Consider the following 72,089-nt stretch of genomic DNA (forward strand, 5'->3'; position numbering starts at 1 on the left):
ATTTTCTCACCTGTTCTGCTGCCAAACGTGGGGCATCGCCACAGGTTGGAGCTGCCCAAATCAGCATATCACATGGCGGGAGCCTTTGTTCCCGCGAGGGCGAGGGCGAGGAGTGAAGAACCTCCACCCAGAGCAGGCTTTGTTTCTGTCCTCCGAGAGCACAAAGACTCTCACCACATGAGGTCAGAAACCTATCTGTTGGTGGCTGGCTGGCTGGCTGGCTGGGACCAGTCAGCCAATACACCAGAAAGTGGTTGTTTTTTCAGGGGGAATCTCTAAGATGCCCTCTGAGTGCATTTTATAATAAATCCAACTCTGGCATCAGTGTGAGTTTATTGTGCTGAGAAGTTTGGTACCAAACTTCCAGTTTCAGTAGAGCCTTCATGGAGCAGTGGAGTTCGTAATGACAAACTCCCAGCCTATGTACTCAATAGGGCTTCACTGCACATACAATGTCTGTTAATGGCAAGACACCGTATGAGCATATTGCTTTGCCCGCTTTGCCCTCGCCTATGGGATGGTGCACCCTGTCTTAGGGCTGTGAGGGCTGCTAGGGGGGTAACGTACCCATGCCACTGGCAGTGTTGGTGGGCATGGTACACAGAGATGCGTGCCATGTGGACTCTTCAGTTTGGTCTGCACCAAAACATGCAGCCTGCAATGGTAGTGTGTGGGTGTTAAGATGAGGGGTCTCTGAGGCACAATACATGTTGCAGCCCTCAGGGGTCCTTTTTGGCAACAAGGCCCTTGGTGCCAGGGGTACCTTTTACAAGGGACTTATATGTGGCCCAGACGTGCGCCAAATGTGGAAACAATGGGACAGTTTGGGAAAGAACACAGGTGCAGGGGCCTGGTGAGCAGGGTCCCAGCACACAATCAGTCAAGTTAGCATAAGGTATCTGGCAAAACGTTAGGGGGTAACCATGCAAAAAGGGGCACTTTGCTACAGTCTAATTATAAACAAACATTATTTTGTGGTTTCTGAAAAAAGTACCTTTAATTTGTTAGGTCATGATTTATTCAAAACAGATGAACGCTGTCATAAAATGTACAAATTTGGTGTTTTTTTTTTTTACTGAAGTGATGAATATCCATTTATATCTCAAATGTGTGTACATCATACTGTAGTTGACAATAAACCAAAACTGCTATAAGGAGACGGACTAATGGGTTAGCACTTCACTATCTTTCTGCTGACTTATCAGGATGGTTGTGCACAATACTCCGGCACCTTTCACCTTTTGTTGCCTCTGGTTACAGATTCCCATAACGATTTGAACAAATGGAGGTGCACTGAACTCAATACAGAAAGTCCAATTATAGTTTCTTTATTTTCGTCTTCTATTTCAAAAGCGACAGAAGTACACAAAGACAGTCAACGTGTTTCATTATCCAAAACCTGATGTTTTTGGAACTTCACCAGGGCTTTATAATAGGATTCTCCTGGTGGGGTTCCAGTCAGAAGGCAAGACCACTTATCACAGTAGCCTCACAGCTCTTATTTGGAGTTTAATCTCTACTTAAAGAATTGGCAAACATTGTGGAACTACTGGAATTCTTCGTTGAATCATATCATTAAAGCCCTGATGAAGTTCCAAAAACGTCTAGTTTTGGGGAAACAAAACACGTTGACTGTCTTTGTGAACTATTGTCGATTTTGAAATAAAAGACACAAATAAAGAAAATATAATTTGACTTCCTGTATTGTGTTCAGTACATCTCCATTTGTTCAAATCATACTGAAGTTGAATCTAATGTTTTGGATTGTTTACCTGATATTCTACAAAACAATGTAACAGTTGATGTCTGGGCTTTAAACAAATTTGATGTGGGCAGAATATTCAATGTTGAGGCTATTCATGTTGTTTTGAAGAAAAATGTTGTGTTGCCCAGAGTTCCACAGTACCATATTTCACAGGAAGGAGAGATGGGATTGCAGGAAATATTATCAGCGCTGGTTTAAGAAGGAGTACTGGTAGAAACAAAGGGGAGTGTCTGTAATCCCCCAGTATTCCTGGTGCGCAAACGAAGCAAGGACCCCTCAAAGCCTGATAAGTGATATCTTGTGCGAGATTAACAAGGTATGATGGGCCAGATTTCCCGGGGTGCCAAACCCCACTACCATTCCAACCACCAAACCCCTGTTAGCGACTTATTTTTCAGTCACAGATTTTACAAATGCATTCTTATCTATGCACGTGATAGTCAATATTTATTTTACTTTGCCTTTAGGGGTGCAGTTTATTTTGGTCTCTGACTCATGGTTTAACAGAATCTCCTTCCATATATTCACGAATATTAAAGGCAGACATTGATCAACATGTTTTGGAACCCAAGGAAGCATTGATTCAATATGTAGATGATCTTATAGCAGATGATATGGAAGAAAAGTGTATATTGGCTACTGTAAACATTTTAGCATCCCATGATCACAAAGCATCCCCAAACATATTACAGTTTTGTAGAAAACAGGTCTCCTATTTAGGTCATCTGATTTCTAAAGGGGAAAGGAGAATATCACCTGAATGTATGTGTGCAATAATGTAACACCCTGCTCCCACAACACAAAATGGTGTACACTCATTTCTAGGAAGGGCAGGGTATTGCAGGCAGGGAATACCAAATGTATCACTCATTTCTAGGCCTTTCCAAGACCTAAAACACAAGGATGTTACTGCCTCTGCACCATGGATGCAGAAACATCAGGAAAGTTTTCACGCTATTAAAAAAGCTCTTTGAGAGTGTCAAGCATTGGGGATTTCAGATTACACTAAAGAATTTCACCTCTTTACACATAATTGAGAAGGATGTTACTTTGATGTACTCACCCAAGAACTTGGGGATTTTAAGAGACCTTGTGCATATCTGTCTGCAATATTAGACCCTGTAGCCAGAGCACTTTCCAAATATCTAAGGGCAGCAGCAGCTTCTGTATTACAGAGTGAAAGTTTGGTTTTATGAAACACATTGAATGTAGATTTTCCTCATTCTGTTGATAGATTGATTAATAAAACATGCACACAGCATTTAACCAATGCCAGTTTGACCAGTATTAACTGATTCTATTGCCAGCTGACAATATTACTACGCATCGTTGTACTTCTTTGACATTGATGCCTTTGCTAGTGAAGGATCAAATGACAGAATTGCGAGGAGGAGCTACGACGGCAAACAAGATGGCTGCTTAGGCTCCTGGCTCCGCCGACCTCCGTATCCCGCCGCAAGATCCTGCAAACTATCCTGATTTTACGCCCAGCCCCTGCGTGCATGAACAGTTCCTCGCTCTGAGGGTGAAATCCGGGAATTTTTATCGGACGGTTTCACGGAGTTACATCGAGTTTAAGATTGTGGCCTACTCCAGCGGTGAAGCCGGGGCCTCAAGTATCTGCATGGCCGGGTGGTAGTGCAACAACGGCTGAGAGACCCAGGCAGGGTCCGGTCGACCGTAGTGGAGGCTTCTTTTGCGCCCGATATTGGCAGTGATTGCTCTCTTTGCTCAGCACTGGTGGAGAGGTGACCTTGCTTGCTACGGACGGCAGGTGGGGGTTCCCGTCCCGCGAGTGATCGCGGCTGTGGAGAACTACGAGTTGCCGTCCACGCCTGCCCTCTTGTGATCCTTGTCTGTCCCCCCCGGGGACACCAACTCACTCGGGAGGTGATTGTGATCGGTCCCGGGCGTGAGACCATGGACCGAAATGTGTCTGAGCCGTCGCTGAGTTCATTGCTGGCAGAACTCGGGGTGTTTCAATCGCAAGTAACTGTTTCAATGAATAAAATTGATGCAAGCCTATCTGAGATGCTGCTTATTGTGCCGGACCCTGCCCCACTGTTAGAACTACCATCTGTAGCCATTCAAGCAGCGGCCATTTTGACTCACAGCGAGGACCCCGTGGGGATGCGAGTATTGGAATCCTCTGATGAAGCACTGGAAGAAGGTGTCCTAGAGGTCGTGAGTGTGCCACCGCATCTTCCACCGTTATTGACTTTTGAGGTATTGACTGGCTTCCTACCCCCGGAGACATGTGTGGTGGACTCTTTTTTCATCTTGTGGTCGTCTCCCACCCTTTTGGAAACGCTGCGACCCCGGGGCAAGGAACATCGGAACTATCTTGATGGGGGAGGGAGACTTCATGCACCTGAAGCTCCCGTGGATCTACTTGCTGCAAGTGGTAACGGACTGACTTTCGATGATTTCCCTCTCCTCTATGACTTGCTTGTATGCCTTTGGGTCTCGCTGGGGAGGGTTCGTGGGCTGGTCCGGAAGGGTCAGGGGTGAGAGTAGTCAACTCGGGCGGTTTGAAATGTTATTAGGACTGTTCGATTTGCAATGATTTGATTTAACAGGGTGGGCGGTGTGTCACGGTGCCCCCTAATTTCTCTCCTAAGGATCGCTTTACATCAATCTCTTTGCGATAGGGGGTATCTGTTTTTGGCGGGGGGGACTAAGGGGCTGGAGGCATGTTCTACTAGGCCCTCCTCCACTCTTTCTCTTTCTTTCCCTTCTTTTAGGGTTTTAGTTCTTTAGGGCGACAGGCACGCTGCTAGTGGGGTTAGGCTATAGCCATCGGCAGGGGTGCAGGGTGGGGGGTTGGACGGGGGTGGGGGGTTTATTTTGCCTTTCTTATTTTCTATGGCCTTTTTCTCCCTTCCCTCTCTTTCCTTTCGGGTCAGTCTCGTCTATGTTCTATTCTGCTTACACTGTGTTCTGGAATTTTGTGCTTAGGCTTCTTAGGTTAATCGAAAGTCCGGGTGGGCAGGCTCTGTGAACCGGCGCTTACAAAACTGTATTCTGTATTGTTGTTTGCTTCGATTCATAAGCATCGGCGCCAGGGTTCCTTATATTGTTGTTCCTGAACGTATATACCTGTCTCTTGACCTGTCCCCCATCTCCTTTAGCCTGATTGTATGACACCTGATCCGTTTAGTTATATAATATAAAATGAAACCTTTAGTATGTCCTGTGACCTATCCATTCATTTCAAGACAAACTTCATCCTGAATCACTGCCGGACCTCAGGGATGTCGGCTGATGAGCTGTGTTACACCGTGCTATGATTGGTTACACTTATGACTAGCGGCCGGCCCCTGCGGTTGTAGGCCCATACTTGTACTTTCATAATGTTGCAATAAAGGTTTTTTTTTTAAAAATGACAGAATGGCATGATTGTATTTAGTGACAGAACAACAAACTAAAGGCAGAATTGATATGTCAGACAAAGCTTTCATTGAAAGAGATGCAGATATAGTGTTGGATGGGTCATGTTTTAACCTACAAACTGGAGAAACTAGAGCAGCTTATGCTATAACTACAGTGCAAACAGTAGTAGAGATTAGATTAATATAACACAATTGTTAGCCCAAGCAATGGAAGTATTAGCACTTACCCAAGTGTGTGAATTAAGTACAGATTTGACAGTGAACATCTATCCTGGAAGCTAATATGCCGCTGAGGTTGTCTACGATTTTGGTAGGCTTTGGAAGGAAAAATGATTTCTGACCTCCAGTGGTACTACAATAAAACATGATACCTTAATTGTGCACCATCACAATGCATTGGCTTTGCCCAAGGCTTTACCAATTATTAATCGGGCTGCCCATCAGAAAGTTACAAATGATATAAGTTGAAGGTATAAATTGTGCTGATCAAACTGCTAAAGCTACTGCTTTAGCTGACACAATTACTATGTATGTGGCTAAACCAGAGCAAACGTTACAAGCAGAATGCAATATAAGCATGGATCTCCATTTGTTTCAACGGAATGTTACTGAAATAAAAGGTTGAATGGCAAAAGGACGTTATCACAGTTTATGGGAGTTGGTAGGGCCTAATGGAATGATTAGGTTGCCTAATGCTTTGGTGTGTAATTTGGCCCTTACTATTCATGGTTCTGCACATTTGAGACGCGATGCCATGTGTAGATCCTTTTCACAGTTCTGGTATAATAAGAACTTTCTAAAAAATGCTGAGACCATATGCCATAACTGTCTCCCTTGTGGACTGCTTAACAGTGGTAAGGGAACAGCCACAACATCAGGATACTTTCTAGCTCCCGAGGAGCCTTTTGAACATTCCCAAATTGACTTTGTGGAGTTCCCACCCACACATAAATTGCGGTATGCACTGGTGGTTGTCTATATGTTCTCTGACTGGATTGAGGCCTACACTACGAAGAAGACTGATGCACATACAGTGGCTTAATGTTTGTTGACGGAACTGATCACAAGATTCGGGGTCCCACACACGATTTCATCAGATAATCGTCCACATTTTGTAAATATAGTGGCAAAGTGGGTACGTGAGACCCTGGCGATAAAGCAAATCTACTGTGTGTATAATCTGTAGGTTGCGGGCACAGTTGGGAAGAGGAATGGCATTCTTACAGCAAAGATATGTGCAGAGACTGAACTGACTTGGGTAGATGCATTACCAATAGGACTACTAAGTATGCGCAGCACTCCGAATGTCACCCCTAAATTGAGCTCTCATGAGATTGTGCTAGGCAGATTAATGGCTATATGAGGGGCTCCCCAAGGAAATGCTATTGTACACATTGGTGATGCAATGCTGAGAGACCTTTTGTCTTCAGCAAGGAGGAAGGGCCCCACCCACATCCTGCTGGTTACTAGCACAGCTGTGAAATTCTGGGGACATAAAAACTGGATACAGGTCAGCCACATGAAGAGAGCACCTGCACCAAAATGTCAAGAACAGACAGAGCGCATATCAGATCTACTGCAAGCAGTGCATACTGACAAGCCCAGATATAACTTGCGTCCAAGACCTACATAACAATCTCTTAGGTCCAAATAAGCCTAGAATGACTCCTTGTGATTGTGAGGAGTGTGGTGAATAGAGGTAAACAAAATCCAACACCAAGCATGTCGTCAACATATAATAAAAAATATTGAAAACAAGGATATACAATTAAGGAGAGACACAACAATGGCGCTCAAAAAGATACTATTCAGTTTCCTTTCTTTCTTTTTTTTTTTTTTTTTTGTGTCCTCATTTGCCTTTTCTTCAATAAGGAGCATACCAACCACCTTGCACGGCTTGTAGACGTGATTTGGTATAGTGGTAGTAGAGATGTCCCGTAAGAAGAATTACAGATGTTTTTTTACTCAATCTAGGTATCTTTCAACCTGTAGGACCTTTAACGTGACTTGACTGACCCTGGTCCAGGAGTATAAGAGGCATAATCATTGGACCCGGGAAAAAAAAAAAAAAAAAAAAAACCCGGGTTTATCTCCAGTTAATTAAAAGGTTCCAAAAAACCATATGCCTCTTACTAGTTGTTCTTTTAAGGTCCATTTTAGATGTTTCATATAAGGAGGAAAGCCACCGAGAGTGTAATGGAGGTGTTTTCTCTACCCAATTTATACAAATTTGTCTTCTCGCCAGTAAAATTGCGTAGAAGAGAAAGGACCTTGCCAATCCTTTGATGTTATCTTCCAATCCAAAAATGACGAGAGAAAGGGTTATTTCTAAAGATGTATTTAAGATAGAATTTAAAGTTTCCTTCACATTGATCCAAAATTTCTGGATGTCTGGACATTCAAAAAACATATGTATGTCACAGGCCCCTGGCCAATTGCATTTATTACATTTTTTATTTGGTAAGAATTTAGATAGTTTTAGTGGGGTTATATATTCACGATGTATAGAGAATAGATGGTTTCGTCTTAGCCATGAAGGCTTTACTGTTTTGTATAGTAGAGAAAAAGAATTTTGCCATCTTTCCGCACATAAGGTACCAATTGCCGTTCTCCATAGATCGTCTGGGAGTTGAAATTCCCCATCAATTTCCTCCAACAACTGCCAATACCAGGTAGTTACCTCCTTTCCCCCCATAGCTCTTTCCACCAAGTTTTGTTCTGTTAAGCTTGTTTTCCCTAGGTTCGCATCAGTACGAATCTGAGATCTCACCCAACTATTTAGTTGAATATATTTAAATCTTGACAGCCCTACACCAACCAGTTCGTATAACTCGTCCCCGGTTATAAGGCTGCCTTCTTTGAGTAGTTGACCCCATCTTATAATACCTGATTGTTCAATTATGGTGGAAAGACTATCCCTCAGACAAAGTGGCAATCCTGGTGAATCCCAAATGGGGGCGTAGTTGGAATAATATGAGAGACCCAGTTTCTTTCTGATGTTGTACCATATTTCTGCCCATGATTGTACGATTTTTAATTTAATGTTTTTGAAGTATTTCTGACATCCAAATTTAAACATAAAACTATCCGATGTTAGATTAGCCCCGATTAGCATAGCCTTATAAATGGAGTCAGTTGCAAGATTAGATGGCATCTTTAAAAGCATTCTTAAGTGTGATAATTGGAATGCCCATGAATAATACAGTAGATCTGGCAGTGCAAGGCCTCCTTTCTCTCTCCTTCTCCTTAACTTTTTCCACGCAGTTCTTGTGGTTTTGTAGTTCCATATGAAGGAGTTTATTTCTCTTTGTGAATTTTCAATCATTTTTGAGTCAAAGGCAGTAGGAATAGAATTAAAAACAAAGGTGAATTTTGGGAGGATACACATTTTAACCAGGTTCACCCTACCTATAGTAGAGAGTGGAAGATGTGACCAAGATTTTAAAAGTTTTTTGGTCTCAGTGTGTATCTTTTCCAAATTAATATGCCCAATTCTCGCCACGTCTTGAGTTATTCTAATTCCCAAATAGCGCATCGATGTGGATATTTTTGCCCCCAGCTGGATATTGGGTATGTTCCAAACCATTATCTCACTTTTGGTGGAATTGATGTCGTATCCCGATATTCTTCCAAATTCTTCTGCCCGGTGGATAACTACTGGGTATGCTCTAGCTGGATCTGATGTAAAAATAATGATATCGTCAGCATACATTGCTACTCGCCTTTCCCACTCTCCAAAGCTAAAGGATGGAATATTAGCCTTGTCCCTTAAAAGCTGAGCGAACGGTTCAATATAAAGATTAAATAGGAGAGGGGAAAGCGGGCAGCCCTGTCTTGTGCCTCTAGTTATATCAAATGGTTTGGTTAGAGATCCGTTAACCAGTAACCTGGCAGAAGCAGTACTATATAGCTGTTTAATTATCCTACGAAAATTCTCCCCAAAGTTGAATTTTTTCAAAACAGCGTTAAGATATAGCCAGTTAACCCTGTCAAATGCTTTCGTTGCGTCTAGGGTTAATGTGGCCAATGGTAGAGAGAAAGCCGTAGCAATATCTATAGCTCCCACAGCTTCATATGTAAGCTCCGCTAGTTGTCTGCCCTTGATAAAACCTTTTTGGTCAGGATGAACGATTTTTCCAATGACACTAGCCAGTCTTGTAGATATTATAGTCGTGAAGAGTTTATAGTCATTATTAAGTAATGATATTGGTCTGTATGACCCACAGTCCAGTGTTGATTTCCCTGGTTTCGGGATGAGCACGATTGTAGCTTCTCCCCAGGTTTTTGGGGGCTGCTTCCCTTGTATCAATATGCCGTTGAAAAGTGACGTGAGCACTGGGGCTACTATATCTTCAAGAGTTCTATAAATTTCTCCAGGAAGTCCATCTGGACCAGCCGCCTTTCCTTTTTTAGAGTGGCGAATTGCTTTCTTGACCTCGTCTTCAGTGATCTCAGCCTCCAAAAGGTTGCTCTGGCTTATTGATAGAGCCGGGAGGTTTATGGCTTCTAGCCAACTATCCCTTGCTTGCTGATCGTTAGGGAGATTCTCTTTATAAATCTCCTCAAAGAAATCAAAGAAGGCTCTTCCTATCTCTGAGCTAGTGGATCTTGTTTCTGCTTCTCCAGGTATCTTAATTTCTCTGATGTAATTGAGGTTTTTTTACGCTCTTATTTTCCACGCTAGTACCTTCCCTGCAGCTTCTCCAAATTCAAATTGAGAGGATTTACTTGCTTCCCATCTTTTATTTATTCTTTCCTGTAAAGTGATTTCTAATTGAGATTTCAATTCAGCCATTTTTTCATGATCATCAGATGTTGTTAGAGACGGATCGATCTTAGGTTCCAAAAGTTTCATTTCCTGTTCTAGGTTTTTTATTTTCTGAATATATATTTTCCGCCTATAGGAGGCTCTGTTAGTGATCTGCCCCCTTAGAAAGGCTTTAAAGGTTTCCCAGACAGCTGTTGGACCTGCGGAGTCTTTATTTATATCGAAGAAGACTAAAGATTCAATTGAGAGAAAATGGACTTCTTCATCCTCTAACAGCAGTGTCCGATCAAAAGACCAAGATGGGTGGTTAGCCAGATTACTAGATTTTAAAGCGAATTTTATTGTAGAGTGATCTGAGAGGTGTGATGGTATATAGTCGATCGACTCTACTATATCGTTTAGACAATAACTAAAAAAGACATAGTCGATTCTAGATTTATGTTTGAATCAGCTGTTTCTCAAAGACACACCGGATTTGTTGCCGGCGCGTTCTCTCCATATATCCGCCAGACCCAGGTATGTCATAATGTTTTTAAGAGTATTTCTAGATCTGACAGAAGTAGAGATTCTAGATTTAGTAGATTTGTCTAGTTTAGGATCTAAAACAATGTTGAAGTCTCCCATCCAAATTATTGGTTCCTGTACTGATATTAATTGCTCTCTTACAGCGTCCAAATGTGATGGATCATCTGAGTTAGGGCCATAATAGCCTACCAATGTCCTCATTTGTCCATCAAGAGAGACTCTAACTATTAGCCACCTCCCTGTATTATCTTCTTTATAATCTTGTATTTGCGCTTTTGCAGATTTTTTGAATATAAATATTACTCCTCTTATATTTGCATTATGGTCTGTGGAACAACATTTATCTATCCACCTTTGTTTTTTCATTACATTAACTGCCTCTGACTTAAGAAGGTGTGTTTCCTGCAATACAATGACCTGAGCCTGAGAGTCCCTTAGATATTGGAAAATACGCTCTCTTCTCCCTCTCACGCGCAGGCCATTTACGTTCCAGGACATATAATTAACTGTTGTCATGTTTTATTTTTGTTTCTTTATGGCATCTTTCTTCCATCACTTTCTTTAAAGCTTTCTCTTGTTATGCTTGTTATTGTTTTGTGCTGCCCCTTTTCTTCCAATTGTGATATATGCAATAATGGCCCCTACTGGTAAATAGGAAATTCAATTTGTAACAACTGTTGCCCCTAAAATAGATTTACACCAGTATCATCATCATGAGGATTATAGGGACAATGTTGCAATACAACTTATGAATGCATACCATAAAGAAATTAAAGTTTCAGACTGCTGGATATGTATGCAGATGTCTGCCAAGGTGAAAAAGGGTTCCCCTTTGTTACATATGCCTCTACCATTTACTAATTCATGCTATGCTTTTTTATTCTTATTTAAGACCCTTTTTTTGGGAGGAGGAGATTTTTATGAAGCGCAAACTCGACCCAAAGGTATCAGAGAGCTTTACCTCAGCGGCAGTTGCATTATAGATAGACCATATTCATTTTGTTAGACACAGGGAGATGAAGTGATTTGCTGAGAATCACAGGATGTTGAGCATTAATGCCGAGACTCAAACTGGTTTCCCACCTACAAAGTTGATTGCACTAGCTGTTAGGCTAGATCCTATCCCTTACTTTTGGGATAGAGCGTAGAAGAATTAGACCATCCATGATAAAATTATCAGAATATAATAGACATGTTACTATAACCTTTGGTTGTACAGAATGAACTATGTGTGGAAATAAGGAAGAACACCTAATAATAAATACAACACATCATAGCAAATTTCTGGATTTAATATAGATTGGTACATCCCCTCCTGTCCAGGTACCTCTGGGATTAAGCCAGAGATTAAAAGTAAGTATCTGTTTAGTGGACAAAAGAAGAGAAGAAGTGAGAGAAAGTGAATGTGAACTTTAACATAAGCAACACCTCTTTCTTAGGCTATTCCATGTATCTGAGAAAACAAATGTATTTTAGATGTGGGGAAAGTGCATACACCTGGTTGGCCAAAGATTGGGAGGTTCCTGTAAAATAGGATGGGTATTCCCTACCATTCAAGCCCAACCAAAACGAAACACATACGAAAAGGTGCATTGGTAAACCCTAATTCCTTACTTAGGGTAAAGAGACAAATAGATCAGACTGATACAGCATTACAAGAAGTCAGCCATCTAGGAAAATGGATAATACAGATGCTTGGAGTAGCCCTTAATGCCAGACAAATAAGACAATTGGGTAGATTACTGGAGGCAACTATAAATTAACCTAACGCTAGAGGACCGTGGGTCTACAAAACTGGTTGGCTTTAGACATGGTATTAGCTGAGAAGGTGGAGTTTGTAAGATGATTAAAACGGATTGTTGCCTTTACATTCCAGATAATGCACCAAGTGTGTATAAGGTTATGCAAGATTTGCATGATATTAAGCATCAAGTGCATGAGGCAACCAAACAGGATGATTTGGGTTCCTACATTGAGTTCATGTCTATTGAAAGGACTATTTATTTGCTTGGCATTATTCCCAACAGTATGTATTATCATGAATATACTACCTGCATAAATCTCAGCATGTATCCCTAAGCCTTGTGTTACTGCAAGTAACGCTATGGTTATAAACCCCGATCAGCATGAAATGACGCAAATGATGCAGATATAGAGTGAATGCCCATGTAAATGGGGAATTCATGCTTGATCTGTCGGAGGCTTTCGACACCGTCCCCCATGAGGGTCTCCTCGCCAGACTCTATGAGATCGGTCTGAGGGGGACGGTGCTCAGCTGGTTTAGATCTTTCCTAGCTGACCGCCGACAAACGGTCTGGGCCTCCCCGATTTCCGCCGAGATGCCGCCACTGGGAGTCGGAGTCCCTCAGGGCTCCGTGCTGAGCCCGACTCTCTTTAACATCTTTATGACCCCTCTGGCGACATTGGTGGAGTCATTCGGGGCCCAGATCGTATCTTACGCCGACGATACCCAACTCCTCTTTTCATGTCAGAAAGGAGAAGATTTCGAAGGAGAGAGTATCCCTGAGTGCCTTGGGGCTGTTTTTAAATGGTTCCAGCTAAACAGCCTCAAGTGCAACTCAGATAAATCTGAGATACTCTTCTTCGGCTGCTTATCTGACCCAGAGTGGCATGAATGGTGGCCTGCTGACATGTTCCCTCCAGCACACTCGTCCCAGATAGCTAAGAATCTGGGAAATAAGATCGACAACGGGCTGACATTAAAATCCCAGGTTCTGGCTCTCTCGGGAACCTGCTTTGGCCTCCTCAAGATGCTCCGGAAGTTCTTCCACTTGCTCTCGGAAGAGCACAGGAGGACTACGGTCCAGGCATTAATCGGCTCAAGATTGGATTATTCCAACATCCTATATCTTGGACTACCGGAGTATCTCCTGCAACGCTTGCAGGTGGTGCAGAACGCGGCTGCGCAGCTATCTTTGGCCTCCACAGACGTGCCAGAGTATCAAGCCTATTGCAGTCGCTCCATTGGCTGCCCATCCGGAAGCGGATAGAGTTTAAGGCCTTGACACTGGCCCATAAGGCCCTGTATGCCACGGGAGCCCAGTATCTCCAAAGGAGACTTGCCTTTTACCACCCGGCTCGCTCTCTGAGATCTGAGTCTCTGTCTTTAGCTGTAGTTCCCCGAGTAAAAAAGGCTCGCATTGGAGGCCGCTCTTTCAGGCTGAGAGCACCGCAGCTTTGGAACTCTCTTCCACTGTCACTGCTTAGTACATCCAATCTACTGGCCTTCAGGAAGGGCCTTAAAACATGGCTCTTTGCCCGATAGTGTCCTTTTTTTTCCAGTGCTGGATTTCTCTACTCTCTGCAGTAGTTCTGTTTTATGTTGTAGATGTCTGTCTTTTCCAATCACTAATTAAAGCGCCGGGACACTCCTTTGGAGTAGTCGTGCGTTATAGAAGACCAACCTAACATCTAACATCTAACATCTGTCTGAAATCCTCCTGTGACAGCTGCATTTCTCAAAGTCTACTGTGCTTTAAGACAATTGTTTGTTGAGAGCATTGTTTTCCACTATTTCCTATGTTACTACAAATGTATATAAGCTGAACACGTTTTTAGCTGAAGCAGACTCTCTGGTGAATGCTCAGAGACTCCACTACTGCAGCAGAAGCAGGATATAATGGTACTGGAGATTCTCCATTGCTGAACCCTCTGTTATTTGAAGACTACACTTCAAGTTTAACAGGTGTCACTAATTCTGAAAGCTGAATTACCTCTGAAGTGCATATTCCTTCTGATCTATGACCTTCGTATTCCTTGTGCAGAGCTTCGCCATTGGATTTGTTTTCTCCTCTGAATCTATTTTAAGCTGGGCAGCTATGTTGCCAACATTCACTGTGCTTTCTTTACCCTTCAACTTCTCCTTGTCAGACACCTTATACACCCTCTCTACTGTGGACTGTAGGTCATGATTGTATGGTCTATTGGCTGTGGAGACCATGCCTATCAAGGACTGAGCACAGTAAAAGTCTCAGGTTATGTCTGCATTACCAGAGCAAAGGCCAAATCCCCTCAGTTGCAACGGTGGGTCCCTGCAATGTATTCCTTCTTTTTAGCTATTCTGCTCGGAGGAGGCCTCTATAAAAGATCGTTGTAGGGCAATTTAGAAGCATCGTATATCAATAATATGCTGTTGTAAAGAAGACACGGATCTACTTTTAAAGGTATACCTTGTAACGTTAGGGCTCCTCCTTTCATTTACTTTCAGGCTCATTGGGTCCTGAACTAGTTGTTTTTTTATGTATTTTTACAGGATCCTTAATATAATATCTATTGGTGTCTGTGGATACTTTTTCAACTTAACATAAAGAATCCTTGCCGCTATTTATATATCAGGTATGTGGACTCTTGACTTTATATGAGTCTGGTATTTGGTTATTGGGAATCTGATTGTTTCCTTCTTCCTTTCGCCACTTCCCGTTCTAGTTTTAGTATCATACACATGGATTAATAAAGAGTCATCTAAGAAATTCCACGCGTTCACCATAATCGCATGTGCCATAAACTGATTGATATCACTATGTGGTAAGAGCTATACGAATGAATTCTTTTAGTCTGAGTCATATCTTTTTTCCCCTCCAACCATGTATTTTCTTGTCAGTGCGGAATAAAGATACAACCCATGAGATCAGCATAATAGTAAGTTTTAGTGTGTCCTAAGACGCGATTTTTTATAAAACTGATCCGCCAACAATTTAAATTAGGTCAAATACTTTGGAAATAATTTTGATAAATGCCACATCCATTTGGCTGATATTTTACCTTCTATATGTCCTTCTATTGTGTATCCATGTGATATCTATTATTCGAGGAATCATTGTTGCCTATATAATTCACAGGTTGTACGAAAAAAGGTTTGCAGACTGAAATTTGATATTTTATACATTCTAGGAATTATACCTGTTGCGGCCATTAATTTGTCGAATTTCCGAGATCTACTTGATTGTTTCCTGTATACAAGTTCTGTAAACCCTCTTAAAACAGTGAGTTTAATACAATGTGTATGCATATAGTTAATGAATGTTTATATAGAAAGAAATTGTTAAATGATTATCGCTATGAACTGATAGAATTATCAAATATCTAACTATAACATTCCTATGCTATAACAAATATTGCTTGTGTTGATTTTCATTGTGTCAAGTATTGTACTTCCTCACATGTTCTTTAGTTTAGTTTTGAGTGTTGCACAATCTTGGTTTTTATGGCTTTATCAGTTCTGTCGTGGAAACAAGATAAGAGATGAAATAATTTGACAGCGAAAATGTCAGTTTTCATAAAATGTGGGTTTATTTTAACAAAAGATATATTTTTAATATGTGTTTTTATGTCCTGAATTAGCATTTGGAATATATTGTAATAGGCTGTCTCTTTCATATGTATGTTTCAGATATCCTGAAGAAGGCGTTGTCCACGCCGAAACGTGCGTCGAGTTTTACTCGCCACAGTGTTGTCTCTCTCTGATACCATTGATATTATTATTTTGTAGGGGTGTTTTTTACATGATTAAATAATAAATGTATGAATTGTATGTTTTTAACTATATTTTTACCATCATGCGGTGGTGGTTATGCCATTTACTTGTATGATTTTTATCTGTGTTCATTAAAATCATGATTAATTTTATTTTGATTCTCTATGTATGATTTTTCGCTGTTACTTTATATTACTTGTTTGCCCAATTGTTGACTGCCTAGGGTTTTTGTTCACACATTATTATCCCTGCCCTAGGAGTTCATTGACACCACTGTTCAGGGGGTCCTTGTTTTTTTCAATCCCTGCAATTTATATGCATTTAAAAGATGTCACGTGTCTCCTTAAGACTATCTTAGCAGGAACAAGCTAAAAATGGCAGAAAACCCCTCCTTGATAATATTGGGAATTCTTAAGTGTATTTAATAGTAAATGCAGAGGTAACAAGCTATGTACCAAAACTACCCAAATTTGGGTTGATAAGGAAACCAGCAAAAAAAGTATTTCAGAAAGAATAATCTAAAGTAATTCTGCTGAAGAAAAAGGGAATAGAAATTCAGGGACAAAACTGATATTTGGATGGTTGATGAAAGCAATAAAAATTGGAAAACAATGTGTTGCCATGCATCCTTCTCTGAAAAAAAACCTTCCTTATATGTGCTTTAAGAAGGGAACGACATCATAAAATGTAGGCTCTCACACTTTTGGATCAAGGATCATAGGGGATCAAATTGAGGAGAGGCGACCATCCTGAAAAAGCGTAAATAAAATGCTGAGCAACAGAAACAGTCTTCCTTGTGAAAAGCAGAAAGGGAAGGAAACAGGCCCCTGCGTTCAGTGAGTATCAAAGGTATACTCTCTTCCTCCAGACAGGCCTGAGGTCAAGAGAATGTCGCCACCTCTAATGAGTATTAAAGATCCGCTGTAGCACACATTCTGGCATTCAAGATGTAACAATGGCTAGCATTCGAACCCTATCATATGTCTAAGCTGGTGCAAGATTCAGTGGGACACCGTAGTGAAGTTGTTTGCAATAATACAGCACCATATGAACATAACATGATTCAATAAAAGGAATCCCAACTTACCTGTGGATTTGCATACTACAGAGTAAACCTTGTTGCAGGGCAGTGTCTTAGTGCCCACGCATTCAAGGTAGGCCACACACAATCAGTCCCCAATAACTGACGCAACACTCATGGATGTAGTTATGAGAGTGAGACGAAGTGCAGTCCACCCCCTTTTATTCTCACCCCTCCAGCCACGCCTGGCTTGAGGATGTGGTAGGTGTAAATTCTGTAGCACTCCTGTAAATAGGACCGCTAACCTGCTACATCCCTTCCCAACTCGATCTTGAAAGTCAAATGTTCATTTAAGGTGACATGCAAAGTCTTTGAGCCTTTGGCTGGACTGAGGGTTGGGGCAGAGTTTGTATCGCGGGTGTTGAGTGCGACTGGGTGGGTCATTAGTTGGAGAGCGGAGCTGTGCATCATCTGCTGAAATCCTGTCAACATCCGACCCTCCCTTGCCCACCGGGTCTGTGCTTTCTTCATTGATGTCTTCAAACCCCGGCCAGCCAGCTTTTTCCTCACCCTCAGCTTGGCTCAAGTGTTGAGATGAAACTTAAATCTTTTTGAACCATGAGACATTTCTGAATACCATCTCTTCCCTTTTTCTCGCATTCACCATGGTTCCATCATTTCTGGGGACTGCCCAGATCCTGGTCTCTAACGGAGTACTAAACTTCCACCCGGGCTTGCGATCCTTGATGAGAACTTGGTCTCCGAGCAGGAGAGAACTCACCTTTGCTCATTGCCTTTTGCTAGTGATGGCATTATGCTGCTTGCGGCATGCTTGGTTTTCTGGGTAGTATAAATAGAGGTGGGCACAGTGGAAATACATTTAACATTAAACACAACATTACCTGTAATAATTCAATTTGCTCAATTTATTTATATTACAAAAATATTCACATCGTATTTGGATTGGCAACAGTATCACATATTTATACTGCAGTCCTCCAGAGGGAAGGAGAGGAGTGCTCGAAGGTGTGCGCTACTGAGGGTTGTCAGAAAAGGAAACGTAATGTGCAAAATTTACATCAATTCGTGATCGTGACCTATCCAGCCACATTGAAGGCTAAACATACATAGAAAAACATAGTACTCCAAATGACACAGTAAATCGACTGCTGTTGTCTGTATGTGAAAAACAAATGAGAGCATTGATGTTTCGACCCTAAAAGTGTATGAAGAGAAATTGGATCCTTATTGAAGGGTCTTCATCAGGATGTTTGGAGACACCTAAGGGTAATTTAAAAATATTGTCCTTAATATTTCAGGTGATGGAAACCATAACAGTAATTATAAATTAAGGAAAGTCAATGTATGTACAATTAGTGCCACCCAGAAAAATTTGGTAGAGACACTTGAAATGGTGGGCCAGTAGCCTGCTATTGCAACGGAAGCGGACTCCAATAATTGGAAGAACAGCTTGATATGCTATAAATAACAAAAATGTTGGAAATTTATCCACAAATTATATTTGAATATAAACAAATCTATTCACTTGGACATGAAAAATCTAAACGTACCAAGTGGCCTGAACTGTGTTAAATAGACTTACTCAGTGTGAATTCTTAGTGATAGACGAAAAACTGAATGAAACCTCAATTAATCAAAAGCTCCAGAACGGATTAAATCCCAACAACATCTATGGAGGAAACACAAAGAGAGGTGATTGGCCTCAAGCGGCTCCTTAGATTAGAGACAAATAATATTCAAGGACAAGAACGGGGCTGAGTAATACATACCTCTGCGCTCGGTCAAAGTCAGCAGATGTCTGGCAGGCGGGGCTGCTACAACATCAGTTAAATACAGGCAGCTGAGCAGTCAACATGCACGCGGTAAAGTAGCATGTAAAGTGATCCACAGCTGGATGCTAGCAAAACCGCCCTGATGTTATCAGTGTCAGTGTGAAAAATGACGTATCATGAGACAGGAGAAGAAAAGGAATATCACATAATTCCGGGCTAAAATGTCAAAGAAAGGTGGGGGTTAAAATGAAATAAAACTATATTAAAGAAAATGGAGGCAATTGTTGTACCTTAAAATGGTGGACAACCTGGTCTTTGACCCCATACGCCAACTACTGGTCACTATAGACATAGTTTCTTTTAACACTAGCATCCCACAATTACCTGCTTTGGAAGTGATGGGCAAGGTGCTAGACGGGAGACCTCAGCCAGCCCGGGTTCCAACCAACTTCATCGTCAAGATCCTGGAGATAGCCATGATGAGAAACTTTTTCTTTTTCCAAGGTAATTACTTTCTGCAAACCAAGGGTGTCACCATGGACGCGAGCTTCGCACCTGACTGTGCCATTTTTTATGTGGACGATTTGAGAATGCATTTATCTATAGTGAGATCAATCCCTGCAGCGACCACATAACTTCCTGAAAACGCTACATAGATGACATACTGCTCATCTGGACAGGGAGTCCCACAGAATTGGAGACTTTTCATTCATGGCTGAACGAACGATCAACTCACATCAAGTTCACAATACATTCGGACCCCAAGTCAATTGACTTCTTGGACGTTTCCATCAAACCAGAGAATGATTAACTATACACAACCCTTTTTAGAAAGCCAACTGAGAGAAACATACTTTTGAGGTACAGCAGTCATTATCCCAGAGGTTTGAGGGACAAATATGGCAATGTACTACACTTAGGGGCATCAAAGAAAGGGCTGACTAAACTTCAGTCAGTACAAAATGTGGCTGCTTGTTTGGTACTAAGCCTCACTAGAAGAGCATCTACAAAGAAAGCCTTGGTAGATTTGCACTGGTTGCTGGCTGAGAAAAGAATCATGTTCAAGGCAATGTGCTATTGTCATTGAATACTGTTAAAATATATCCCACAATATCTATATTCTATAATAACTAAAGATTCTCCCAGCCGGAACCTAAGATCTAAAGGTAAGGAACTGGTAAATGTACAGAGAATTAACAAAGCAAGAATGGGGGCACGCTCATTCAGATACCTTGCTGCCAAACACGCTACCAGAGGATCTTAGAATGGAGCCTTGCAAAACCACGTTTCGCAGACACCTGAAGACTTGGTTATTCTCCTCAGCATATTAGAGCTCCCCAAGAACTTAGGTCCTATTACCGGAACCTGTTTCCCTCCTTTTTTAGTGAGTCTGTTTTAGCATAGGGACACACCGGTGGTGTAACCATGCGCTCTATAAATGGATTAAATTAAATTAAATTAAACTTGCCTTTCGGACAATTCTTGAGGATTTGTTGAAACTCCTCACACAAGGACAACTACTTTGAGGAATCTGAGGGGACTCCTCAACCATCTCGTTGAAAGGGGATATTTAATAAAGTTTTGTATAGCATGCAAGACCCAGGAGGGTATCAGAGCGCTTCACAGTTGAGGTAGGTAGGATAACAAAGTGTGACAAGCACAAACGTTACAAATAGGTTCAAAACAAACATTACCAATAGGTTCAAGACGAGAGCATGACAACCACATGATTCAGAGCATTTAAAAACAAGAACGGACAGATCCAATAATAGGCAATGTACACAGTACCAGTAGAATTATAGCCTGCCAACCCTATTAAACACCGGATTACACAAATGTAAAAGATAGCAATCAGGTAATGGGAGAGAGACATTCCATAAATAACATACAAAGTTGTGGAGTGGCCTGTTCACACTGTTAAACCCAGAAGTGTAACTGTGTACTGGACCATCATAGCATCAGCGAAGAGAGCAGTATTGAGGTAGTTGAACAGGACTTTATGGCAGGAATTTCAGCATTAGGATTTTTTTTCACTTCTTTTTTGAAAGAAGCAGTGGATGAGATTCGACAAACTTCCGGTGGAAGGGAATTCCAAATCTTCGGGCCATGCCCGAGAATGCTCTGTTACTCGTTCTCATTTTGTGGTAGATTTGAGATTTCAGGGGCAGTGAATTTGCACTTCGAGACGGACGGCCACCCCCTGATAATTCAGGTTTGTGAGCCAGATAGATGAGGGTCTTGAAGTGCAGGGCTTGTGAGTCAAGCAAGCGATCTTTAGTTGTATTCTAGCTTCATAAGGTAACCAGTTTAGGGATTTTAAGGCTGGGAATATGTGATCATTCTTTCTGTACCAGTAATCAACCTGGCTGTGGCATTAATGTAAGCTGTAAGTGGAACCAAGCTTTGTTTGGGGAGACCTCAGAGACTGGAACTGCCGTAGTTAAGCCTTGTCTATACTAAAGCTTGAACCACCCATTTGAAGTCTTCCTGTGGGAGGAATGGTTTCAGATTCCTTAGTAGTCTCATCTGGTGTTTAGCACCCTTGGTTGCATTGCTAATATGTTTCTGCATGTTCAGGTGCCTGTCTAGGGTGATTCCTAGAGATTTAGCAGACTTGATAATGTGCGGGAGCAGTTGAAGGTTGAAAGATGATGCATCCAGAGGTCAATCTTGGGGGCATGTTTAGGGGGAGCAATGAGGAGGACTTCTGTTTTGGAGGTGTTGAGCATGAGGTAGTGTTCAGTGAGCCAGTTTTGGGTGTTCATCAAGATGGAGTTGAGTGAAATGAAGTCTTCCAGGGAGGAGACTTTCAAATAAAATTGGATGTCATCTGTGTACATGTGAAAGAGAATTTCGCTGAGTTCAGGGCATTAGCTAAAGCTGGAGTTGGAATTAGCCTGGAAATCGGGGATAGATAAATCAACCCTAAGCAGATTACCCAATGTGGAAGCAAAAAGGAAATCCTTTTTTGAGGATTAAAAGTCACTTGCAAAACGTTGGCATAGTTGGACCATTATTAACTCTTTCACAACATTAAAACCTCTTGCATATCTTTCATCCCACTTTAGTGGTTACCTAAAAAAAGCATTCACAGCCTATCGGATGGGCATGCATGTCTCAAAGGACTTACTTCCATCCTGAAAACACTCCCACCAGACGGAGCATTGTCGACTCTGTGGGTACAAAACTGAAACCCTAACCCACCTTTTTTGTGTATGCCCGGCACTGACAGGACAGCGACGACGATATCTGAAATCCACTTTTAATGAGCTAAACATTCGCTCCTGCAGACATGCAGTTACAAGCTGGCTGGGAGGTCATCCACAATCCTGGCATGCCGAGGTGTCAAATTCATGGCCGAGGTGAGAAAATCCTTACAACAATTTGAGCAGGGGGAACATTGATGCGGAGGGCCATCGGGGATACCTTTACCCCAGGGACCCAAACAGGGATCACAAACAGAGCAGAGACTCTGAGACGGTCTGCGGAGTGCTCGTGGAAGTTGTTTTTAATTGTACTGTTTTCAATTTTATTAAGATCAAGAAGCCAAAACCACAGAAAAATGTTATAACCTTGTACTGTTATTATATCATGTGAATTTTGTAATAATTTTAATTAATTATGCAATAAATCTTTGACTTGACTTGAAATAAGGTAACCCGTTTAGGTATTTTAAGGCTGGGAATATGTGATCATTCTTTCTGTACCAGTAATCAACCTGGCTGTGGCATTAATGTAAGCTGTAAGTGGAACCAACCATTGTTTGGGGAGACCTCAGTGACTGGAACTGCCGTAGTCAAGCCTTGTCTATACTAAAGCTTGAAACACCCATTTGAAGTCTTCCTGTGGGAGGAATGGTTTCAGATTCCTTAGTAGTCTCATCTAGTGTTTAGCACCCTTGGTTGCATTGCTAATATGTTTCTGCATGTTCAGGTGCCTGTCTAGGGTGATTCCTAGAGATTTAGCAGACTTGAAAATGTGCAGGAGCAGTTGAAGGCTGAAAGATGATGCATCCAGAGGTCAATCTTGGGGGCATGTTTAGGGAGAGCAATGAGGAGGACTTCTGTTTTGGAGGTGTTGAGCATGAGGTAGTGTTCAGTGAGCCAGTTTTGGGTGTTCATCAAGATGGAGTTGAGTGAAGTGAAGTCTTCCAGGGAGGAGACTTTCAAATAAAATTGGATGTCATCTGTGTACATGTGAAAGAGAATTTCGCTGAGTTCAGGGCATTAGCTAAAGGTTCCATGAATAAATTGAAGAGTATTGCAGAAAGGGTGGACCCTTGTGGAACCCTCATCAAGGCTGTAGATGGCTGAGATAGGGATTGATTCACTTTGACTCTTTGAGATCTGTTGTGGAGAAAGGAAGAGAACCATTGCAAAACCACACCTGATAGACCCATCCAGTTTACTAGCGTGGAAAGTAATTTGTTGTGGTTAACAGTGTCGAAGGCAGAAGATAGGTCAAGGAGAATGAGGAGGCAGGATTCATTTTGTTCTAGCAACTTTAAAATATCATCAAGATGTGAGTGAATGCTGATTCTGTGCTGTGGCCTCTCCAAAAGCCTGATTGATGTTGATCCAGCAGTTGAAATTTCTGAATGTGAGCACAGAGTTGAGATTGCACACACTTATCTAAAGGTTTTGCCAGCGTGGGGATGTTTGAAAAAGGACAGAAGTTATTCAGATCAGAACTGTCTGTGTTTGTTTTTTTTAGAATGCAGGATACTTGCTCTACTGTTAGGCAGTCGGGTATCATGCCCCTCTGCATTGCCTGCTGTGCGCTCTATTTTCCGCTGTTATTATTTCACTGTTAATGTGATTTGCATTGCCTGCTGTGCGCCCTATTTTCCGCTATTATTATTTCACTGTTAATGTGATTTGCATTGCCTGCTGTGCGCCCTATTTTCCGCTGTTATTATTTCACTATTGGTGTAATTTACATTGTCTGGTGTGCGCTCTGGTCACCGCATTGCTTATTTCACTGTCTGCCAGCGCGACTTGCCGACCTGTAAAGCGCATTCCCCCCAAGCGCCCTCCATTTTGTTGTTGTTGTGCTTCTACCTAGCCCGCCCCGCCTCCCAGCTAAGACGCCCTCCCACAGACTACTTCAGCGCTCCGTTACCTGGAAGCGCTGTGACTCACTCGACGCTTGCCAGCTGAGTGGTCGCTCCCTTGAGCAGCGGTATCGTTGCTTAGCGCTTCCCTCCTCAAACTGTGTCCTCTGCATTGCCTGCTGTGCGCTCTATTTTCCGCTGTTATTATTTCACTGTTAATGTGATTTGCATTGCCTGCTGTGCGCCCTATTTTCCGCTATTATTATTTCACTGTTAATGTGATTTGCATTGCCTGCTGTGCGCCCTATTTTCCGCTGTTATTATTTCACTATTGGTGTAATTTACATTGTCTGGTGTGCGCTCTGGTCACCGCATTGCTTATTTCACTGTCTGCCAGCGCGACTTGCCGACCTGTAAAGCGCATTCCCCCCAAGCGCCCTCCATTTTGTTGTTGTTGTGCTTCTACCTAGCCCGCCCCGCCTCCCAGCTAAGACGCCCTCCCACAGACTACTTCAGCGCTCCGTTACCTGGAAGCGCTGTGACTCACTCGACGCTTGCCAGCTGAGTGGTCGCTCCCTTGAGCAGCGGTATCGTTGCTTAGCGCTTCCCTCCTCAAACTGTGTCCTCTGCATTGCCTGCTGTGCGCTCTATTTTCCGCTGTTATTATTTCACTGTTAATGTGATTTGCATTGCCTGCTGTGCGCCCTATTTTCCGCTATTATTATTTCACTGTTAATGTGATTTGCATTGCCTGCTGTGCGCCCTATTTTCCGCTGTTATTATTTCACTATTGGTGTAATTTACATTGTCTGGTGTGCGCTCTGGTCACCGCATTGCTTATTTCACTGTCTGCCAGCGCGACTTGCCGACCTGTAAAGCGCATTCCCCCCAAGCGCCCTCCATTTTGTTGTTGTTGTGCTTCTACCTAGCCCGCCCCGCCTCCCAGCTAAGACGCCCTCCCACAGACTACTTCAGCGCTCCGTTACCTGGAAACGCTGTGACTCACTCGACGCTTGCCAGCTGAGTGGTCGCTCCCTTGAGCAGCGGTATCGTTGCTTAGCGCTTCCCTCCTCAAACTGTGTCCTCTGCATTGCCTGCTGTGCGCTCTATTTTCCGCTGTTATTATTTCACTGTTAATGTGATTTGCATTGCCTGCTGTGCGCCCTATTTTCCGCTATTATTATTTCACTGTTAATGTGATTTGCATTGCCTGCTGTGCGCCCTATTTTCCGCTGTTATTATTTCACTATTGGTGTAATTTACATTGTCTGGTGTGCGCTCTGGTCACCGCATTGCTTATTTCACTGTCTGCCAGCGCGACTTGCCGACCTGTAAAGCGCATTCCCCCCAAGCGCCCTCCATTTTGTTGTTGTTGTGCTTCTACCTAGCCCGTCCCGCCTCCCAGCTAAGACGCCCTCCCACAGACTACTTCAGCGCTCCGTTACCTGGAAGCGCTGTGACTCACTCGACGCTTGCCAGCTGAGTGGTCGCTCCCTTGAGCAGCGGTATCGTTGCTTAGCGCTTCCCTCCTCAAACTGTGTCCTCTGCATTGCCTGCTGTGCGCTCTATTTTCCGCTGTTATTATTTCACTGTTAATGTGATTTGCATTGCCTGCTGTGCGCCCTATTTTCCGCTATTATTATTTCACTGTTAATGTGATTTGCATTGCCTGCTGTGCGCCCTATTTTCCGCTGTTATTATTTCACTATTGGTGTAATTTACATTGTCTGGTGTGCGCTCTGGTCACCGCATTGCTTATTTCACTGTCTGCCAGCGCGACTTGCCGACCTGTAAAGCGCATTCCCCCCAAGCGCCCTCCATTTTGTTGTTGTTGTGCTTCTACCTAGCCCGCCCCGCCTCCCAGCTAAGACGCCCTCGCCCCTCCCCTTCCACTATCCATATATGACAGTAGTTCCCACGCGCAGCGTGTACGCGCAGCGTCCGCGCCCAACCCGCGCCGAAGGTGCGCCAAAGGTAAGCCCGTCTACGCCCGTCCGCGCCTGGACCGCGCCCAGCGCCAGACCCCCTGCCCCTCGCGCTACCCATCCCCCCCGCATCACCTACGATGCCGCCACCCTCCTAGCCCTTAACCCCGGTCGTGCCCCCACCTGCGTCCAAGCCGCTCCTGGACGCACCCATGGACCATTCTCATGCTACTCTTGCAAATTCAGCGGCACCAACAACATCTCCGCTACGACCACAACACAGATCCCCGACCCCAACCACCTAGAATGCATCCTTCTCAACACCCGCTCGATACACAGACACGCCATTGACCTTTGGAACCTACTAGACACCATCTCTCCGGACGTCGCCTTCCTAACGGAAACATGGATGAACGCTTCCTCCGCCCCTGACATCGCCATCGCTATCCCTGATGACTATAAGATCACACACAAGGACCGCACCGACCATACAGGAGGTGGAATCGCTATCGTCCATAAGAAATCAATCCGCATTTCAACCAGCTCGGACGCCAACCTCGCCAACTCCGAACACCTTCACTTCCAGATCCACATCGACGCCAAGACCACACTCAGAGGCACCCTCCTCTACAGACCACCAGGACCACGCGCAAAATTCAGTGAAGAAATCACGGACTTCATCACCCCACACGCGCTCCCCTCCAAAGACTATATCCTTCTGGGAGACCTCAACTTCCACCTTGAAAAGATCAACGACCGCAACACCGCCACCCTCTTGGACAACCTCGCCAACCTCGGACTTAAACAACTGGTCACTTCCCCCACCCACATCGCAGGCCACACTCTCGACCCCATCTTCACCTCCAGCAACCATGTCTCCTTCAGCCACACTACGAATCTCCTCTGGACTGACCACAGCTGCGTTCACTTCACCTACAACAAGCCGAAACCCATCATCCACCTACAACCAACTCTACAAAGAAACTGGAACAAAATCACCACAGAGCAGATCTCCACATCGCTCCTTCAAACCTCCCCAGCCCTCTCCTCTAACACCAACGAAGCCGCCTCCAACCTCACCCTTTGGTTATCCAACACCGCAGACAACTTAGCACCTCTGAAAAAACGTCAACACAAACTTGGCAACAAGAAGGCCTCATGGTTCAACGACGACCTCAAGAAGTCCAAGAAACTGTGCCGCTCCCTTGAAAATGCCTGGAAAAAGGACCCATCCACCAGCAAGAAGGACGCCTTCAAAAGCGCCATCCGCACTCACCACCAAATGATCCGAAAAGCCAAGAAAACAGCATTCAAAGATCGACTTGACAACAACGCCCACAACAGCAAGGAACTGTTCAACATCGTCAAGGAATTTTCCAACCCCTCGGCCAACTCTAACGACATCACCCCCTCCCAAACCCTCTGCGACTCCCTAGCCTCTTTTTTCCACAACAAGATTGCTGACATCCACAACAGCTTCGACAACCAACCTGGAAACCAACCCACCCTTCCATCAGCTGACCATCTTCCCCCCGTTAACACCCTTAACGCCTGGAACCCAATCTCCACTGAGGACACCATCCGCCTGATGAATTCCATCCACTCTGGATCCCCCACAGAACCATGCCCTCACCACATCTTCAACAAAGCTGATTCCGTCATAGCTCCACACCTCCGAGACGTCATCAACTGCTCCTTCAACTCCGCCACCTTCCCGGAAAGCTGGAAACACGCTGAACTCACCGCCCTTCTGAAAAAACCCACAGCAGACCCCACCGAACTCAAAAATTACCGCCCCATCTCGCTTCTCCCATTCCCGGCCAAAGTCATCGAGAAAGCCGTCAACAACCAGCTCGCCGCCTTCCTCGAAGCCAACAAATCACTCGACCCCTCACAATCTGGCTTCCGAGCAAAACACAGCACTGAGACCGCCCTCATCGCAGCAACAGACGACATTCGAACTCTACTGGACAATGGAGACACAGTCGCCCTCATCCTCCTCGACCTCTCTGCAGCATTCGACACAGTCTGCCACAGCACCCTTCTACAACGCCTCAATAACATCGGAATCCAAGGAAAAGCACTTGAATAGATCACCTCGTTCCTCACCGGAAGAACCCAGAGAGTCCGCCTTCCTCCATTCAAGTCCGAGGCCTCTGAAGTCATCTGCGGCGTGCCTCAAGGATCATCACTCAGTCCCACCCTCTTCAACGTATACATGAGCCCCCTCGCGGCCATCGCCCGCCAACACAACCTCAACATCATCTCTTACGCGGACGACACTCAACTGATCCTTTCTCTCACCAAGGACCCCAGCACTGCCAAAACTAACCTACACGAAGGAATGAAAGAAGTCGCTGAATGGATGAAACAAAGCCGTCTGAAACTGAACTCAGATAAAACAGAAGTCCTCATCTTAGGCACATCCCCCTCTGCCTGGGACGACTCCTGGTGGCCGGAAGCCCTCGGAAAAGCACCCATTCCGACAGACCACGCACGGAACCTTGGCGTCATCCTGGACTCTTCACTCTCAATGAACAGACAAGTCAACGCCGTATCCTCTTCCTGCTTCAACATTCTTCGCATGCTCAGAAAAACATTTCGCTGGATCCCCTCCGAAACAAGGAAAACAGTCACCCACGCCTTGGTCACGAGCCGACTGGACTACGGAAACACCCTCTACGCAGGTACCACCGCTAAACTCCAGAAGAAACTCCAACGAATCCAAAACGCCTCAGCCAGGCTCATATTAGACATCCCACGCAACGAACACATCTCCGATCACCTTAAAGACCTCCACTGGCTACCCGTCAATAAAAGGATCACCTTCCGACTGCTTACCCACGCACACAAATCACTCTACGACATCGGACCAGACTGCCTCAACTCTCGACTGTCCTTCTACACCCCCTCCCGCCAACTACGCTCTTCCAGCCAAGCCTTCGCCAATGTACCTCGCATCAACAAGACCACCATGGGAGGCAGATCCTTCTCATACCTGGCTGCTAAAACATGGAACTCACTCCCCGCTTACCTCCGCCTCACCCAGAACCACCTAGCGTTCAGAAAGCAGCTTAAAACGTGGATATTTGACAAATAATCCTCCTACCCTTCCTAAGCGCCTTGAAACCCTCTGGGTATGTAGTGCGCTATACAAATTTTATGACTTGACTTAACAATCTTTGTCCAAATGGGAAAGATGGCAGCTTTCATTTCTTTGAATATGGGGGGAGGTAGAGGGTCACTGAAGTGGTTGGATGGTTTGATCGCAAGAGTGTTGTAGATGTCATTTTCACTGAGGGGTGTAAAGGTGTGCCAGAGGCATTGTTCTTGGGACTAGTACCAAGGAGGACGGGTAGTTCCTGGTGGTTAGGTGGAGCAGTGCGTCCTGAAATTAGGAGAAGAGCCTTTTATGATTCTAGAACTATATTGATGCTTGACGTTTTTTCGACAAAGAAGGTGGCCAATTCATCGCAAGTAGGAGTACCTTCACCAGGGTCAGTGCAGATTGGCGCCTTGATCGATTGTTGATTAACAATTTTAAATAGTTTCTTGGGGCGATTTATGGCTCGATTAATTTGAGATCTGAAGAAGTCGGCTTTAGCACTCTTGATTTTTTTCTTGTATGAACCCCTGATAGCTCTAAGGAGGGTTAGGTGTTCAGTCATTCAGGATCTTTCCACTGACCTTAGATTACAGCATTCCAAGTTAAGGTTGTCGTTGAAACATGGTTTGGAAATTTTAGGAGGCATTTTTTTGTTGTAGTGGGCTATATCGTCCATGATACCAGAGATAGAGGCATTATAGAAATCTGTGAGGACATGAACATCTTTCATTTCTGAATGAGGAGACCAGGCTTTTAAACAGCAGATTGCTAGCTCTTCAGTGTTATTATTGCTAAGGTTCCTTATCAATTGCTTAATTTTCTTGGGTTGAATGCCCTTTACTAACACCTCCCTGTTAAAGAACAAGAAGATGTAATAGTGGTCGGACCAGTCGCAAGGGATAATGGAGTCCAATGTGATAGTGTTACCTTTGGATATGATGAGATCCAGAGTTTCTCCCTTACTGTGAGTTGAGCTATCACAAAATAGAGTCAGCTCATGATCCAATAGGACAGATTTAAGACAGTTCACGGGGTGATCGTTAAGGTTAGACCAGTGGAGGTGGAAGTCTTCCAGGAAGATTTGGTATACGAGAGGGTCATCATTGGATGAGATGATTTCCATTAAATGCTCTATGAAGGAAAGATTGTCACCAGGCGGGTGGTAGAATATGTGTAATTTATAGATATGGCGGTTTTTCTTAGTAATGTTGATGCAGAGATATTCGCTTGAGGATAGAGGGGAGGAATCAGATTGGGAAAACGAGAATGTATTTCTGTGTATACAGGCTATTCTTCCACCCTGTTTTAACTTTCTGCCCATATAAATTATGTCATGGCTAGGTGGGATTAGAAGGTCGAGTATAGATGTGGAGGAGTTGTTTAACTAAGTTTCTGTGAGGATAATGATGTCAAGCTCATTGTTTAGGATGGGATCATAGATGTCGGAGGCATGTTTATTGGCTGATCTGAAATTGAGTAGAGCGCATTTCATTTGGTAAGTAGAGTGAGGGGCAGATTCTGGGAGGATATTGATGCGTTGAAGGTTGTCAATAATTATGCCTCCCAGACTGTGGGATGGTTCTCTGTAAGGGTTAGCTTGGATTTGGCCTGTTTGGGACTTGTTAGGTGATTGGGAGTAGGATAGGAGTAGCTCAAGGATCTCAATGGATGAGAGGATAGCTTTCAGTTGTCTGGGGCTGGAAGAGGTATTCGGGAGAGGTAAAGTTTTCCAAGTATGGTGAAAAGTGTGCATGGCCAGTGGAGGAGCTGCTCCCTCCATGATGATGGGACGATTCTCTATAGTGCAAAGGGATCTGAGTAGAGGGAGGTGTTCAATAGTGATGTCTTTCAATTCCTGAAATTCCTTTGTGAGAAGGTGCAGGTGGCTAGATATCTCATCCAGATGCACAGCTCAATCGGAGAGTTGATTGATTTGTTCCGGAGGTGAGGTGAGGTTTTGGGGGATAGCAGAGGGGCCGGGTGGCCATGAAAAGGCCAGAGGGAGCGGGTGAGTCAGAGTGGTCTTGTGGATTACCAGTTAGTGAGGTGAAAGGGTCCGTGTATGTAAGGCGGGCAATAGGGCTTAAGTGGGGCGGATGGAATGTGGCGGAAGTGAGATAGAGTGTGGGTGGAAAGGGTTCCAAGGAGGGTGGTAGGGTGGATACGGATTGAGCTAAAGGCGAGTTAGGTAGGATCAAGCAAGGATGTTCACCAGGGGAGAGGTAAAGCGGAAGGTCTAGAGAGGATTCCCCTGCAAGGGTCCCAGTAGATAACCATGTGGAGTCTGGAGAAGCGAGTGATGCTATGGGTCCAAGATTTGAGTGATTCACTGAAAATGAGTGGCACAGCGCTCTCCTAAGGCATGAGGAGGGGTATGAGTGATTGTTGTCATCCCAGGCATGAAGAGAGGTGTGAGATCATTTGGAGTGGGCCAGGTTAAGCGGGGATGAGGAGACTTGGAAATCACTGCCATCTTGAGGGTAGGGAAGATATTATCCATCTTAATTAGGTTGTCATTCAAGGCTTGAATTAAGATAATACTGTTGTTATAAAGGGAGATGGTGGCATTAGCATTGTAAAAGGAAGAAGGTGATGTTGAAAGTTGAGGCCATACAGAGTTTTCTTGGTACCCGATTTATGAAGCAAGGAATGGAAGGCATTCCGCTATCGTGCCTGTTTCCGGGAGTAGAAGATTAGGTTATTCAGACCCCCAGGATATAGTGGCATGGATTTGCAAATTTAGCGGCACAAATATGAAAATTTAGCAGCATTTTTGCGGCACTTTTTTTTACTCAGAATCATTCATTTTCAGCCTTAAGTCAATGGAAACTGTTTTAGCAGAGTATTTCACTATGAATAGGCAACCTGGAATATGGAACAGAGGAAGCAGCTCACAGGTGAAGGCTGTTCTCCCTTGGAAATGCAATTCTCCATTTGCTTTAGTATAGGTTGGTAGCAGTTATCACACTTTTTGACACATTGCGGGACCGGTGAAATGAGTAGGTTTGGGGGCACTCCTAATATTTTAAATGGGATTAATCAGGGTCTCCGCTATAGGTCAAAGGCGCTGGCGATAGCCCACAGGTCTGCAACACACAGAGTTGCTCTTTGTCCGTGTTTTTATTTTATATTTTACAGAGTTTTATAAAGCCCAAACTTGACCTGAAGGCATCGGGTATCAGAGCGCTTTACACAGCACCAGTTGCGTTACAGGAGGACACATTTGTTTTTGTGAGGCACGGGGAGATTAGGTGATTTTCCCAGAATCACAAGATGTTCAGCGTCATTGCCGATACTCAAACCCAGTTCCCTAGATTGATCCCCATAATTGCAAGGCAATGCCAACTTCCTTCCCATGTCAGCAGATTTACATACACCAACATCACACCATTCTGATGTAATAAATAAATCATAATGCTTTTGCAAACAAAATACACGTTTTGCCAATACAAAGCAGGATTTTTTACTGGTAACAGAAACCACATTTACAAGTAGCTTCAACTTAGATTTGAAAATGGCTTTGTGAAAGAAAGTGCTTTTTTCCAGGAATCGTAGATAAAGTGGTTATAATGAAGTGACGAGAAGCCAGATTTACTCAGACATGTGAAATGAACACTACAGATAACTAGGTTTTGACTGTCTTCTGCATTATGCTGATCAGAAAAGGCTCTCTCCTTATACACAAGAGGAGCCTTAAGCTGGAAAGTTGAGCTAAATAGTGCTGTCTTCCTGCACCACAAGTGACAACCCAGCCACTTCAACACATCACAGCCTGGTAATAGTTGCTTGGGTAACAGGCCTCCTTGTGCTTTATATGCCTTCAGCAGGTGACCTGATTGAGGGGAGAAGAGTTTAATGGGGAGTTGTTGATTTTGCAGGCACTTTTGTAAAAATTGCGGCATTTTTACAAAAGTGCCGATTTTGCGGCAAACCACGAAATCCTGGAGGGTCTGGTTATTAGTTAGTATACCCTTGTTGGCACAGAAGTAAAGAGCAGAGATAAGTGTTTCGGGTTGGGTTTTGAGTAAACGATTTTTTAACTTTTTTTACGCATTTTTTTTAGAGGTTCGTAGGATAGTTGATTGTGAAAGCATGACGACCGGTGGGAACAAGCCTTATAGCCATTCTTGTGGGGGTCAGGTTGAAGAGCTTTAGTAAGGAGCAAAGTTAAGAGCTCTTGCGCGGTTATTCAGAGATGAGCTAACATAGGGGATCCTTAATGGGACATTAGGTGATAAGTTGGAGAATGGGGTTGAAGATGATTCAGTTACATCCTAACGAACGTATGCGTGGGCTCAGGAATGGTCAATAAATAACTGATGACAGACGAACACACCGACTGATTCTTGCCAGTTGTTGCAACTTTGCAATTATTTTGGTTTCCCTTTCATTTACTTGGGACCATGGATTTTTTCGCCCTGGAGTGATTATACATACACTTGCCTTCCCTGATAGACAAGGCGCAGCTTAAACCTTAAGCAAAATACCTCAATGACGGGATCATTTTCAACGTTAACAAGTGTACAGATTTATCACGCCCTGAAGAAGTCCTTTTGTAAAGCACGAAGCGCGTCGGCTGTGTTTTGATCATCTTGATCGTGTTTTAAACCTCTTTGAAATAAAGGAAGAAATTGGAAGAATACTTGTGGACACAGACTCTAAAAAATTCTTTGTCTAAGTCTTTTGCTGGTGCACATGTTTTTTTTGTTAAAATTGTTATATTCCTGTATTGGAATTATATTGTGACAGTGGGTGTTTTTTCGGTGTGCACACAGCTTTCTGGGTAGTTCCAGATTATATACATACAAGATAGGGATAGCAAGTCAGGTGCTGTGGTCTATAGGGCTCCACTGTTTAGAGTAAACTGCAGGATAATGAGGCGATAGACACTGTTAGTGGAGGAGGATCCAAGTGACTGTAAGAGAGTGAATCATAGCTCCAAACAGGAAGGCTACTGAGTTAGGATGCACCAAATGGTGGCTATGCTGAAAATACAAAATTGAGAACCTTTTCCATAACTACAATTGTACTAAAACACATGCTATACGTAGTACTAATACAAATTGTATCAGATAAAAGTAAAACAATATAGTCCGAGCCACACTAAACCTGAAGGACTGGGTATTGAGTTGACTTAAATATGAGAAAAAAATAAGCAAAAAAAAGCAACAGACAAAGACAGTCAAAGATGACCACCAAAGTTGTTGGGTTGAGATCAAGAAGATGGTAGTCTAATTTTCATTTCAATATTCCCACTAGTTTTTTTTCAGGGTATAGTGTGCCATTTTCTGAAGGACTGTCGAGATGATGAAGAAGTTGATCCTAAAATGGAGGAGATAGCACTTATAACCCTAATGAAAGAGCATGTCAACCCCTGTGTCCAGGGCCTCAGACTCAGTGGAGGAAGGGTAGCTGCAGGTTAAGCAGGATCAATCTACGCTGAAGGCGAAGGATCCCTGAGGTCAAAGCCGGCTGCAGCACGAACATTCGTTGTTAATTGAAGTCCCCAAGCCTGTGCAGTCGACTGGGTATAGGATAATAATAGCATACCAGCCTCAAGTGCCCTACATCAATCCCCTGCTGAGGTGAGGAGAAGATTGGAAAGTATGCTGGCTGGGGCACTTGATTCGCTGGGTAGATAAAGGCTAAGAGGGCATAAGAGCGGCATCGTAGAGAACCTTTCATGGTGGACTACCAATGCATCAGTGCAGAGAGACGGGGGAAGGGGGAGTCGGAGGCACTCCCTCGGCTTTCGGATCGAACTGACCACAACCAAGTTGCTAGGTATCCGGTCCTGTCCGTCAAATTGAGACGGCAGACCATCGATCACAACTAGCACAGTGCAGCGCTGTCAGGCATCATGCGCAAGGTCAGAGCAGTGAGGACAGGGGGCTCGCCAGCCCAGGCTTCGGCATAGACAAAAGTTAAGGAGCCCAGTGATGAAACGAAGAAAACAGTGAAATCCAGTACGCGAGAAAGCTGAAAGTCACGCAAAGAACCTCAAGTATTCTGCTTTACATGTATGTGATTCGGTGATAAAGCTGGCTGGGTTAGACTGGGATAAATATCTGTCGATAATCCCAAACCCCGAGAGCTCCCTTCGTGAACTCCTAAGCAGTAGCCATCTTGATTAATTTTTGGGGGATACCCAAGGAGAAATGTGAAACAGGCATGAAAAAGGGCATGGCTCAAACCAAGAGAGACTCTGCTAACACCTAAGTCATGCACTAATGATCCCTTGAACAGAATGATATGTGTCACCACCTATTGCACTCGCAGCAATGAAATTAGGTGAATTGTGAACCACCACTGCAGACTTATCTCAGACTATCTGGAATTGGTTGATCCCCCTTTGCATTCATTTAAAAAGGGCAAAAGAGTATGTGACCACGTGGTCTGCTTACTCCTAGAGACTCCACCACAACCGTCCATCCAAACCTTATGGCACCTACCTGAGATCGAGGGCCATTACAAAAGTGGCAGGTGAAAAGTATGCACTTTAACCATTGAAACGAGGCTACTGAGCTACAAACAGCACACTGTTGATCTCAAAACCCACACAAATTGTAATACCACTGATGTTTTTTACACAATGATCTGCCCTTGCAATCAGATGTACATAGGGCAAAATCGCCAGAAAGTGAAGGTCCGCATCCTAAAACTTTGTAGCAGGGTCAGATGTGGTACCGCCGGGGAACATCTAGTTGAGCATTTCCAAACACTGAGTCATTCACCAGAAAGTCTCAAATGGGTGGTCCTTGAAAAGGTAACATTGGGCATCAGGGGCGGGGACATTAACTCAGTCCTCAATGTTCGAGAGTGATTGTAAATGAATGCATTTGTTTCACACGGTCCATGATGGGCTAAATGAACTGGAAGCTACCAGTGCACAACTGTCATGCGTCATCAATGAGTGATCCAAACGTACCCTCTTCATGTACCACACTAATTATGTAGAGAATTCGATAGTATGAACCTTCTGTCTGTATGCACACATGCTTGTTTATGTCACCATTGAGAAATTGTCTTTCTATTAAGTCACACTCATGTTTGATTAACCAGTCAACCTAATCCTTGATGCATGGGCTGACACTTCCCCCATGTAATAATAATTTACGTGACCGGTATCATTCCAGATATCAGGTCATTTCCTTGCCGTAACCCACTACTGATGCTGCCATGTCACACTCTTGTGGGATCGACCAGGCAACTTAATCCTTGATGTATGGGCTGACATTGCTCCCATATAATAATTTTACGTGGCCGTTATCATTTGATATCAGGTATTTTCCTTGCCGTAACTCATCCCTGGTTACAACCGATGCTGCCATCTGAGATTATTTCAGGTTTGGGAACAATTACCTCCCTTTTCTTGAATTTTCTTTTATTTCATTTTAAACCCCTTCCGCTTTCTTTGACATTTGAGCCTGGAATTATGCGATATCCCCTTTTCTTCTCCTGTCTCATAATACGTCATTGTTCACGCGGGCACTGCCACCATCAGGGTGGTTTTGCTAGCATCCAGCTGTGGATCACTTTATGAGCCACTTTACCACGAGCACGTTGACCGCTCAGCTGCTTGTATTTAACTGATATCGTAGCAGCCCCGACCGCCAGACATCTGCTGACTTTGACCAAGAGCGAAGGTATTTACTACTCAGCCCTGTTGTTGTCCTAGAATATTTTTGTGTCCCTACTCTTAGGAGCCGCTTGAGGTCAACTACCTCTCCTTGTGTTTGCTCCATAGATCTTGTTGGGATTTAATCAGTTCTGGAACTTTTCATTAATTGAGGCTTCATTCATTTTTCGTCCATCACTAAGAATTCACACTGAGTAAGTCTATTTAACACAGTTTTTTGCCACTTGGTACGTTAAGATTTTTCATGTCCAAGTGAAAACATTTGTTTATATTCAAATATAATTGTTGATACATTTCGAACATTTGTTTTTTACAGCACATCAAGCTGTTCTTCCAATTGTTGGAGTCCACCTCCGTTGCAATAGGAGCCTAATGGCCCACCGTTTCAAGTGTCTCCACCAGATTGTTCTGGGTGGCACTAATGGTAACAAACATTGATTTTCCTTAATTTATAATTCACATTATGGTTTCCATCACCTGAAATATTAAGGACAATATTTTACAATTACCCTTAGGTGTCGCCACATGTCCTGATGAAGACCCTTGTATAAGGATCAAATTTCCCTTCATACACTCTTGGGGTCGAAACGTCGACGGTCTCATTTGTTTTACACATACAGACAACAGCAATCGATTTACTGTGTCATTTGAGTACTATGTTTTTCTATGTATGTTTAGCCTTCAATGTGGCTGGATAGTTCACAATCACGTTTTGATGTACATTTTCCACATTACCTTTCCTTTTCTTACAACCCTCACTAGCGAACACATTTGAGCACTACTCTCCTTCCCTCTGAGGAACCGCAGTATAAATATGTAATACTGTTGCCAATCCAAATACGGATGTGAATATTTTTGTAATTTAAATAATTTGAGAAAATTGAATTATTACAGGTAATGTTGTGTTTAATGTTAAAGGTATTTCCACTGTGACCACCTCATTTTGTACTGTGTATTATCCAGGTCCAGTGGCTTTTTGGTTTCCCCATTGGTTTGTAACTCCGGGTTTTCTGGGTGTCATGAGGTGGGGGTGTCCATCCTGTGCACGTGGGAATGATGTCTTGGCTAGGCCCATTGAACATCAGAGTCCACGGAGCCCGTAGAGTTGTCCATGATACTCTCTGAGAAATTACAGAAGGTGACGCTCTGGGTTACTTTGTACCTCTATGACAATACATAGAGATTTATTTACGGTGTGCATAAACCTTTCAATCTTTCGGTTGGCTCTTGGCTATTGGGGATTAATGGGCAGTGACTTACCCCATAATGTTTGAGGGATTCTCCAAATGGTGCGCTTTGGAACAGCGCCTGATTGATCCCTCAGGTGTAGGCTGAAAGTGGCGAACGTCTTCTCAAAGAAAGGGGGCAACGTGGGCGAACGCCTTTGAGTCTACTACTTCTACCACAGGGTACTTAGAATAGGTATCGATCAGGACTAGGGTGACTTTCCCTATGGGGAAACTCCCAAAATCCAGACTTAGCTGGGGCCATGGTGTCGTGCACGGTTATTCTGAGATTACCGTTGCTGACTTCTCAGGTGCACTTGACTGTTAGCATACTGAGCATATACGGAATGCCTATTTGACCATGTCCTTTAGCCCAGGAAGCTACGCCTTCTCTCGCATCCATGACTTCATCTTTGTGATGCCTTGGTGTCCTTCGTGCGCTAGCTGTCTCACATGGCATCTATGTGCTGTTGGGAGGATGATGCGGGACCCTCGCAGAAAAATTCTGTCCTGAGTTGTGCTGAATTCATCTCCGCACTCTTCACAGCTTCGTTAAACTCTCTCTGTCCTCCCCTGGCCAGTCATTGGCATCTTGAAAGAAATTCCGCCATGTGCTGCTCTGGACTAATGGTTGGGGATTACTAGGCAGTGACTTACCCCATAATGTTTGAGGGATTCTCCAAATGGTGCGCTTTGGAACAGCGCCTGATTGTCACTCTTGATCCCTCAGGTGTAGGCTGAAAGTGGCGAACGTCTTCTCAAAGAAAGGGGGCAACGTGGGCGAACACCGTTGAGTCTACTACTTCTACCACAGGGTACTTGGAATAGGTATCGATCAGGACTAGGGTGACTTTCCCTATGGGGAAACTCCCAAAATCCAGACTTAGCTGGGGCCATGGTCTCGTGCACGGTTATTCTGTGATTACCGTTGCTGGCTTCTCAGGTGCACTTGCCAGTTAGCATACTGAGCATATACGGAGAGCCTATTCGACCATGTCCTTTAGCCCAGGAAGCCACGCCTTCTCTCGCAATCATGACTTCATCTTTGTGATGCCTTGGTGTCCTTCGTGCGCTAGCTGTCTCACATGGCATCTATGTGCTGTTGGGAGGATGATGCGGGACCCTCGCAGAAGAATTCTGTCCTGAGTTGTGCTGAATTCATCTCCGCACTCTCCATAGCTTCGTTAAACTCTCTCTGTCCTCCCCTGGCCAGTCATTGGCATCTTGAAAGAAATTCCGCCATGTGCTGCTCTAGACGGCAGCTCTCACCCGACTGATAACAGGGTCTGCCTCAGCAGCTTCTTTGATGTCCTCTAGGCTCAGCGCTCAGGGGCAGGCGGTTCTTGAGATCATGTTGACATAGTCTTCTACCACATCGTTGCTGCCTTGAGCACTTGGGGATATAGGGTGGTGAGAGAGGAAATCGGCACGGTTTTTGGACCTGGGTCTCTAGATTACTTCCATTTGGTAATGCTGCAATTGGATAGCCAATCTCTCGATCCACAGGGGAGGGTGTGGAATGGACCTTCAAAACAGCTGGACGATTTGCTGGTGGTCGGTGATAACTTTGAATGGTTTACTGCTTAAGTACAGGTGGAAATGTCCCCACGCCCACTGGATTGCTAGGGCCTCTCGTTCAATTTGAACGTATCGAGCCTCAATAGGCGTTAGAGCCTTGCTGGTGAACACCAACGCTGAACAACTGGCAGGTTGTTGCTCCTGAGCGAGGATTGCCCCTTGGCCTAGGGGTCTGGCATCTACCAGCAATTTGGTTCCTTTTCTGGGTCAAAATATACCATCATGGCGTTGTCGAGGAGTGCGTCTTTGATTCTTTGGAACTCCTCTACTTCTTGGTGGCCCCAGATCCACTAGGCATTGGCATACATGAGGGCTCTCAGGCTTTCGGCAAGGGTGTCGAGATCAGGTATGAATCTCCCACAGTATGTGGCAATCTCTAGGGTGCTCCATACTTCTGAGACTGGGGCTGGGGCTGGTGCTTGCTTAATTGCTTGCAACTTGTGGGGGACCACTTGAAAGCTTTCTTGATTGAATACATGTCCAAAGAATCCAATGGATGACTGAAAGAATAGGCACTTTTCTTTATGTAGGTTGACGCTGAGTTCCTGCAGGCGAGTGAGGGTTGCCCGCAGGTGCTTGTGATGCTCAGCGGCTGTGGCAGAGTGGATTAGTATATCGTCACTGACATTCAGGACAACAGGTAGTCTGGACAAGGTTTCCCGTATGGCATTCTAAAATACTTTGGCAGCTGATGATATGCCGAAGTTCAGGCATTTGTACCGGCGTAGCCCTACGTGCTTGCTAAAGGTCGTAATATACCAGCTTTGTTCCACCCGAAGCAGTTGATGGTATCCGGCGTTTAGATCCAGCATTGAGAATCATCGTAATCCGTTGACATCGGCTATGATGTCGTCCATAGTGGGTATAAGGTGGCGCTCCCGTTTGATGGAGCGGTTCGTTGTTGCATATCGATGCACAGGCGTATTCTCCCTAGATGCTTCATTTTTTTAGCAATTACCATGGAGGAGACCCACTGAGTTAGCCCAGAGATCTTTTCTATCACTCCTTTCTCTTCGAGCTTCTCGAGTCCTCGCTCCACTATGGGTCGCAGATGGAACGGAATGCGGCGGTGGCACAGTGCTACAGAGGCAACTGTTGGATCCATGTTTAATTTCACTGGAGTGTATTTCAGATACCTGAGCCCTCTGAACAACTCTGGGAATTGATCTACCAGGTGCTTAACTTGGTGCGATCTCACGCTGTTAGCGAAGGATACCAGGCCAAGATCTTCTACGGAATGGCTACCAATAAGAGTGTCAACTTCTTTGTTGATGACATGAAACATCATTGTGACCACCTGGTAGTTTGACTGTACTGGTATGGAAATGCGCACACAGACGGGTAAGAGCAATTGATTTCCGTATGCGAAGATCTTGGTGTATGAGGGTATGAGCTGGGGTTTTGGATGAAGGTGGTTGTACTATTGGACTCCCATCACGTTGACTGACACTCCGGTATCCATGATGGCCTTTACTTCTGACTCAGCGTCACATGTAGCTTGCGGTCTCTGGTGACTTTTCAATTCTCTTGTGAATGAGATGAGGAACATCTCTTTCTCGTTGAGAGACGAGTCCTACAGATGCGAATTTTGACTGGATAGGGGCTTTGTGTCGTCTTGGTGTGCCATATTTGTCAGGGATAGCTGGTGCACTGCTTTTGCTGGCAGTATGCTGTCTTTGGCATTCTTATGCCGGGTCTTCTTCCGGCAAACTCGCCCAAATAGGTTGCTGATGCCACAGTTGGAGCAAGTGCTACCTTATACAGGGCACTCGCTGATGGGATGTTGTTCTCGGCCGCAGTATCCGCACTTCGGCTTTGTCGGCAGGATTCTTTGCATTTTGGAGGCATAATTCTTGCCTATTGTTTTGAGGGCATCAACTCGTTCTACTTTGATGTTTGCTGATTCTCTGGCCTTTGTGCGGTGGCCAGATACAATCTCATTGGCTCGGGCAGTAGACAAGTCGTGAGATCAAGCTAATATTAGTATGTCGTCAAGGCTAATGTTTGGTTGCCTCAGTATTAGGCTGCGTAGTGTCTTGTTGCTGCACCCCTGAGTTAACTGGGCACAGATATCCTTGAGCTGATCATCCGAGGTGCAGGCACTCATCAACTTGCGCAGCCTGGCGTATAATGTGGTGCTTGATTCTCCTTCCCGTTGGCAGGTTTGTGTTAACGTAAACCTTTCAAAATCTGGGTTCAGTTGCAGGTCAAAGTGGGCAATAAGCACCCTCACAGCTGCATCATAGTCTGTGGCTGGACCTACGTTTGGCAAGTGTTCAAATGAATGGTAAATCTCCTCCCCTGCATAGTGGAGGAGTAGGGGTCTCTTAATTGCATCATTGGTTTCCCGCATTGTGATGAAACAGCTGTCAAGCCGCCCAATCCATGTCTTCCATCAGGGTTATGGTATTGCCGGGTTTGCAAGCTCAATGAATGGTGGCAGTACCCCTGTGAGCGCATGTTGTGTGAGGGTGTGCCTCGGGGGTTGAGCTTCATCTGCTTCATCCGCCATACTAGCCTGCCTTTGGGATTCGATGGGTGGTCAGCTGGTAAGACATCCATGTATTGGGATATTGGAGGCCTCTCCTTTTCCTCAATTGGTGGTGTGTTCCAGGCTGTGTCCTGCTTAATAGCTATTGTGATGCTGATTTATACTCTGGTTTGGTTGTAAAGCCTTTTCCATTTATGTGCATGAGCCAATGCTTATTTGTAGGATATACTGCTTAAGGGAGCCAATGCTTGTTGATGGGCTTACTACTCTTCTGCCTGGTGTGAAGTGGATTAGTGCAGGTGAGCCGAGGCATTGTTCCATAGGTGGGCCCCACGTAGCCTCGATCTAGATGGGGAGCACATGTTTGGCTGAGTAGCAGGTGGGTCCTGGTGAGAAAGTTTATCAACTTCGGGTGCTGACAGCTGGGCAAGCTTTCTCCGGAGCAATCCTCTTAGGTGATCCACTGCTACCACATTCACAGGTGATGCCGGTACTTGCCACGCTCTCCGCTTGGTAGATAGATTTAAGATTTGTTTATTGTACAGTTAATAAAAACTCAAAATTTTAAAATGTACAGTTATATAAAAGGCAGTCAATAGAAAAAGATAAAGCTTAAAAAGAGCGGGGAGATTCACGTGGTTGAAATGTTATAAGTCACAAATTGGATTGATGCTGTCCATTAAGATTAGAGGGACTAGGTGCATACTGTTGTTTTAGTTTGGCTAGTGCTTCCGGTACACCCTGTGGCTGTCTCTAGTAATCTGCTGGCCACTATATCCAAAAATGTTGTTGTCCTGCAGTTTAACTGGGTTTCTACGGGGTTAAAACAAAGCATCACAGCCTGTCTGCAGCTTGTTATGCCCTTCTGATTCCATAAGGCTCGAAGCAAGAAACGTCTTATGTCCAGAAGGTTTGTGCAGGTGCAAATTATGTGTGTGAGGTCCTCATTTCCGGAAGAACAAAGTCGGCAGGAATTTGCTGTGTTTTCTCTTTTCCAGGGTGCTAGGTGAGGCATTCTAGGTATTTTACCGAGGCGCATATTGAGGAACTTGTTTTTTGTTATTTGTGTGAGACCCGTTGTGAGATACTGTTGTGGTTTGAGAGCTGTGTAGCCTTTTAGCACCACCCATCCGTGCGCTCTCTTTGCTAGGGTGGCTTTGTCCTCATTAAATGAGACCATCTTGGTGACTTTCAATAATATCTTTTTGAAGGTACCAAGATCGGTTGGTATCTCCCATAGGTTTGATAGTCCTAGGGTCTCCAGTGATTCCATTAGATAGTTCCTTGCTGGTGAGTTATCTCTGATGGACAGTTCAATCCAGAGGTGGGCGTTTGGGGATCCATGCTCGGCATCTCTGATTTTCCGCCAGGTTTTTATGTATACGCCTCTTCTCTCCAGGTTTGCTTCTGCAGTCCGAATTCAAGGCGGATTTGAGCGGGCGATGAGTAAGTAGGCAGGTGGAATATTGCCCTGTATGCTCGACTAATGGTGTTATCTAAAGTCTTTGCATCTTTGCCACGGATGGATTCACTGCCGTAAGTGAGCATTGGCTGTAAGCGAGCTTTTATTACCTGTAGGAGGGGGCCCAGTGTCCGGATAGGAAGAGCTTTCTGCAGTGGTTTTATCGATAGGTGGAATGTCACTTCCGACGGATAGCCTTTAGTTGTTGTTTGAATGAGCCGTTGCAATCTAATATAACTCCTAAATATTTATAAGAGGCTACCTGCTCTAGCCTCTGTCCATCCATAAGCCATATGAAGCTCAGTTTTCTATGGTGATTCATTGTCATGATTTTTGTTTTGTTTAAATTGATTGTTAATGAGTTGGTTGTGGAAAACGCGTTGGTTTTGTCCAGGAGATGTTGGAGGCCGATTGGGGACTGGCTGATGGGCACTAAATCATCTGCGTAGAGAAGATTTGACAGTATGATGTTACCTAGCCGTGGTGCATGAGATTTGGCTGTCTCCAGCTCGCCAGGGAGATCTGCAAGGAAGAGGTTGAACAGCATAGGGGCTTGGACACAGCCTTGTTTCAGGCATTTGCTGGTCCCGATTTCTCTTGAGAGGTACGTACCAGATCCCAGTTTGATCCTGACCCAGGTGTTGGTGTATAGCATTATCAGCTGCTGTAAAAGTGGGCCTGGGATTCCCCATTTGTTCAGTTTCTGCCAGAGTTTGTGGCGGTCTAAGTGATCAAATGCGGCGCTGTAATCGATGAAGCACAGGAACAAAGAGCTCTTAGTGGCTTTTGCCGTATCTGCCTAAAGAGTTAACGCCATGATGTTCGTTGTTGTGCCCTGGCCGCTGAGAAATCAATTTTGGGTTGCTGGGATGATGTTCTTTGCGGTTGCCCAGGATGTTAGATCCTCCAGAATGAGGCCCGCGTAATACTTTGCCTCGGTGTCGATTAAAGCTAAGAGGCGATAGCTGCTTGGGTCGTTCCTGGCGCCCTTTTTATAAATCGGGCTTATTATCGAGCCTCTCCACGATGTTGGTATGGTTGTTGTTTCCCTTATTTTTTGAAAAACTGGTGCCAAGATGTTGCTCCAAAAAACGGCATCATTTTTATATAATATTGGCGGGATCCCGTTGGGGCCGGGGGCTCCCTCAAGTTTGCCTTTTGAAATTTTTTTCCTAATCCTGTCTGCTGTTTCTAGGTGTAGATTGTCCTCTAAGATTACTAATGGGTCGATGGATATTGATAGGTCTCTGTCTGCAATTGGATTGTGGGGCAGGGATGATTTCCTCTTGCGGATTGGGATCTCTTCTTTGTTAAATGTACTGATCTTGTTGAGGCTCTGGTGCACATTATCTAGCCAGTCTCCCCCTCTGGAGTTGGCCGCTTGGTAGATAGGGGAGAGTGGAGGTGGCTGAGGACCAGAGTGGTCCTCCAGGCTTCTGCGCTGGTCTTGGGTGGCGTCGCCTATCGCAGGTCCTTGCGCAGGGTGGGGTTCACAGAATTGCAGGCGTGAGGTCTTCACAACTGCTGGCCATCGCTAGTATCTTCCGCTTGTGTAGCAGTGTTTGGGGCAAATCCCACCCTTGTTGCCAGTATTGCGGGGCACCATCTTAGTGCCCACGCCTTCGAGATAGGCCACAGACAATCAGCCCCAATAACTAACGCAACACTCCTGGATGCCGTTACGAGAGTAAGACCACGAGCGGTCTACCTCCATTTAGTCTCACCCCTTCAGCCTTGTCTGGCTGGAGGATTTGGTGGGTGTACATCTGTGTAATGATGCTCACTTGATGTATTTTATCTAACATTGTTGTTTCTTTTATGTAGTCTTTCTACAAAGGTTGATGCTGGTATGATATGAAGTCCATGTTCCATGGCATGCGCTATGCATTCCATGTTCTACGGAATGCGCCCCTTCAAACACGTTTATGTTTGAAGGCGCATCCCTCGTGTTGTGCTTCTTCAACGAAGTATGCAGATTTCCAAACAGTCATTGGAAACCTGTGCTTCGTTGAGGATGGGCGCACTCCCCTGGAATTGCTGCTGTACTCAATAAACCAACCCTGGCACTTCAACTTGACGGCTCATCTCCTCTTTCACCTGCTTACCTGCTACTTTACATTTGGCGACGAGTTGTTGAGTAGCAATTTTCACCAGTTTTGTGCATTTGGCTGACCCGCCTGCTTTACCAAGCCTTCCTCTCAAGATGCTCCTCTTTGTATGCCTTGGATTTGTGCCTCAAAGAAATCCCTGTTGTATTCTGTGGATTTGCCTCTTGCTCTGATTTGATTGCGCCATACAGATTCTTTTTTCACGCGTTTTTGCGTGATTTCAGACAGAATCTTCACTTTGCACGCTTCCCAGTGCGAGACCTGAACTTCGTTGGACCTAGCGTGCTGACGTCATCTAACATCTAACGCTTGGCAGCCATCTTAGGTGTACCGCTGATGCATTACACCTTTGTTTAGTTCTTCAGTCATATTGATATCAACAAGTTCAGCTCGCTATTGAAGCCATCTTTGATTTCTTCAACGCTTCAATAAACAAATTCTCCTCACGAGCTTCATCTGGAACATTGGTTTTCACATGGAGCAATGGTCAATTAACCAATTTGCCATCAAGCAGCACTTGTAGAAGGTATTTACCATTTCTTCTTTACAACTCGAATTTTATTACTCAAAAACGACATTTTAAAAATGTTTTGATCAATCTACTTACATATCCCTATTTAAAAAAATATATATATGTATATATATGTAAATGTAAATGTACAGGAATTTATATAGCGCAAATCACCAAGCGGTTTCTAAGCGCTTGCTTAGGGAACCCGTCCTGGTATTCCCCTGTGAGATAACCCCAGCAGGGTATCCTCAAGGTGAAAGCCAGGCATCCCGCCGCGAGGGGCCGCTGTGGAGATTAAGCAAGCTATTGCCCAGAGTCGCAGAGTGTGAACCCGTGAATCGAGTAGGCACCGGAGCGAGAATTGTCGAGTCCATGGACATTTTAGGACTCAAGACCCCGCCGAGCCGGGAATTGAACGCTGGTCCTGGGCTGACCTCTGCTTCCAGGTCTGCCTCCTCTAACCAGTGAGCCACACTTCTCCACATATATATATATCCCTAGCCATGTCTTCTAACCAACAAATTGTATAATTGTACAATTGAACCATTTTCTAGCTTTACCTGGCAAACGCAAAGAGTCATGGAAAATGTGGTTTTGTTGTTTTGAAAACTACTTGATAGCAATTGATGCCGATGAATATTCACCAAGACGTAAATTAGTCATTCTCTTCAGTCACTTGGGCAGTGCTGGTTCGCACATTTTTCACAATCTTCCAGTCTCTGTTCCTCCAGCTGGTGATGGTGATGGGTGGAATGTTTACGCTGATTCTATTCAAAGACTCAATAAGAAATTTCTAGAACAACCAACTGTTATTTTGGAGAGATTTAATTTCATGAAGAGGAAGCAAGACCATAACGAAACAGTGGAGGAGTACATTTCTGTCTTAAGGAATTTGGCAGCGGATTGGAACTTTGGTGTTTCTCTAGATATGCACATTAGAAATCAATTTATTTATAGTTGTTTTCACAAAAAGATACAAGAACGTATTTTAAGTTGCAGAGATCCATCTTTATCTGAAGTAATTGATATGGCTAAAAGCATAGAAAGAGCTATAATTTCTTCTAAGTGTGTGTCTAATGATAATGCTTCTGCTGTTAACCTAATTCAGTATGACTCTTCTGTCAATGCTGTTAATCTTTAAAGTACAACCAAAAACAATTGCCAATACTGCTACTAAATCCTATACTAAGTCCTCTCCGGTATAAGAATGAACCATCACTATACCGTAAAGCTCATGAATTGCTTTTCATTTTGAATAATTATTTCATTTTTTAGGAAAGAACATTATCAATGTTTTACTTATGTACAAAACATATCACAACAAGCCCACAATTAACTGTACAAAATACTGAACAATACGACACAATCACATCATACATTCTTGATCAAACATACTACATTCATACACATACCTCTATAATACAACATGTACAGTAAACCAAGCAAACAATTTATCAATAGAGAAAACTTTTTCCTACAAAAATGCGAATATATACATTTGTATACATTTTATAGCATTCTAGTAAACTTTATCAACTTGCATAAATCATGAACAAATATCCTTTTGTGCAAGAAAAACTACAAATGATAGTTTGGTTTATCTTAAGGTCTACGCGTTTCAAACCCCAACAATGAGGGGGTTCTCATCAGGACCAAAGCCTCACTCCATGAGGTGTATGCCGACAAATGGCAAAAAGTGGGAAGTGATAGTTGTCAAAAGTGATCAGCCAAGCGAGGGCGGTAGGAGAATGATTTCAATCATTTGATCAGCAATGTCTTTTTGAAAGTCGTTCCCGGCTGTGCCTTTAAAATGAATTATATTCTGTCTCTGGCAGAGTGGCAAGAAAGCTAATCTCTGGTCTCAACTCGAATGTGGCCAATGAATGCGCAGACCTCAAGATAAACCAAACTATCATTTGTAGTTTTTCTTGCACGAAAGGATATTTGTTCATGATTTATGATTCATGCAAGTTGATAAAGTTTACTAGAATGCCATAAAATGTATAAAAATGTATATATTCGCATTTTTGTAGGAAAAAGTTTTCTTTATTGATAAATTGTTTGTTTGGTTTATTGTACATGTTATATTATAGAGGTATGTGTATGAATGTAGTATGTTTGAATCAAGAATGTATGATGTGATTGTGTCGTATTGTTCAGTATTTTGTACAGTTAATTGTGGGCTTGTTGTGATATGTTTTGTACATAAGTAAAAAATTGATAATGTTCTTTCCTAAAAAATGAAATAATTTTTCAAAATAAAAAGCAATTCATGAGCTTTACGGTATAGTGATGGTTTATTCTTATACCGGAGAGGACTTAGTATAGGAATTAGTAGCAGTATTGGAAATTGTTTTTGGTTGTAGTATAAGTGAGCTCAGCCTTGTTGCTTAAGAGCCAGGCCTTTTTTGATATTTTAGTTAATCTTTAAAAGCAGATTTTCCAACCCGTTTCAAAGAAAAACTAACATTGTATGTTAAAGATGTGGTTCTGGGGCGTGGCCAAGATGGCGGGGTGAGCGGACGCTTCCTCCCGTAGCTCCTCCGGCCCAGCTCAGCCCGAGCCCCGATTCCTGCGCTTCTCTCCCCCCGCGGCTGCACTGCGGGTGAGAGAACTGTGCCGGAATTCGTGGGGCACATTTTGGTGCCACTTTGACTTCTGTGGCCCCGGGGGAAGTCCCCGAAAAGTTCATTCGGAGATCGCTCCGAGGAGTGGAGCCCGGGTCGCCCCGACGAGAAGAGCCTGGAGGCGGAGCGTATTGCGGCGCTGTCCGCGCGCCTCGGCTGGGCCGAGTGCTGAAAAGCTGAAAGCCGGAGATCCCGAGGGAGCGGACTAGACGGACTCCGCGGAGTGAGGAGGCTTCCAGGCCGGTGCCCTGGTGGCACGCACCATTGCTGGGCGACGAACCCCAGCCCTGCGCCGGCGAGCTTCCCCCTACCCTGGGTTTCGAGGGGTGACGACTTGCGAACTCCGCGCCTGGAGGCGCTGGATGGCGGAGTTCGAGCAGTGCCCGAGCTGGGCAAATCAACTGGTGGTGAAGGGAGACAACGGTTTCGCACTTTCCGGACCCATTGCTGTTTGAGGGTCGCCCACGGACTTGCTGGCCCGGGCTGCTTTCTTGGGTTCCACCCTCCCGCCATCTTGTCTTTGTGTAGCTGAGCCCAGTGACCCTTGCCCGCGCCCTTCTCACACGGAAGCCTCGGTTCGCCCTGGTACCGACTCATCTGCTGCCCTCCCTGGGAGCATGAGGCTAGAGGCCTACACTTTGGACGTTGCTGCCTGCCCTGCTGGCCCGGGGGTCGTCTTGCCCAGGCCCGGGCCGCCATTTTGTCGCCTGTGACACACTACCCTTGTCCCCGGCAAGGGCCTCACATCTGGTGCCCGCGAGCGGTGGCGCTCGCCTACAGCAACTGACCCTGGGCTTCACCGGGGGCCAAGATGACTGGGAGACGTGGGGCGGCACGAGGAGATCGCACCTTGCCGGAAATGCTCGGCAGGTCCCAGCAACTACGCGACAGGACGCAGCCATCCCCGGGGGCCTCCCGGGCATCAACGGACGCAGCCGTGGGCGAGCCACCAGTCACGAGGTCCTTCATGGAGGACTTATTCAGCTCCCTCAAGGAGGAATTTCAAACTCTTAAGACCGAGGTGGCTGGAGAGGTCCGGGAAGTGCGCAGGGAGGTCGAAGGCCTGGGCGAGCGGGTCGATACTGTGGAGACGGCGGCCCAACGTCGCGATGAAGAGATAACTCATCTCCAGCAGGACGTCCTCCGCCTCCGGGAGCAATGTGTCGAGCTCCAGGCCCACTCGGAGGACCTCGAGAACAGGTCCAGGCGGAATAACATCCGGGTGCGAGGTGTTCCATCCGCGGATGAAGGTGCGGACCTAGTGGCCTATCTGCAGGACCTGTTCCGCGACATCTTGGAGGAAGGAGCGGATTTCCCGATCCGCATTGACAGAGCACACAGGGTGGGCCGCCAGCGCCAGTCATCGGCACCCCCGCCTGATATCCTGGCATTCCTGCCGGATTTCCCCCTAAAAGAGCGCATCATGACGGAGGCCCGCAGGAAGCAACCGCTGACCTTCCGAGAAAGACCCGTGGCGCTCTATCAGGACCTGTCCGCCATCACACTGCAGAAGCGCAGGTCTTTCCGCATCGCTACGGACTTTCTGCGAGAGGATGAGACAGCCTATTCCTGGGGTCACCCCTTCCGTCTTATCTTTCGATGGAATGGGGTGTTGCATCAGCTGCGCTCTTTACAAGATGTCTGTGGAGTACTGGGCCTTACTGCTACGGAGGAGGAAGGGGCTACACCCGCATGGCGGCGCCCCGAGCGGCGGGGCCGACGGAGGTCGAGGAGGCGCCAATCGTCAGCGACGGCGAGTCGTCCAGACTCGCCCACCATCAGAGCAGACATGGCGGAGGCCCTGAGGACTGCGGCCGGGAACTTGCCTGAATCTACTGGTGTGGCCCTAACGGCCTAACTTTTCTCCGGGGGGAGAGACTCTTAGCTTTAACGATGCTGGGCTGGGGCTGGGGGCTGGGGGGGCGAGGGGGGAGGTGTGTGGCTGGACGTCCACTTGACTGTTTTCTGCAGACTCGCCCACTTGGGCTAGACTGAGACTATGGGGTGTTTCCTGTTTTTTGCTTTGGTTGATTGCCATGGGTTGGTTCTGGGGGGGTTTAACTGTTGGTTTGGTGTGGGGGGGGTCCCGTCCGAAGCTGTCCGAACATGTGCGATGCTGCCTCTGGCCTTCCCTGCGCCCCTGCCCCGCGCGCCCCCTCCGCTGATCCCTCGCTCGCTGCATAGCGCGTTGTTTCCCTGGAGGCGATGCCGCCCCTGAAAGTAGTGACCCTTAATGTTAAGGGTCTGAATAACCCCGTGAAGCGTAGGGCGATCCTTTCCCTGTTGGAGGGGTCGCAGGCGGATATCTGCCTCCTGCAGGAAACCCATTTACTTTCCAAAGATTGCCATAGGTTGCGCTCTGTCAAGTTCCCCACGCAACTCTTTTCCCCTGCCGCGACTAAGACTGCTGGGGTGGCCATTCTTCTAGCCAGCTCCTTCAGGGGGGAGGTGTTGCATAAACATGCTGAGCAGAAGGGGAGGCTTCTAGTGTATCGCATGCGTTTGGGAGGTGTTGCCTTTACGGTTGGTTCGGTATACAGCCCAAATGACCACCAGGATCGCTTCCTGGAATCAGTGTTGGTGGACGTTACTGCCTCGCCCGATCGCCATATCATCTTGGGGGGAGACCTGAATATGGTCTTCGACTCCACCCTGGATAGGTCTGCCCAGCGCTTTCCGCAGACAGGGGAGCTTTCTAGGGCGGTACAGGACCAGATTGCGGAGATGGACCTGCATGACCTCTGGCGCACCATGCACCCCACCGATAGGGACTACTCATATTTCTCCCACGCGCACCGCACTTATTCACGGTTGAATTACCTCTTGGTGAGCGGACCGCTTTGTTCGGCCGCCACGGCGGCAGACATCGGGGTCTTGTCCCTGTCCGACCACGCACCGGTTTCCGGAATCTTTGCTTGGCCGGCGGCCCCCCCCCCCTAGAGGGATGTGGCGGCTTCGGGACACGCTTCTCCATAAGAAATCGGTTGTGAAGCGAGTGGAGGGGGTCATCCAGGACTACCAGACCCACAATAACAACTCCGACACGTCCCTGGCAACGCAGTGGGCGGCTTTGAAAGCGGTCGTCAGGGGGGAGTTTATCTCCATTTCCTCGGCGGAAAACAGGGAACGCCAACGCAAGAGGGAAGAACTGACGGCGCAGGTTAGGGAGCTTGAGCAGGTTCACCGCCGAACGGGGGCTCCTCGTGTTTGGAAGCAACTGAAGGCGGCACGGAAACTCCTCTCTGCGTTGGATCTAGATCGGGCGGAGTATGCAGCGCTGCGCCTGAAGCATGCCTTTTACACCGGCGGAGACAGGTGCGGCAAGCTCCTGGCCCATAGGCTCAGGGCTGCGCAGCAACGCAATGTGGTGAAGGAGCTGGTGGGAGTGGATGGGATCCCGGTCTCCGGTGACGCGGAGGTGGCAGATTCCTTTCGTTCCTTTTACGAGGCGCTGTACGCTGCGGAGCCTTCCCCACTGGGAGAGGCTGAGGCCTATTTGGAATCCGTGACCCTCCCGGCCCTGGACCCCTCCCAGGCGGAACACCTAGAGAGGGACATTCACGTGGAGGAGGTCATCTCCGCGATTGCACGGCTAAAGCATGGTAAAGCCCCGGGCCCGGATGGCTATACGGCCTTGTTTTACAAGACCTTTTGTCCCACTGTCGCGCCTCTCCTGGCTCGCTTGTTCAATTCCTTCTCCGAACCAGGAGCCATCCCACCGGACCTTCTCTCAGCGACTGTGTCGGTTATCCCCAAGCCGGGGAAGGACCGGACCCTGTGCGGCTCGTACCGGCCCATCTCGCTCCTAAATGTGGACCTCAAGCTTTACACCGGAATCTTGGCGGCCAGACTAGGTCTACACCTACCAGGTTTGGTGGAGGCGGACCAGGCCGGTTTTGTACCCGGTAGGCAGACGGTCGACAACACAAAGAGGGTGACGCACGTGCTGGAAAAGGCCTCACGTGTCCCGGGGGAACGGATGCTGCTATCGGTCGACGCGGAGAAGGCCTTTGATAGGGTTCATTGGCCATATCTCGAGCTGGTTCTTGGGAAACTGGGGATCGGCGAGAAGTTCCGCACTATGGTCTTTAACTGCTATAGGAGACCGTCAGCGTCAGTGCGTGTCAATGGACACAGCTCCAGCAGCTTTGCCATTGAGCGCGGCACGAGACAGGGTTGCCCCCTCTCGCCGCTCCTCTTTGCCCTTTATATGGAGCCGTTTGCACAGAGGATTCGCGATAACCCGGACGCTATTGGGGTGAAGATGGGGCAATACACACATACTGTCAGCTTATACGCGGATGATGTCTTGCTGACCCTAGATGACCCCAGGCGGTCGCTCCCTGCCTGCGTCCAGGAACTGAACGCTTTTGCCCGCGTGGCGGGCTTTAAAATGAATATGACTAAGTCGGCTGCACTGGATGTGTCGCTCTCTGCCGACACCAGGCGGGACCTTCAGAGTCTCTTTCCTTTGCAATGGTCCTCCTCCACGGTGCCTTACCTGGGAATTTTGCTTGCTCCCTCCCTGCCTGCCATGGTCGCAGCTAACTATTCCTCTCTGGGCAAAAAGATCAAAGAGGAACTCGGCCGATGGAACAAGGGCCTACTCTCGTGGCTGGGCCGTATCGCGGCGGTGAAGATGACGATACTGCCTCAGATCCTGTATCTTTTTCGCGCTCTCCCTCTCCAGCCCCCCGTGGGTTGGATACGGCAGACGCAGGCAGACATCTCCCGCTTTGTGTGCAGGGCCGTAAGCCTCGGATGAAGCGGGTCCTCTCCATGCTCGCCCCGGAGGCGGGGGGTCTCGGAGTCCCGGACCTCCGGAAGTACTTTCAGGCGGCGCAGCTCCGGTATTTGGTGGAGTGGAGCCGGTGGGAATCGGACAAACACTGGCTCTTTCAAGACCAGGCAGTTGCAGGCCGTACCCTCCAGGAGGTCCCGTTCCTGCGGCGCACTCACCGCCCGCCTAATCTCTACGCCTCTTTTATCACCCGGGTCCCGCTAAGAGTGTGGGACGCGGTGTGTGAGCTTCGTGAGCTCACCACTTTTCCATCGCCGTTCACTCCCATTGTTGGCAATCCAGACTTCACTCCGGGTCTGGAGCCGGGAGCCTTTTCCCACTGGGTGAGCGCGGGTTGCAGGGCGCTTTTCCAGATCTACGGGCCGGAGGGCGTGCTCCCCTTCCAGCAGCTCCGACAGGAGTTTGGCCTGACGGAAGGGGACAGATTGCGTTACATGCAAGTCCGCCACTGGGCTCTTCAACCCCCAGTGCGTGACGTCGCTGCCCGTTCGATTACGCCCTATGAGCGATGGTTGGTAACCCGGACCTCGGACGCTAAGCTTATCACTGATTTGTATAAGTTTCTCCAACCCCCGCCGTTTCATTACCATAACCCAGGGAGGGAGCGCTGGCACAGGGAATTGGGCAGGACCCTGAGCCACAAGGAGTGGGACAGGATTGCGTATCGGGCGAGGCACTCTGCGTACCACACTGGGCTGACGGAAACCTTCACTAAAGTGTCCACCTATTGGTACTACACCCCGGAGCGGCTCTATGAGATGCGCAAAATCGGCGATAAAGGTTGCTGGCGCGGCTGCGGACAGGAGGGCACCCTCACGCACATTCTCTGGGAGTGCCCGGTGCTGTCGGCCTATTGGAAGGAAGTCTTAGATGAGGTGGATAGGCATTTTGAGATCGAGCTTCCGCGCATCCCCGCGTATGTCTTGCTAGGCCTTCCCAATGATTTGATGTACCCGCTGAAATCCCGCAGGGGCAGGCAGATTGCGATTGCGCTAGGCTCCGCTGTTCAGAACATACTTGTACTCTGGCGCACCCCCACTGCCCCCTCTATCACTGGTTGGCTGCATAGGCTCTGGCAGGTACTGGGCATGGAGAAGATGTCGCTAACGGTGGCTGGGAATGTTGACCAGTTTGAGGAGCTCTGGCACCCCTTTTTGGCACTGCTGTCCACGGAATTTCACGAGCTCACGTGTCCACGGTACTTGCGCCTCCTTAGGCTGACGCCGCCGGCGCCTGCGGCAGAGTGAAAGTGCGGATCTGGGGCCGGGGGTGGGGGGTGGGAAGAGGGGTTATATGCTTCTAATGCTGACTTTCGGACAGGGATGTTGGGGTATTGTTTTCTTTCTTTTTCTCCTTTGCTTTTCTTTCTTCTTCTTTTCTGGGGTCGGGGGGTTGGTGGAACGGTATGCTTCTCCTTTACTGTGTCGCGGGGTGCTATTCTGGCTCGGCCTCGCCTAGGGGGTGGGGGTCTACAGGGGGGTCGTTCACAATGTCTTATTGCCTTATGTCCTCGCCTTGTTACCCTCTGGGGCTTCCTGCCTCCCTACTTTTCTTCTGACTCGCTGCAACGTTCCGCTTCTTGTACTGTATGTTTGCTTGACCTCCTGCTCCCCTCCCCGTGTTTTTGTGCCTTAATAAAATACTTTAAACCTAAAGATGTGGTTCTAAATCTCATCTAGGTAATGGTCCTACTTGCTCTGTATTAGGCCGAAAATGTGTGAATTGTCATAGAATAGGACACTTTCAGTCAGTCTGCAGAAGCAAACAAGTGGTTCAAGTCAGTTCTGTTACTCCTCACTATTGCTCTGATTTCAATGTCAATACTGTTGATCTACCGTTACAAAGTCTTAACATTAATGCTGTTGATGTATTTTCACATCTTAGCACAGAAAATCATTCTTTCTATTGATACTATTTCTCAACCAACTTTATCTGACCATGTCAAGGACCCCACTTGTCAGGTAACCTCAACATTGACATGATGGCAGACTCAGGTGCTCCTGTTACCATCATTTTGCATACTCTGTTTATAGGTCACTGGTCTTCATGCTTCTCCTTAGAATGCACAGATATAATTCACAAAGCATATGGTGACAAGGAAATAGATATCCTTGGATTCTTTTACGAAAATGTAACTTGTTTAGGAAGGATTTATACTAAAATGTATGTTGCGATACAAGGTAAAAACATTGTGGATTGGCAGGACCTAGCCAGGGTGAGTCTCAAACTTGTTCCTGGTTAAGACAACCTGGTACAGATTAATTAGGTTTCTGTTGCGATGATTTCAGAGAACTTTGATGCTGGTGTTTCAAAATATTATTCTGTAATTTCCTGAAGTTTTTAGTACATCTACATGTAAAATATCTAATTTTGAACATCTCATCAAACTTACACTTAATGCACTTCCTCTTTCACACAAACTCAGGTCCATCTCTTTGAGCGTTAGGGAAGACCTTAGAAAATTGCTTGATACCATGGTCTCAGAAGGTATAATTGAACCCACGGATTCCTCTGAGTGGGTAAGTCCCATCGTGATCCTCAGAAAAAAGGATAGCAGTATCCGTTTATGTGCTGACCTTCGCTCCCTCAACAAAAACATTCTGGTTAACTGTCATCCCCTTCCCATGATACAAGATCTTTTAACTGGTATCAGAGGATCTGTGCTTTTCACCTTACTAGACCTCCGTTCAGCGTACCACCAGATTCCTCTTTCCCCTCTTTCTACTGATTTAACTACATTCATAACTCCCTTTGGTGCATATAAATATATACGGTTGCCTTTTGGCTTGGCCTCTGCTGCCAGAGTATTTCAGAAATTCATGGACCATATTTTGAAAGGAATTAATTCAGTACTAGCCTATCATGTTGATGTTTTAATTTTCTCCAAAAATAAGGATGAGCACATTTATACTTTAAAAAAGGTCCTCACAAAATTTAAGGAAGTAGGAATCACTCTAGGCAGAGACAAGTGTGATTTTTTTCTAATTCTATAGACTATTTGGATCATTCCAATTCAATTCTTGGCATCAAACCCAAATTTTCTCTCACGCAAGCCATTTCTAAAGTTGCCATTCCCAAGGACGAAGATTCCTTAACGCCATTTTTGGGAATGACAGAATACTACTCAAGGTTCATTGCAGGGTATGCCCTGTTAAAAAAGAACACAAATGTTGTCTGGACGCAAGATGTGAGCAATCTTTTGCTCTAGTCAAAAATTTGATCATAGAAGCTCCTGCTCTGTCTTCTTTCACATCAGGTCAAAAATGTTCAATTTCTGTTAATGCTAGTCAACTTGGTTAGGTGCTGTACTTTATATCTCGGGATAAAACATCATGATCATCCCCCACACCTCTTACTGGTGACAATACTTCAGGTACTAGCTAAACTATGCTGTGCACTCAGGGTGCTCCTATCCCTCTTTAAAATCTTTATGTATCTATTTCCCCCAGGAGCTGTACTGTGTGTGTTTCTCACTTCCCTCAATTTCTCCCATCCACCACCAGAAAAGTGTGTGAAAGGTGAGGAGGCACCTCATGGAAAGACCCTCCAGGGAGCTACTGATAGGTTCGCATCAGTGTGCTCCACTTATCATCATCGGCAGCCTCCACACCATATAAAATATATGTGAAAAATTGGGGATGCTCATGATATTTTATCCTAAGATATAAAGCAGGTTTTTGTGATGAAAAAGTTGTGAGTGGAGGGCAACCTGTGTTATTTCCCTCTGTAGCTCCTTTTTGTGTAGGTGCTGTACTTTGTCAATGGTCTGGTGCAAAGGAACACACAATAGGTTTTGCTTCAAGGGCACTATCCCTTTCGGAATCCAACTACAGTACAATAGAGAGAGAAGCGCTTGCATGTACTTGGGCTGTTGAAAAGTTTAAAACATTGGGGCACACAATTTGATCTATATTCTGATCATAAACCGTTTCTTCATCTATTGAATGGAAATGGCACTGGGAAAGCTTGTGGCAGATTGGTCCGTATTCTTTCAAGATTACATGAATATAATTTTGTCATAAAATATATTCATAGTGGATGCAACGTTAGAGAGATTGTCTCTCAAGACTACCCTTGGAAGACAGTCACTTGGTTTCAAAATTTGATGATATTGAGTGTGTTGTTGCATCTATTGAAAGTATTTGTGGTTCTCCCTCCTTCTTCACTTACAATGATTGGATTCAGGCGTCTAAGGAGGACTCTGTTCTTCAGGATGCAAAGAACATGCTTGCTTCTGGGTGGTCAAAAGAGCGCTCCTTCCCCGCCTCACTTAAATACTTTGCTCAAGTTTCTGATGACATTCTCATGTGGTGAGACCAATGTGTCCCACCAGTTTCTCTGCGCAACAAAATCTTTCAGAATGCTCATCGGGGTCATTTGGGCATAGGAGCAACCTCCAGAAAATTAAAACAACATTTTGTGTGGCTTGCATTAGACAAATATGTTTCACAGTGGATTGATAGCTGTCAAACTTGTTTAGTTTCAGATAAACATTGGAAAACTGCGGGGCGTGGCCTAGCTGTCGACCAACATGGCTGCACAGAACTGAAGCTCCGGCCGCTGAAGCCTGCAAGCGGCATTTATCAGTGCGTTGAGTCCGCCATCTGTCGCTGAGAATGTCACTGGAAACCCTGCAAGCCTGCGGAGCAAGTAACTAGATGCCGGATTGTGCGGGGACGCCATGAGGCACAGCGTATTCCGTCCTCCGTTGAAGGGGAGGGCGGCACGGCCTGCCAGCGCTGGAAGCCCTAGCGGCACAACACAAATCGAGCCCGGGGCGTCTGTCACTCCTTGGACCCTGAGGCCTTTGCTGCACGGGGGCGCCCGGCCCAGCCCTCTAGGCTGGCTTCAAAGACCAGCGGGGGAGTGTCACCACACATCAGTGCTCGCCCAGAGGGTGAAAGCGGGGGCATAACGGACCGGGCCCAACTCTGCGCCCTCGTCATTATTTGGGCCTTCTATCCGCCTGATTGAAATCCTGTCCTGGGGACGCTGCGGTCACCTTTGGCCGGCTCTGTAGTTTAAAGCACAAGACACCGGAATTCCCCAGGCTGCCACTCACCAATAAACCAGTGTACCAGACATCACACGTTGGCGGGTGTGCTGCCATATCCGCCACAGGGGCCCCTATCGGAGGAAATAATGGGGCACGGGGACCTCCAGCAGCGTAAATTGGCCTTCGATAAACTGGCCGATTTGGGTTGTACCTCTCACTTGCTGGACTGTGAGAGCACTTTCGGCACGACGGACCGCCAACCAAAGGGAGAGGGGATGTGGGCCATCCTGGCGGAGCTCTGCGCAGGGTTCCGCGGCCTGGATGACCGGCTGGATACCCTGACTTCCAGACTGGACAGAATGGGGGAGTGTATCGATGGCCACCAGAGCCGGTTTGGAGAAGCTGAGCGACGACTCTCAGATCAGGAAGAGCGCACCAAGGATATGGCGCGTAGACTGGAACGTGCGGAGCACCTCTTGAAATCTGTTGCCATAAAAAATGAAGATTAAGAGGCCTGGTCCCGGAGAAATAACGTATGCATAGCGGGACTTGCAGAGACCACCAACATGGGCCGACCGGAAACTTTTCTAGAGGGGCTGCTGAAAAACTTTTTTTGGGGCCGAACACTTCTCCGCCACATTCGTTGTGGAGAGGGCTCATCGGTCCCTGTGCCACGCCCGCAGCCGGGACGCCCCCCACAACCCATTGTGGCACGTCTTCTGAATTACAGAGACAGAAATACCATCCTCAGCCTGGCAAGAGAGGTCACCCCAGCGACCTATCAGGGATTGATCCTCTCCTTACCCCGACCATACTCAGGTTGTACAGGAGGCTCGCCGCAAGTTCACCGAAGCAAAACAACGACTACGCACCCTGGACTTGAAGTATGCAATGCTCTACCATGCATGACTCAGGGTGTGGGTGGACGGTAAGCCTCATTTCTTCGAGAATGCCCCAGACGTACTGGCCTTCTGCAAACAACATGCGGCCAAGTTCTGCCTCAGTCCTGCCGGATCTCCCAGCACTCCTCTTCAGACAATAACCTTGCCCTCAGTGCTGAACTCTTCACGTCGGACTGAACCCCTGCTGTTGATGATAATGATTCTGGCACCTAGCCCGGCTGGAGACCTTTGGTAACTTTGCTCCAGTTTTAGACTCTTTTTTGTCCATTTGGTAGAGCGGTCTCACACTCTTGCTTCCCCACATTTCTTACTTTTCATCTGGCCCTGCCTATCAATCAATCAAAACATTTATAGAGTGCGCTACTCACCTGTGAGGGTCTCAAGGCGCTAAGGGGAGGGGTGCTGTCACTGCTCGAATAGCCAGGTCTTGAGGTGTTTCCTGAAGGTGAGGTGGTCCTGGGTCGTTCATAGGTGTGTGTGGAGTGAGTTCCATGTCTTGGCGGCCAGGTAGGAGAACGATCTTCCTCCGGTGGTGGTTCTGCGGATCCTTGGGACGGCGGCGAGGGCGAGGCCGGCTGATCGGAGCTGGCGGATGGGAGTGTAGAACGAGAGGCGGTTGTTCAGGTAGTCGGGTCCTTTGTCGTGAAGCGCTTTGTGAGCGTGGGTGAGGAGCCTGAATGTGATCCTCTTGCTAATGGGGAGCCAGTGCAGGTTTCTAAGGTGAGCGGATATGTGGCTGTGGCGGGGGATGTCGAGGATGAGTCGGGCGGAAGCGTTCTGTATGCGCTGGAATCGTTTCTGAAGTTTGGCTGTGGTTCCTGCGTAAAGGGCGTTTCCGTAGTCCAGTCGGCTGGTGACGAGGGCCTGGGTGACGGTTTTTCTGGTTTCGGTGGGGATCCAACAGAAGATTTTTCGGAGCATGCGTAGGGTGTTGAAGCAGGATGATGAGACGGCGTTGACTTGCTTGGTCATCGAGAGGGAGGAGTCCAGGATGAATCCCAGATTACGTGCGTGGTCAGTGGGAGTAGGTGCGGAGCCCAGTGCTGTGGGCCACCAGGCGTCGTCCCAGGCGGAGGGGGAATGTCCGAGGATGAGGATCTCCGACTTGTCTGAGTTCAGCTTCAGGCGACTGAGCTTCATCCTTTCTGCGACGTCTTTCATTCCTTACTGGAGGTTGGTTTTGGCGGTGGCTGGATCCTTGGTGAGGGAAAGTATCAGTTGGGTGTCGTTGGCGTAGGAGATGATGTTGATGTTGTGTTTGCGTGCGATGGCGGCGAGGGGGTTCATGTAGATATTGAACAGTGTTGGGCTGAGCGAGGAGCCTTGGGGTACGGCGCAGATGATCTTGGTGTCCGTTGAGTGGAACGGAGGGAGGCGGACTCTCTGGGTTCTGTCGGAGAGGAAGGAGGTGATCCATTCCAGGGCCTTTCCTTGGATCCCGGTGTGGAAGAGGCTGGTTATCAGGGTGCGGTGGCAGACGGTGTCAAAAGCTGCCAAGAGGTCTAGGAGAATGAGGGCGGTTGTTTCTCCGTTGTCTATCAGGGTCCTGATGTCATCAGTGGCTGCGATGAGTGCGGTCTCGGTGCTGTGGTTGGCTCGAAATCCGGACTGTGCTGGGTCGAGTGAGTTGTTTGTCTCGAGGAAAGCAGTCAGCTGTTTATTGATGGTTTTCTCGATGACTTTATCCGGGAAGGGAAGAAGAGAGATGGGGCAGAAATTCTTGAGGTCTTTGGGGTACACTGTGGGTTTTTTCAGAAGGGCGTTGATTTCGGCGAGCTTCCAGCTTTCAGGGAAGGTGGCGGACGTGAAGGAGTTGATTATGACGTTCCGGAGGTGGGGTGCGATGATGTTGTTGGCTTTGTTGAAGATGTGATGGGGGTGAGGGGGATCCGGAGTGGATGGTGTTCATGACGTGCGTGGTGTCTTCAATACTGATGGGGGTCCGAGCGCTGATGGTGGTGGTGGGGGTCATTGGTTCGGTGGCTGGAGGCGGAGAATGGGGTCTGAAGCCGTTGTGTATATCTGCGATCTTACGGTGGAAGAATGTGGCGAGGGAGTTGCAGGGGTCTTGTGACGGTGTGATGTCGTTGTTGCTGGCGATGGGGTTGGAGAGCTCTTTGACTATGCTGAAGAGTTCCTTGCTGTTGTGGGTGTTGTTGTCTAGTCGCTCTTTGAATTATGTCCTTTTGGTGGTGCGGATCAGCTGGTGGTGTTTGCGGGTGGCGTTTTTGAGGGCTGTAATGTTTCCTGTGGTCCGATCATAGCGGCAGGTTTTTTCGAGGGTCCGGCAGGATTTGTTTGATTCTTTGAGGGTGTCTGTGAACCATGAGGTTTTTCTGTTGTTGGTCTTGCCTGAGGGGTTCTTCAGTGGAGCGAGGTCGTCGGCGCAGTTAGTGATCCATTGAGCAAGGTTGTTGGCTGCGTCGTTGGGGTCAGAGGTGTCGGCTGGCGGGTTCTGGCTCAGTGATGAGAGGAACTGGTCTGTGGTGATTTTGCTCCAGCATCTGCGGGGGATTTGTTGCGTGCGGCGGTGGGGTGTATTCTTTTTGAAGGTGAAGTGGATGCATCTGTGGTCGGTCCAGTGTAGTTCTGTGGAGTGGCTGAAGGCGACGTGGTTGCTGGTGGAGAAGATGGGGTTGAGCTTGTGGCCGGCGAGGTGGATGGGTGTGTCCACCAGTTGCCTGAGTTTGAGGTAGGCCAGGTTGTCGAGCAGGGTGGTGGTGTTGTTGTCGTTGTTTTTCTCCAGGTGGAAGTTCAGGTCGCCTAGGAGGATGTATTCTGGTGAGGCTAAGGCGTGCGGGCTGATGAAGTCGGCGATGGTTTCGCTGAATTGAGTGCGCGGGCCTGGGGGTCTGTAGATGAGTGTTCCTCTTAGAGTGGTCTTGGGGTCGGTGTGAATTTGGAAATGTAGGTGTTCGGCGGCGGAGAGTGTGTCTTCGGCGCTTGTCGTGATGTTGATGGCGTTTTTGTAGATGATGGCGATACCTCCTCCGGTTTGGTTGGTGCGGTCCTTTCGGGTGATCTTGTAATTGTCCGGGATGGCTATGGTGATATCTGGGGCTGAGGATGCGTTCATCCAGGTCTCTGTGAGAAAGGCGACGTCTGGTGCCGTTGAGTCGAGGAGGTCCCAGAGTTCGACGGCGTGCTTGTGGACGGAGCATGTGTTGAGGAAGATGCACTTGAGGTTGTTGTTGCTGATGTTAGGTCCGGCGGGCGGTGTGCAGGTTCGGAGGCAGGTGAATCTGCAGGTGAGGCAGGTGAAGGGTCCGTGTGTGCGCTTCGGGGTGGCTCGGTAGCAGGCCGGTGGTCGACCGGTGTTGAGTGCGTTGAGGGCGGCGGTGCCGTATTTCAGTCAGGTTCCTTGGTTCCGGCGAGGGCCAGGGGTTCTGGCCCTGGGCGCAGACGGGCTCGCCTTAGGCGCGCCAGCGGCGCGCCCGCTGCGCACATCCGATGCGCACGTCCGATGCGCGGCAGCGCAGCGACCTGCATTATGTATGGGTCGAGGGAGGGAGGAGCAGCTGGGAGGGGGAGCGGGGACCAATCGGGGGCAGGGGGTAGGGCCGCAGGGGACTGCTTTGAACTGGAGTGGGCTATCACTGTTGTTCTCCGCATGCTTGCTTGTTTATTAGTGGACTCACATTACAGTTGATTGATCGAGGTTCCACTAGGGGGGCTGTTGTTGCGGTCCTTCCCGTCAATTGTTGTTCTAATTAACCTTTATTATTTTCGTGATGTGGGCATCGGCTGTCCGAGGCATTGCCTTCCCCCATGGATGATTCCATTTATCTTTATTTCGGGATTTGTTGTTGCTGGGACGCTGCGGGGTTTTGGGGGGGGGGGGACCGTTTCTCTGAGCCTTTGGACTCAGGTGTGGGTGGTGGGTGGGTTCCAGGGGGTGGTGGGTTATGTGGGTGTATTTGTGTGTTTAAATATTGGTTTATTGTGTTTTTTAATTGCTGATGTCTCTTATGGACTCCGCACTGCTTTCACCTTAGTATGGTTGCTGTTTTTCATGCTCCTAAAGGGGGTGGACATATTACTTCTATTGTCCGAGAGGACGGATCTGTTGCCATGTCTGACTCGAACATTGTGGCGGAACTAGTGGCCTATTACCGCTCGCTGTACTCCACCACACTGCCCGCGGGTTTCTCACAACACCTTTCATATCTCGAGGAGGTAGCTATGGTCTGGCTGACCAAGGGCCAAGCGGACATTCTGGCACGCCCCTTCACGGTTGATGAAATTGCGCTGGCTATTGACGAACTCCTCAGCTCTGAGGCCCCCGGCCTCGACGGGCTCACTGGGTATTTTATAAAGCGTATAAGGAATGTTTAGCGCCCCAGCTCCTGGAGGTGTTTGCTGAGGCGTTGGAGTCAGGCTCACTCCCTCTTACCATGCGCAAGGTGGCCATCTTCCTGATACTTAAACGGGCAAGGATCCCACACATTGCTCGTCCTATTGCCCGATTTCCCTCATAAACTTTGAAAACAAGATACAAGATTCTGGCCAAGATGCTCTCCTTGAGATTGTAGTTATTGGTGGACCAAATTCTCTCCACGGTACAATCGGGGTTTATACTGCACAGATCTACCGCCCTCAATCTCAGTATGTTTTTTTCTTTCATTAATCGTATCAAGCCCACCACACCTGATGCAATCGTGCTGCTAGACGCGGAAAAGGCCTTCAACTCTCTCGAGTGGCCTTTCCTTCTGGCAACGCTTCGAAAACTTGGCCTTCCTTCCAACTTCATCACTCTAATTGCTCTGCTGTACTCTCCCCCTACAGCCTACCTGCGGGTTAATGGGTCTCTCTCCCCCTCCATTCCCATCACCCCTGGCACCCAACAGGGGGGCCCATTTTCCCCGCTCCTGTTCATCATCGCAATGGACCGTCTGGTCTGACATCTCCAAGAAAAACACTTGTTCTGAGGTTTATATTTCCACGCAGGTCCACTACTGATGTCCATGTGCGCAGACGACGTCCTGCTTTTCATGCGGCACCCGCAAAGTAATCTACAACTACTGATCGACGAAATAGAATGTTTTGATTCCGTTTTGGGTCTTAAAATTAATTGGGGAAAGCCGGTATTGTTTCCTATCACCGATGCAGCAGCGGACGATGAGACGGAATTCCCTTTGCGAATATACTGGGAGACTACCAAATACCTGGAGGTACACTTACACCGGGATAAGGGACAGGTCATAAAGCTGAACTATGGACCGGCTGTTGACCAGCTTTCCTCACAAATAGACAGGTGGATAAAATTGCCTCTTTTTATGGCAGGCCGTCTTGCCCTTATTAAAATGAAAGTACTACTGTGTTTTCTTTATTATTTCCCCACTATACCCATCCCGCTCACCAATGCATTTTTCGCCCATCGACACGGTCTCCTTATTCGTCTGGTGTGGGCAGGTCGTAGACCCCGCGTAGCTTGGGACACTATGCCCGGGGAGGATTCGCTGTTCCGGATCCTCAATTGTATTTCCTGGTGGCGCAGGCGCAATTTGCCCACCACTGGTTTTATCCTGACGCCAAAATACCTTACACAAAAAACGGACAGAGATATAGCTGCCCCTACACCCTTGGCATCCCTTCTCCCAAAGGGAATCCCCCTTAATGCCATGACATTCAGCCTTTGGCTACTACGTGCTAGGCTTGGCACAAACTGAATCGGTTATACAGATCTGGTCCTCTTGATCCACCCGCTCTTCCACTTGCCAATAACCCCTACCTGCCGTTGACAACTGACAGAGGAGTGCTGGGCACTTTAGCCAAACTGGGGCTTGATACCTTCAGTTCCTTATTCTCGGATGGTCGGGCACGTAAGCTGTCTGATTTAACACAACTTCCTGGGCTTACTGGTGTGGATACTCAATGTTGCTCGACTCCACAGGACACTTCGTGTCACATTCTCGACCCTGCCTCTCATGACGACCTCCCCCCACTCACCCTCCTTATAGCTGATATCACTGGATCACATTTGATCACAAAACTATACAAAGCAGGCATGGCACTTTGGACGGGGCAGGACAGCTGGGTGCGTCAACGGTGGGAATCTGATATTGGACGACCTCTAACGGACAAAGAATGGGCCTACTCTTTGGAGCAAACACATAGGGTATCCCCTAACCTTAGACACAAGTTACTCCATTTTAAATTCATTCACAGAATGTATGTGACACTGGTTCAATTGGCCAAATTTGACCCTTCTAAGCCAACAAACTGCCCCAAGTACAATGCCCTGGATGCCAACTTCGCTCACATGTCCTGGTCCTGCCCCCAGGTCCTTCCTTACTGGCAGGAGATATTTGCTGTATTATCTCAAATAATATAGACGCCCTTGGTTCCCTCTCTTGAATTGGGACTGCTGGGGATGGTTCATCGACTCAAACTATGCTATCAGCGCTTTACAGCGATTGCTTTACTGCTTGTGAAGTGCGAGATAGCCTCTCTGTGGGGAGCTAGGGCTCGTCCAACTAAGGCGGCCTCGCTCAGGAGCATGGCGTTATGTTATATCCAATCCGAGATCTACGCCTCGCTCCAGCCTCCATCCTCCAGGACTCGTGATATTTGGTGCATAAATCGCACATTCCTACAACGGACACTTCACACTACACAGGTCGGTTCTGCCTCACCGACACCTCCCATGGGCAGAGAGGGCGAGCGCTAGACTCCCGGTTGCACCCCATAGGTTATTACCTCCCTTGGGAGTATCCCCCCCGGCTACTGAATGGTTATCATTTATACATCACGGGCACTATCACTGGTATTTGTGTAGCTTACTCTACGGAACCCAGCTTACTTGATTTGATTTATGTTTTTTTTATTTGGATTTATTTGTATGTATTTGTAGTTTGTTTTGGAGTTTTCTTTTCTGATATGATCGCCCTACAACTAAGTTCTATTCGTTTTCTGAACCCGATTCATTTTGCACCATATTTCATAACGTATGATGTTGCTACACAGTCAGATATTTGATTACCTTCATTTGTATTGTTTCTTATTGTTTTGTCATTTCTTTTATTTTGCAATAAAGAATTTGGAGAAAAAAAACATTGGAAACTGCAAATCTTCCACTTCATTGTGTCCCTGTTCCTGAAGAGGCATGGTATAAACTGGTATTGATTTTGCTGGACCTTTTGATTTCCTTCCCCTTGACAAACGGTACATTATTGTTCTAATTGATTATTACTCAAAGGGAAAGCAGGAAACTGTATAAGCTTGCCAAAAAAAAGAGAAAGTCCGCTTTGAAGTAGGAGAAGTGGGAATTAATAGTGGGCACGTGTCGCTCCAAAGTTCCCAACACCTTCTGGAAAGCAGTTCAGTCAGTCCTATCTCCCACTTTACCAGGTTTATACAGTAACCGTCCATATATCACCTGAGACTTGGGTGATGCACTACACTGGTCTCTATTCCATTGGCTCTGGTGTTACAGTTGCATCAGTACAGTCAAACCTAGTATGTCAAAATCTTGTTTTTAATGAAGAGGAAGTCCGAAAGGCAATTGAGAAAAGCAAAGGCAAGAAGGCTCCAGGGCCAGATGGAATTCCACTGGACCTATTCAAGGAAGATCCAGCATTCTGGATTCCGTTATTCACTGCAGTTTTTTTAACTCAGTTTGTAAAGAGGGAGTGCCAAAGTCTTGGCGCTCATCGGTCATAGTGCCTATTTTATTAAAAAGGAAACATGCATGACCCCAAATGCTATCGACCAATATCCCTTTTGGATTCTTCTGTCAAAGACATTGGGAGAGTTGTGCTAGATCGCCTATTGGACTGGATCAACGTAAACCACATGTTGACCCCAGTCAGTATGGCTTTAGGAAAAGGCTAAGCACAATCGAACCGTGCCTTAATCTCCACCTTATTTTGGCCAACTACAAATACGCAAATGGCGCTTCCACTCAACTGGCTTTTATGGACCAGACAAGTGCGTTTGACTATGTCTGGTCTCCTTTCTGAGGCTTCTCCATCATGATCTTTCAGCTTCATTGAGGTATGGCAATGCCAGGAATGTTCAGAGCTGTTTAATATCGGTGTGCGCCACGGTTGCATCATTGCCCCAATCTTATTTCTCCTCTATACTGATGAATTGGAGAACACCTTGGTTTCAGTTGGGGCTGACGTCCTGCAAGTGGAGAAAAAGGCCGTGCCAGCGCTTCTCTATCCGGATGACGCAGTACTTCTGGCAAAGACTGCAAATGGCCTAAAAAACTCATTGCCAGTTATGTCTGTTTTATGAAGGACCTGGGGCTGGAGCCAAACTATAAGAAAACTTTTTATAATGATTTGTGACCCCAAAAATACTAAATCCCGCTGTTTGAATGTGGATGGCAAGTAGCTGGAGAGGGTTAGTTCCTTCCCATATTTAGGTCTGGAATTCGAGGAAGGTTGTACATGGCATACTTGTATAAAAAAATAGGAAAATACGCTACACACGAGCAGTTGGGACCATCTTCTCCCTTGCAATGTCCATAGGTAAAAAGCCCATTGCCTCAATTTTAGAGATTTATAATCGTAAATGTATACCGATTTTAACACACGGCATGGGTATCTAGGGCTGTAGGGATGTAGAAACTATTTTTGTTGCAGAGTTTTAGGAGTTCCCCCCTCTTTGCCACATTTTTCTCTTCATTTAGAGCTAGGTCTTGATTATGTACAAGATATTATAAATGCCGCCCCTTTAGCCACCTAGTGTTCCATTTGGGCAAATGAAGAAGCTGAACTAAACCAGGCAATCATTAGAGACTGTTTAAGTTGTTCCAGAGGCATTTCTATTCCTTGGCTACAATACATTAAAATTTGCCTTATGGAACTTGGTTGTGTCTCTTTGTTTGAGCACCCAGAATAAATTGGCAAAGGGGAATGACAGAGGGTATTGGATAGCTTCCAAAAGCATAAAGAATCCTCTACGGAACTGTTTGAAGTGTCCAAACCCACTGTCAGAGAATATTGCCTTATTCAAGAACCTTCCACTATTGCCCCGTATCTTTTATATGTAAATAACGTCCACGAAAGGAATTTACTGATGAGATTTAGTCTGGGTTCTTTTCGCTGGTTGATATGCTTCTCTTTGGGCCAGTATTCTTTTGAAACTATTACCACTTGCCCTTACTTTGAACTTTCGAGCCAAACTATTTTACATTTTGTCTTTTTTTGCCAATTTTATCTTTCATTTACTAGGAAATTTGTATTACTACTTTTGCACAGGTATAAGTTTTCTAAATCTAAAGCGGCTTTGTATTTTCTACAGCAACTTAATGACTGACGTTTGCTTTGCTGTTGCGAGCTTTCTGTAGTGCACCTTAGCTAAGAGAAGGAGCATGACGTTTTGATATTAATGTTTTTTTAACAGCTCCTGTATGTACTGTATTCGTATAGCTGCTCTAATATCCATTGTTGCTGCTAATGTTTTATAAGACAGATTTTAATATTTAAATGCTACTTATATATACTTATATTTGGTGCTATCTAATTCATCTTTCAAACAAAACAAGGGAGCCCGCAAGGTAGATAAGAACCTTGGGTATCGAATGGTTTTAAAAACAAAGGTCCTTAACATAATAAAGTTGTGATAAATATAGACTAGAATCAGTGCTATATTGAAGATGTCCAGCCGACAATGATTTAATGCAACAATTATTCAGAAAAATTCAAAGGCACAGTAATGGAGTGGGACACATTCCTGCGTCCTAGAAAATCATAAAACTGTTACAAGTGGACAAAAACATTTCAGGCAAAACAAAACGTAACTTATGGCCAATATGACTGATGAGGGCAAGCTTTCAATTTAACAGATTCTGCACTGGTTTTAACACATTAGTTTAACATGCAGACTGTTTAAAACAAGTCAACAACATTTAGATCCTTTTAAAAAAAATGCTAGGATCATCGTCAGGACGGGTATAATACAAGCCTGAAGCAAAGTACTGCCTGCGCAACAATGGAAAAATTGGGAGAAAGGCAGAAAACAAGGTGATATTAGAAGACATATTTAAAAGAAAAATCATATTTAAGAGAGGAATCAACCACCTGGTGACAACTACTATACATGCGAGTTGGAATAGGCAAATAGGTGCTAGCATGATGAGATACACGTTTTAATTACAATTGTATCTTTAGGTCAAGTGCTAATACATATTTTAGTTTAGAGAGATCCTAGGTGACTTTCTAGGTTCAAAGTTCACAATATGCCGGATGTTTTCAGGTATATAAATTGTGAGATAGAAGGTGAAAATTGCATGCAAGCGCAAAATTTTGAAGTTGCGGCATAAGGATGGAAACCGGGGAAGAGGGAAGACAATGTGGCGTGATGACACGCATGCAACCATGCTCACAGTGGAAAACAAGGATTTACAATGCAATGGTCTCGGCATTATTAAAGGTAGAGCTATTAGCATTGCTCTTTTTTTTTTTTTTTAATAAATGGCCTTGTCATTTACATAGGCAATAGCTTAATCGTTAAAGAAATGGCATTGTCATTTACAATGCTAATAGCTTTATTGTTTGCAAATGCATTACTTTTTGCATTTACATCCACACAGAGCTACCCACATAATGCGACCTACATAGAGCATTCACATAGAGCTACCTACACAGAGCCACACTCACACAGACAGAGGCATCCACATATAGAGCCACCTACAATAAAAGCTATCTACACAGAGCCACAGCCACATACACACAGCGACACACACAGAGCCACACACACATAGCCACACAGACACAGGTACACACACACACAGCCACACACACACAGAGACACACATACACACCCACACACAGAGACACACACACACACACACAGACACACACACTGAGCCACATACACATACCTACACACACAGAGGCACACACACACATATTTACACACACACACTTATAGTTACACACAGAGCCACACACAAACAGAGCTACACACACACATATAGACAGAGCTACACACACACACAGATCGCCACACATACACACAGAGCTACACACACACACAGAGCCACAGACACACAGCTACACACACAGTTACACACACACACCGAGCCATACACATAGAGCCCCATACACACAGAGTCTCACACAGTGATACACACACACACACACACAGAGTCACACACTCATACACAGAGCCACACACACATACACAGAGCTACACACCGAGAGTGATAGACACACAGACACTGAGGCTCACATACACACAGAGCAACACACACACAGTTACAGACAGTCACAAACATACACACACAGAGCCACACACACACAGAGCCACATACAGAGTTACACACAAAGAGAGCCACACACATACATAGCTCCACACACACACACAGAGCCACACACAGAACCACACACACAGAGCCACATATACATAGAGTTACACACACATTGAATACATTACAAGAGGTCAAAAGCCAAGATGGCTTACTTGACTCAGGCAAACGGCATGAGCTGCACGGAGGAGACACAAGATGGACACGAGCCTGTGAATATCTAAAAAAGAAAGTGGCAAAAAAACCAAGCAATACATTAGAAGAGGACTAAACCCAAAATATCTTACCAGACTATCCAGCAAACAGCATCCGTTGTACAGAGGAGACACGAGCTGCCATCTATCTGTAAAACAAACGCAAAAGCACATTAAAAAAGCATTTCCCATACGATGTTTGCCATGGAGAGGCCACGACCAGAGATGGACCTGCAAAAGAAAAAAAAATCATTAGAGGTATACAAAGTAAAGAGCCTGGGATTACGTGTGAAACAAACCTAAAATTACATTACAATCCATCACCGAACAGTCGCACTTACCTGTATAACTTCATGGAAGATATCACCAACTGCCGTTTACCCCAAAAACGTGCAGCATTTCACATACGATGTTTCCCATGGAGAGGCCAAGACCAGAGATGGACCTGCAAAAGAAAAAAAAAATTAGAAGAATACAAAGGAAAGAGCCTGGGATTACCTGGAAAAAACCTTAAATTACATTGCAATCCATCACCGAACAGTCGCACTTACCTGTATAAGTTCACTGGATATATCGCCAACTGCCGTTTACCCCTAAAACGTGCCCGACCCTGCCGTATTCAAATAATTGACACCCCCTAAAAATACATCAACAGCACTTTTGTCAAAACCATGAAGCCAAATATAAAATCAAACCAACATCACTTTCGCAAAACAAAAAAAAAAAACGGTTATAAACACTAAGCTGTATATTTAGGATAAATTGACAAATGTAAAACTAAATACTAACAAAAAACAAGCACACTAGGAATCGGCTAAGAAATAAGGTAGGGAAAAATAACACTTACTTGGATGTCCCGTGCAGCAACGCTTCTATAGTTACCTATAAAGGAAAAACCACAACCAAATACACCTAATAGTGACAAATTCAATAAAGCATTCTTAAAAAACAGCACTTACCTTAAACTCCCAACTGTGGTAAATATCGGTTAAGTTTAGGAATCTCACGGACGGTACACAAAAGACCAAACGCGAATAAAAGCACTTTCGTCAAAAATCGAAATAATTAAAAAAAGATGTAAACAATAATTTTTTTTTAACCAATACATATTTTATAAGAACAGAACCAAAACTTTATACAATATAACAAAACACAAACTGTATCTCGAAGTATTTTTTAAAAAAGCACTTACCTGTATGTCGCGGTATTACGGACAGTGTATTGTAGAAGTCACAGCACCAGATACACATCTAAAATGAAAAAAAAGACACATTGTAAGAAAAAAGAAACAAAATAGCTTACCTATAAGACGCAAAAAGCAGCATTCAGTACGGGCAAAGCGGTCCATGCACTACGGTAGACGAAGATGGCAGGACACGATGCAAACCTACAAAGCAAACACAAAAGACAGATTAGAAGCGAACAAGACAAAAAGGCTTACCTGTAAAACGC

The sequence above is a fragment of the Lissotriton vulgaris genome, chromosome 2_1, assembly GCF_964263255.1.
Source record: "Lissotriton vulgaris chromosome 2_1, aLisVul1.2, whole genome shotgun sequence".
Taxonomy (NCBI): Eukaryota; Metazoa; Chordata; class Amphibia; order Caudata; family Salamandridae; genus Lissotriton; species Lissotriton vulgaris.